At 37.0% G+C, this 72,089-nt stretch overlaps 1 protein-coding gene across 1 annotated transcript; it reads left to right on the top strand.

The window, feature by feature from the left end:
- Window positions 1-22,264: 22,264 nt before the first annotated feature.
- Window positions 22,265-63,996, top strand: valopa (vertebrate ancient long opsin a). The gene is made up of 5 exons (XM_079842448.1): window positions 22,265-23,079; window positions 31,969-32,179; window positions 37,185-37,302; window positions 39,668-39,907; window positions 62,708-63,996. The coding sequence occupies exons 1-5, from the start codon at window positions 22,578-22,580 to the stop codon at window positions 62,945-62,947; spliced, it is 1,311 nt and encodes a 436-aa protein (XP_079698574.1). The 5' UTR covers window positions 22,265-22,577; the 3' UTR covers window positions 62,948-63,996.
- The last annotated feature ends 8,093 nt before the right edge of the window (window positions 63,997-72,089 follow it).

Below are 72,089 nucleotides of genomic sequence, written 5' to 3'. Positions count from 1 at the left end.
ACCTAATTATCCGTCTAAGACCAATGAAGGAAGGCGGCGGGTTTCCATGACAACCATTGCATTAGAACACGTGAAAGACGCTTCAGTGTTCAGTTAATTGCGGCCGTATGACTCTGTTGTCAAAAACGTGTGTACATCTCTTTTTAACTCTGCAGTTCTCATGCTCTCATAAACTATAGAGCTATCCATGTACACAAATCCATCAATGTTTTTCTCTAGTTTCCCCCTTGAGCTTCTCAAGAACCAATGAGGTTCATTCTGGTGTTACGCATCACGTTTGAGCTTCTCAAGAACCAATGAGGTTCATTCTGGTGTTACGCATCACGTTTGAGCTTCGCAAGAACCAATGAGGTTCATTCTGGTGTTACGCATCACGTTTGAGCTTCTCAAGAACCAATGAGTTTCATTCTGGTGTTACGCATCACGTTTGAGCTTCTCAAGAACCAATGAGGTTCATTCTGGTGTTACGCATCACGTTTGAGCTTCTCAAGAACCAATGAGGTTCATTCTGGTGTTACGCATCACGTTTGAGCTTCTCAAGAACCAATGAGGTTGATTCTAGTGTTGCGCATCACGTTTGAGCTTCAACAAGAACCAATGAGGTTCATTCTCGTGTTATGCATCACGTTTGAGCTTCACCAAGAACCAATGAGGTTCATTCTAGTGTTACGCATCACGTTTGAGCTTCAGCAAGAACCAATGAGGTTCATTCTAGTGTTACGCATCACGTTTGAGCTTCTGTAAGAACCAATAAGGTTCATTTTCGTGTTACGCATCACGTTTGAGCTTCATCAAGAACCAATGAGGTTCATTCTCGTGTTGCGCATCACGTTTGAGCGTCTCAAGAACCAATGAGGTTCATTCTAGTGTTACGCATCACGTTTGAGCTTCTCAAGAACCAATGAGGTTCATTCTAGTGTTACGCATCACGTTTGAGCTTCTCAAGAACCAATGAGGTTCATTCTAGTGTTACGCATCACATTTGAGCTTCATCAAGAACCAATGAGGTTCATTCTAGTGTTACGCATCACGTTTGAGCTTCATCAAGAACCAATGAGGTTCATTCTAGTGTTACGCATCACGTTTGAGCGTCTCAAGAACCAATGAGGTTCATTCTAGTGTTACGCATCACGTTTGAGCTTCTCAAGAACCAATGAGGTTCATTCTAGTGTTACGCATCACGTTTGAGCTTCATCAAGAACCAATGAGGTTCATTCTAGTGTTACGCATCACGTTTGAGCTTCTCAAGAACCAATGAGGTTCATTCTAGTGTTACGCATCACGTTTGAGCTTCATCAAGAACCAATGAGGTTCATTCTAGTGTTACGCATCACGTTTGAGCGTCTCAAGAACCAATGAGGTTCATTCTAGTGTTACGCATCACGTTTGAGCTTCTCAAGAACCAATGAGGTTCATTCTAGTGTTACGCATCACGTTTGAGCTTCTCAAGAACCAATGAGGTTCATTCTAGTGTTACGCATCACGTTTGAGCGTCTCAAGAACCAATGAGGTTCATTCTAGTGTTACGCATCACGTTTGAGCTTCTCAAGAACCAATGAGGTTCATTCTAGTGTTACGCATCACGTTTGAGCTTCTCAAGAACCAATGAGGTTCATTCTAGTGTTACGCATCACGTTTGAGCTTCTCAAGAACCAATAAGGTTCATTCTCGTGTTACGCATCACATTTGAGCGTCTCAAGAACCAATGAGGTTCATTCTAGTGTTACGCATCACGTTTGAGCTTCTCAAGAACCAATGAGGTTCATTCTAGTGTTACGCATCACGTTTGAGCTTCTCAAGAACCAATGAGGTTCATTCTAGTGTTACGCATCACGTTTGAGCTTCATCAAGAACCAATGAGGTTAATTCTCGTGTTACGCATCACGTTTGAGCTTTTCAAGAACCAATGAGGTTCATTCTCGTGTTACGCATCACATTTGAGCTTCTCAAGAACCAATGAGGTTAATTCTCGTGTTACGCATCACGTTTGAGCTTTTCAAGAACCAATGAGGTTCATTCTAGTGTTACGCATCACGTTTGAGCTTCTCAAGAACCAATGAGGTTAATTCTAGTGTTGCGCATCACGTTTGAGCTTCAGCAAGAACCAATTAGGTTCATTGTAGTGTTACGCATCACATTTGAGCTTCTCAAGAACCAATGAGGTTCATTCTCGTGTTACGCATCACATTTGAGCTTCTCAAGAACCAATGAGGTTCATTCTCGTGTTACGCATCACGTTTGAGCTTCTCAAGAACCAATGAGGTTCATTCTAGTGTTACGCATCACGTTTGAGCTTCTCAAGAACCAATGAGGTTCATTCTCGTGTTACGCATCACGTTTGAGCTTCTCAAGAACCAATGAGGTTCATTCTAGTGTTGCGCATCACGTTTGAGCTTCAGCAAGAACCAATGAGGTTCATTGTAGTGTTACGCATCACATTTGAGCTTCTCAAGAACCAATGAGGTTCATTCTCGTGTTACGCATCACGTTTGAGCTTCTCAAGAACCAATGAGGTTCATTCTAGTGTTGCGCATTACGTTTGAGCTTCAGCAAGAACCAATGAGGTTCATTGTAGTGTTACGCATCACATTTGAGCTTCTCAAGAACCAATGAGGTTCATTCTCGTGTTACGCATCACGTTTGAGCTTCTCAAGAACCAATGAGGTTCATTCTAGTGTTGCGCATCCCGTTTGAGCTTCAGCAAGAACCAATGAGGTTCATTGTAGTGTTACGCATCACATTTGAGCTTCTCAAGAACCAATGAGGTTCATTCTAGTGTTGCGCATCACGTTTGAGCTTCAGCAAGAACCAATGAGGTTCATTCTCGTGTTACGCATCACGTTTGAGCTTCAGCAAGAACCAATGAGGTTCATTCTAGTGTTACGCATCACATTTGAGCTTCATCAAGAACCAATGAGGTTCATTCTAGTGTTACGCATCACGTTTGAGCTTCTCAAGAACAAATGAGGTTCATTCTAGTGTTACGCATCACGTTTGAGCTTCAGCGAGAACCAATGAGGTTCATTCTAGTGTTACGCATCATGTTTGAGCTTCTCAAGAACAAATGAGGTTAATTCTGGTGTTACGCATCACGTTTGAGCTTCAGCGAGAACCAATGAGGTTCATTCTAGTGTTACGCATCATGTTTGAGCTTCTCAAGAACAAATGAGGTTAATTCTGGTGTTACGCATCACGTTTGAGCTTCAGCGAGAACCAATGAGGTTCATTCTAGTGTTACGCATCATGTTTGAGCTTCTCAAGAACAAATGAGGTTAATTCTGGTGTTACGCATCACATTTGAGCTTCAGCGAGAACCAATGAGGTTCATTCTCGTTTTACGCATCACGTCTGAGCTTCTCAAGAACCAATGAGGTTCATTCTCGTGTTACGCATCATGTTTGAGCTTCTCAAGAACCAATGAGGTTCATTCTGGTGTTACGCATCACGTTTGAGCTTCTCAAGAACCAATGAGGTTAATTCTCGTGTTACGCATCACGTTTGAGCTTCTCAAGAACCAATGAGCTTCATTCTCATTTTACGCATCACGTTTGAGCTTCTTAAGAACCAATGAGGTTCATTCTCGTGTTACGCATCACGTCTGAGCTTCAACAAGAACCAATGAGGTTCATTCTCGTGTTACGCATCACGTTTGAGCTTCTCAAGAACCAATGAGGTTCATTCTGGTGTTACGCATCACGTTTGAGCTTCTCAAGAACCAATGAGGTTAATTCTCGTGTTACGCATCACGTTTGAGCTTCTCAAGAACCAATGAGGTTCATTCTCGTTTTACGCATCACGTTTGAGCTTCTCAAGAACCAATGAGGTTCATTCTCGTTTTACGCATCACGTTTGAGCTTCTCAAGAACCAATGAGGTTCATTCTAGTGTTACGCATCATGTTTGAGCTTCTCAAGAACCAATGAGGTTCATTCTAGTGTTACGCATCACGTTTGAGCTTCTCAAGAACCAATGAGGTTCATTCTAGTGTTACGCATCACATTCTTATCCATCAAGCTGGTTTGGATGAGCCAGTGAATATTTATATGTGAATAAAAGCCTAAACTCAATCTGTTTATAATATAAAAAGCGATCAAGTCTCTTCAGAAAATTTGGCTCAATCCAAATGTATTAGTTTTACGATTTCCGTTGAGCTCTTTGAAGTGGTGCAGTAGTTGCGTAGCTGTGGACAGAACGTTCCCAGATTTCATCAAAAAGATCTTCATCTGTGCTCTGAAGATGAACAAAAGTCTTACAGGTTGAGTAATTAATACATTTTCACTTTTGGGTGAACTAACCCTTTAAGCAAGAGTCTCTTCAGAAACAGACAAAAGCAAGTTCTCATATCTGATATTAAAATCACAGCCTGTTCAACTCAAACAGGCTACAGGCGTGTGTTCGGACTTATGACAGACTTTGGAGTACTTCACAACAAAGAGTGCGGTCGCATCAAACTCCACCAGACTTCGTCCTTTGAAATGGAAATGAATCTTTCCTGTTGTGTTCGCTGCCTTCTTTTATTTCATCTTCTGTACGGGATCCAGGCCTTCTGTCCGGCATCACTTTGTCCCATCATGGCTGCCACATCCTGAAAGACATTTGTGATTGACGATTTGAACATTTACGTGACCAATACGCCCCATTTCATGACCCGATTGCCGCTGTGCATTGAGTCCTCCTGTAGAAACCTATATAAATCCCACAAGCAAGAACCTGATCAAATATTCAGCTCGACACACACGCGCACAGATTCAAGAGAAGAATACAGATTCCAGCTGTGTCTTTCAGCTTGTCCTGTCAAACCCTCAACAGTGAATGATTTATGAAAAGGCAAAGGCTGCAGATATCTAAGAAAGTTCACTTGCTGAAGTATTGTTGCTTCTGAACTCTATAGCCGCCTCTACATGAGCAAAGGTCATTTTTACGCAGGTTTATATGGATGATTCTGGTTCTGAAGAAGCCTGAGTGAGTCTTTTGCGATGCAATAAATGTTCTTCCTCAGTCTCGTTTTCCAGCACATTCTTAAATCAAGACACCAAATGACTAAGTTTTGTTTTTGAAAAATCTTTCATTAATGCTTAACCCTCTGGTGCTCTTTGGTCATTTCTGACCGGAACATTTTCTGTTTTGAAATGTTAAAAATCACTACTTCATCGGAATGATATGAAACTTGGTGACTTTTCTAGCATTAGGTATAGTGTTAGACCGATTGAGGGCCGATATTTGCATTTTTGAAGGATTTTTTTACGTGTATCGGTCGATATAAGGCTGCTGCGTTCGCCCATATTTTTTCCCCTGCATTATTTCCAGACAGGCGTCCACAGGGCAGCTCTCACCGTCTTCAAACTCTCTTGCTCTCCCTCGCGCATATTAATCAAAATCAATTGAGAATTGACACGATGGTAAAAGGTGGAAAGACTGAAGTTTCATGTGGAGCATTGGGAGATTTTTTCCTGAATTACCGCTGGTGTTGCTCTACAAGAGATTAAGTGAAGTGCACCTACACTCTAAACAATGCTGGGATAAAAATAACCCAAGTTGGGTTGAAAATGGACCAACCCATCAATTGGGTTGTTTTAAAGGGTAACTAAACCCTAAACCAACTTTTTTTAGTTAATGATCTGTAATACTGGGGCATTATTAATGCTGTTCATTGATTCGAGTAAATGTTTTGACATTTGAGTATAAAGTGTTTTAATTCTATAAAATATGGTGTAAAACCGCCAAAGTGCTGCCCTCTTAAGGTTGAACGGTGGCTACTGCAGTTGAATTTTCCTATTGGACGTTGTGGGTCATCGTGACGTAGGATGGCACCTCCAACGGCTCACTATCCGCGCCCCTGGCACGAGCTCACCACGCCCTCAGAAATGTTTCCCCCAATCACACGATGAGAACGGCTTCACTCCAGTATGAACTGTCATATTACATGAAGTGGAAACATTATGAATGAAACTGACTTGACACTTGCTTTAACATTGTATTGAAGAAAATACGGTTAAACAATGAAGTTGTAAGTACACGTCAGGCTTTTCTTGCGATATTATTGCCGCCCGTCATGTGTACAGATAATTTTCATACATGAGACGCGCTTTCAAACCCTGACACGCAAGTGGTTGCCGCGGACGCAGATAGCTTAGGTCGGTTCTCTTGCGCGGCTGCTTCACTAGCATCGTCTGCATCGGGAGTTAACGCAGTTTGAGCAGCGGCTCGCATTGATAAGGCTCCGGGTTTATGTCTACAGACAATCCACCCTCCTCCACTTCAGGTGAAGGAGTGGGAGAAATGACCGCTCTGTTGCAAAGCTGGCGTCACTCCAGTCATTCTCCATCTTTGCGACTCGCGAGTCTGACAGCTGTCAATCAACCCGTCCCTGCGGGTCTCAGGTGCACACCCTCCGCTCAGCCCCGCCCTCGGTTCGTCCCCTCTGTGTCCGCCGGGCTCTGCCCACTTTTCCAGCATTTTTTGAAAATTGCCAGTGGGTGGAGTTAAGCTCTGAGCAGGGTTTTAGTTACCCTTTAAGCAAACATTTAACCCAACCGCTGGGTCAAAACAACCCAATTGCTGGATTAGTCCATATTAAACCCAACTTGGGTTATTTTTAACCTAGCATTTTTTAGAGTGTAACCATTAAATGACTAGGTTGTAAATAGTTTTAAAATGAAGTATAGTACAGTCAGTGTGCACTTTATTATGCTGCTTGCTTGTTGATACTGTGTGCAATAGTGTAATTATTTGATTTATGCTTAAATATTTATTTTCAGAATTTATTTTCACCACTGAACTCTTTTTTTGTTAGTGCGGCCCGCGCGTTGCTCTGAAAAGCACCTTTTTGCTGAATCGTTGCGTGTGCAGTGCTTGCCACGCTTGCTGCCTCTTTTGTGTGTGTGTGTGTGTGTGTGTGTGCTAGTGATGTGTCGTTCATGAACGATTCGTTCATTTTGAACGAATCTTTAATATGACTCGGGACTACCGAGTTGTCTCAGAGAGTGATTCGTTCATTTTGTGTTGACCGCGCATGCGCATTACGCTGAATCTGTACTGGAAAGAACAAAAATGATTAGTTCATCTTTCGAGTCTCGAGTCTCGAGTTCGGGTTTGAGTCTTTCGTTCTTCCTGTCAGTCCCATAGACTCTATGCTGTCAGTAGCGGAAACAGAAAAGATTCGTTCTTTCGAGTTCGGGTTTGAGTCTTTCGTTCTTCCTGTCAGTCCCATAGACTCTATGCTGTCAGTAACGGAAACAGAAAAGATTAGTTCTTTCGAGTCTTTCGGGTTTGACGTTGAGCCATTCCACGTGACTTGTCACCGTATTGAACACTAGTTCACAACCTTTTTACTAACAAGCACGTAGTTATTTTTATTTTTTTATTTTATTTTTTTATATATATAATTCTCAGTTAATATCAGACACAAACAAATATGGGAAATATATTGACTATTCAAGTCTAACATCACAAATTCAAGTCAATTAGACTATTACTCGTTTTGAATCAACTGTATTTTATTTTTCTCTATTGAGTTATATATATTTTTTTTGTTCTTGTGTTATTAATGAATAAAAATCAGTTTAAAAATGTTACCTAAACCTTGTAACATAGCTTATAGGCCTTATATATATATAAAAAAAAATAAATAAATAAAAAAAAACTACGTGCTTGTTAGTAAAAAGGTAGATAACTAGTGTTCAAGACGAGAAGTCACACGTGACAAAAGAACGAATGGCTCAACGTCAAAACCGAAAGACTCGAAAGAACTAATCTTTTCTGTTTCCGTTACTGACAGCATAGAGTCTATGGGACTGACAGGAAGAACGAAAAACTCAGTCAAACCTGAACTCGAAAGAACGAATCTTTTCTGTTTCCGCTACTGACAGCATAGAGTCTATGGGACTGACAGGAAGAACGAAAGACTCAAACCCGAACTCGAGACTCGAGACTCGAAAGATGAACTAATCATTCTGTTCCCGGACCTGTGTCACATGGCCCGGCCCCAGCAGATCAGAGTCAGACACAGACGAGTCGACAGACTAACGTCTCTAGGAGTTCGAAGACACCAGAGACGGAGAAAAAAACGTGATAAATATGAAGTTGCAAAAGAAAGAATGTCTTGGATCAGGAGGTGAGGTGAACTAACAGAGTTAGACTGCAATAGCCTGACCCAACAACTAATCAATTAATTAAACGTTTCAGTTTCTTATCATTTGGCTTTGGTTGCAGTACCCTATAGTTTATTTTTATTTAGTTTTACAAATGTAATCAACATTTTCAGAAGTACTAGATGGGTTGGGCTATTTAACATGTCATTTTAATTATATTTTTCTGAAATGAACGAAATGACTCGAAATGACTCGAAATGACTCGAAAAAAGATTCGTTCATTTTGCTGAACGAGACTCAAAGATCCGAGTCAGTAAAATGATCCGAACTTCCCACTACTAGTGTGTGCGTGTGAGAGAGAGAGAGAGAGAGAGTTGGCTCGCCCCTCCCTCATGCAGTATAATTGGTTGACACCGTTTGATTGACAGGAACAGACGAACGAATCTGATCAGACAGTTGAAACGAATGTGGTCTAACAGCCTCGTCAATGTCAAAATGATTGAGATGGCCAATCAAATCAAAGTGGGCGGGGTTTACGTTCTCTTTTGGCTCGTTCTCAGTCTTCACACACAGACGAGTGCATCAATCTATCGCTTAATGCCGTTGCTGAGAGAGACTCTATTCTTTCCGGTGAAATCACAAAACAAAATGCAAATGTGTCCATGGTCTTATTATACAATAAATTGATGAACATCTTTGATTTTAATGAAGAAAAACTATTTGAGAGCAGATTAGAACCTGGAACCTTTGACATGCTTGACAAAAATTCTACCACCAGACCACTAGGGAATCCGTAAATACATTGCAGATCTATGTATTTATTTTTTCACTCACTCACTCACTCATGCGAAGAATATCAGGACTAATAATATATTTGAGGCAAATTAATGCAAATATTGTTTACAAACAGTCCCAAAAAGATTATTCCCCAACTAGAATTAGACCTAGAATTTCGCTCACTGTTCTGTTTGACCTGTTATGGCCTTGCTGTGAATTAGTCTATTATTTAAAATAAAATTTAAATCATTCATTATTTCATATTACATGATTTAATTTCTATAGGCTATATTTAGTTCAAATTCAGAGGAACAGTTCATGTTCAGAAGAAACATTCATGTTGAAGAACTGTTAATAATAAAGATTGAGAAGATTGGATCAGTTGTGCTACTTTTTTTTGGAATACTTGAAACACTTTTTATGTGGAATACTTGATGCGGCCCAGCCTGACCCAGAGTCTCCCTCCAGCGGCCCCCAGGTCAAATGAGTTTGAGACTCCTGCTCTAAAACATCAAGAGTGTGATATTGACACATCCACTCGCTCACACACACACACACCTATGAAAAACTGAGCCTATGAACCACATTTTGAATTTTTTTAAATCATAGCTTCATCGGAAAAATATGAAACTTGGCGACTTTTCTAGCATTAGGGATGTAAACACACAAAAATAATTTGAGGGCATGATTCGAGCATGCTAATTGGTCGTAAAAAAACCCACTCCCACTTAGGGTTGGGTACCAAAATATTGGCACCGGTACTTATATAACCGGATGTACCGGACCGAATCAGAACGCAGATTTCGGTTCCTCATTTCGGTGCCAAAATTCAAACGTGATTTCGCGCTTTGGCTGAGCCAGAGACAGACGCTCAGCGCTCGTCACATCACAACTCATGACAACTATTCAGTGTTTTCAACCACATCTCATGACAACTATTCAGTGTTTTCAACCACATCTCATGACAACTATTCAGTGTTTTCAACCACATCTCATGACAACTATTCAGTGTTTTCAACCACAACTCATGACAACTATTCAGTGTTTTCAACCACATCTCATGACAACTATTCAGTGTTTTCAACCACATCTCATGACAACTATTCAGTGTTTTCAACCACATCTCATGACAACTATTCAGTGTTTTCAACCACATCTCATGACAACTATTCAGTGTTTTCAACCACAACTCATGACAACTATTCAGTGTTTTCAACCACAACTCATGACAACTATTCAGTGTTTTCAACCACAACTCATGACAACTATTCAGTGTTTTCAACCACATCTCATGACAACTATTCAGTGTTTTCAACCACATCTCATGACAACTATTCAGTGTTTTCAACCACAACTCATGACAACTATTCAGTGTTTTCAACCACAACTCATGACAACTATTCAGTGTTTTCAACCACATCTCATGACAACTATTCAGTGTTTTCAACCACATCTCATGACAACTATTCAGTGTTTTCAACCACATCTCATGACAACTATTCAGTGTTTTCAACCACAACTCATGACAACTATTCAGTGTTTTCAACCACAACTCATGACAACTATTCAGTGTTTTCAACCACAACTCATGACAACTATTCAGTGTTTTCAACCACAACTCACGACAACTATTCAGTGTTTTCAACCACAACTCATGACAACTATTCAGTGTTTTCAACCACAACTCATGACAACTATTCAGTGTTTTCAACCACAACTCATGACAACTATTCAGTGTTTTCAACCACATCTCACGACAACTATTCAGTGTTTTCAAAAACATTTCATGACAACTATTCAGTGTTTTCAACCACATCTCATGACAACTATTTAGTGTTTTCAACCACATCTCATGACAACTATTCAGTGTTTTCAACCACATCTCATGACAACTATTCAGTGTTTTCAACCACATCTCATGACAACTATTCAGTGTTTTCAACCACATCTCATGACAACTATTCAGTGTTTTCAACCACATCTCATGACAACTATTCAGTGTTTTCAACCACATCATGTTTATTTCAGGTTTCAGACATTTAAATGCTCATAAGTAGGCTACTAGCAACAAAACACACACTGTCTATGAAAGCGGCAATGACAATCCTTTCAGACGGTTATAATTTGACTAACGTTACGTGTTTTATTCACAACAGATACATGCACATTATATAGTAACTATATAGTTTACTTTATTCTTCTTCCAGTTCACTGGTCACTTACTTTCATGTATTTCGTGAGACGAGAATGAACTCAAGTGTTGTAAATCCGACAGATCCGATTCTGAGGCGCAAACTAACATGGCGCCGCCCATTACGCTTTATAGATCAACTAACACACATTCACTCACACATTTGAACATCAGATAGTTCATGACACAGTTAAGAAGTTTGTGAATATTTTGAATAAAAAGAAAAAAGAAATAAACCCGATACAGCTGAGCTGTCAGCGCTATTGCGGCTGCTGTGTGTCATGTGAGAAACATGACGCGTCGCCATGGAAACATTAAGACGATGCGTTCAAAAATATTTAGCCAGAGAATATGATCATATTTCAAAATAAAGCTGAAGCTCGAAGCTGGTTTGTAGCATAGCAAGAATACAGATGACTGCTGTTATTACTGTAACTGTTATTTAGAGTTATATTAGGCTTGTTGTAGTTGGGTTAGGTGGCTTAGGTTTTACTGTGAATTTGTAAATAAGTCAATAATAATTTGTAAATAAGTAAATTGTGTTTTTTATTTATTTATATTCGTACATTTAAGTATACTTTAAACTTTTAATAAATGGTTCAATTTAAATAAAAAAATAAAAAATAAAAAGCCAATTAATGTCATCCACCTCGTTTTGTGGCCTTTTTTTAATTTTAAGTATCGGTTCAGGCACCGCTTAGGCACCGGTACCGTTTTAAAAGTATCGGTTTGACACCGGAATAGAAAAAAAAACAAACAATACCCAACCCTACTCCCACTTGTGCTCTTCGGTCAAAAATGACACCATAGGAAATTAATGGGAAATCTGCAAAAACACAAATTCACAGAAAAAAAATCTATATTTCTAACAACAACAAACAAGATCTAAAACTTTATAATAAATAGTCTTTGAGATTTTTTTTATATATATTAAAATCCATCAAAAAAAAAAAATTATTTAAATGTGTTCAAAAGAGAACTAGGGAATTCTCAAGCCTCTCTGACCTCTAGTGGTGACACACATGGTGGCAGGATTTCTTAAATAATTCCAAAAGAGGGGACATATCTGCCTTCAAAAAATTATTTTGAAGGCCTAGTCTCTATTTTAACCTGAAATACTGCAATAATAAAAAATAAAAAAAAAATTTAATTACAAAATAAAAAATGTTGTATAGTTTTCAATGGCAAAAATAGACCATAATTATTGCATAAATATTAGAAAATACCATCAAATCATCTCAAAATACAAAATTAAAAAGAAAAAAGTATTATTGAAGAAAAATACATTGCATCGGTTTTACTGGAGTGGAGGAAGTTTAATTTTTAGGAGTCCGGGAAGACGACCAATGCAACCCCTAAAGGAAGAGCACCAGAGGGTTAACCAATGGGGTCACTTTGAATCTTTCTGACCCCATTGTTATTTTTTCTTGTATATTTCGATAGATTTTTCAGAAAGTAAGACATAATATCTCCAGTCATCTCTCTTCTCCAGTAAATGTGTCTTGATCTAAGAATATTTAGATAGATTTGTGCTGGAAAACAGACGGAAACACTGAGGAAGAAGAGCATCATTTTTTTGAAGTGTGGCTGATTCATTATAAAGGCTCGTGAATTGAACTTCATTGTTCACACTATTCATTTGCAGTATTGAGTTCTTCTCTTTCATTACATCCATGCAAAACCCAATCAAGAGATCTTAATGAAACTGTCACTGCTAACAAAAGTGTTTTGCAGCTTCATCTCACGGACTCAGTCCACTTTCAGCTGAACTCAGTTGAGTAAAGTTAATTAAAGTTGGATATTTGACATTTTCATTTGTGGATACCTGAATAATAAAATAGACATTTGAAGGAAGCTCTAGCGCCCCCTTGAGTCCTGAGGTTTGAGACCATCACATGCGCTTCTATTTGTTTCCAGTGCAACCTTACGTGTTATGTTTTTAGCCTACACTGCCAAAAATGTCCTTCCTCATTATTTAACTCTATTGTAATTGTAAAGATTTCTATTATTATTTTTATTTTGCCGTAAAACTGATCGTGGAGACCAAACCATAAGGCCTAGAGACTTGAAACTTGGCCAGATGGTAGGTCTCAATTTGGGGAGAGACTGACAAGGTATGACTTCGATTGGCCAATATGTGGTGCTACAGCGATCAAAAACGCGAAACTGCTCATAACTCCTAGACCATTTGTCGTAGACTCAAGTGCAATTTTTTTCGCCATTTTGAATCTTGTCCAACACCTTCTTTTGCGAACTAGCCCTAGGTATGTCGCCCGATCGAAACCAAACCAGTGCAAAAATATTCTCTGTAGTCTGAATATCAATCATTACAAAAAAAAAAAAGATGAAATTTTGATTCACGGTTGCTAAGGGGCGCTAAAACGTCTGAAGTGGGCGGGGCCACTTTTACTAAAATGGTTATAACTCATGAACGGAATGAGATATGTTCACCAAATTTGGTACATGTGTGTATGGGCTCTATTTTTGGTCCGGTGCAAAAGAATGTGGTGGTTGGACACTTGGTGGCGCTATAACAGGAAAAAAACATGAATATGGCTATAACCACCCAACAATTAGTCAGATTGATTTAAGAATTGGCATGCACTATCTTGGTCCAATTTGCCATGATTGTGTATGAGGACAATGGCGTATCTCAAAAAATATGTCCGCCATCGGCCAATGAAGTTTGACCAATTAGACGAGGTTAACGGAGGCCGATTGAACCAAACTCGGTGGGCATGTTCAAATCGTCCACTAGGTGGCGCTAACAAGTTTTTTGCCTCAGTAATCACTTGGTGTTTCCCACATCCACACAACATGCATATAATTTTATAGATCTCCTCATACTGAACAACTTTGCCTCAAGAACCACTGCTGTCAATCAAATCATTCATTAAATATTCGCAATTATGTAAAAAAAAAACTACTTTTGCGAACGTCTTAGGTGTTTTTCGCCCAATCGAAACCAAACCAGAGCAGAAATATTATCTTTCGTCTGAATATCAATAATTATAAAAAAAAAGACAATTTCGATTAACGGACGCTGAGGGGCGGCCAAAACATTTGAATTAGGTGGGGCCACTTTTACTAAAATGGCTATAACGGAATGAGATATTTTCACCAAACTTGGTACACGTATGTATGGAAAATGTAGCGATTGGACACTTGGTGGCGCTATAACAGGAAAAAACATGAATATGGCTATAACCACCCAACCATTAGTCCAATTGACTTGAAAATTGGCTTGCATTGTCTTGGTCCAAGGTGCCATGATTGTCTATGAGGACATTGGCGTATCTTAAAAAAATGTGTCCACCATTGGCTAATGAAGTTTGACCTATTAGACGAGGTCAACAGAGGCCGATTGAACCAAACTCGGTGGGCATGGTCGACTCATGGCCCGTTTGTAAGAATTTTGTTTATAGAACTCCTTATACTGGACAACTTTGCCTCAAGAACCACTGCTGTCAATCAAATAGTTTATTAAATGTTCGTAATCATGTAAAAAAAACTACTTTTGCGAACTTCTTAGGTTTTTCGCCCAATCGAAACCAAACTAGTGCAGAAATATTATCTTTCGTCTGAATATCAATAATTATATATATATATATATATATATATATATATATATATTTCGATTCACGGACGCTAAGAGGCGGCCAAAACATTTGAATTGGGTGGGGCACTTTTACTATAACGGAACCATTACTCCGATTGACTTGACATAAACTCCTAAAACAAACACGAAAATAGGTGAGCACATATGATTCTAAACAAGCGTGCAAACTTTTAGGGAGATCGGCCCGTAGGTGGCGCTATAACTGTTAAAAAGCTTTAAAAAACCATGGTAAATTGGCTGTAAATGTCTGATCTATTCTAAGTGATTACATGCTTGCTAAATAAAACGTAATACTTTTTACACATTGGCTTAAAACACTTTATTAATAACTCAAAATGACTGAAAAATTTATCAAAATGAGTTTGTGCTTAAAACAAGAACAAATATCTGCCAATGATCTTTGAATTAGGTTCATTTTTCTGACCCCATTAGCAGATATTTGTTCTAGTTTTTAATCATAAACTCATTTTGATGCATTTTTCAATTAATTGCATCCTGATTTAAGGATGTTTAGATATGTGTGCTGGAAAACAAGACGGAAGAGCATCGTTTTGTTTTGCACAGTGTGCACCTTCAATTTGATATAGCAACCCGTTTAACACACAGAAAATATCAATAATTGATGATACCCATCATGGTTTATAGTAGAGCTGATCTCATGTTGTGCTGTGTCGGGTCACTGGCTTTAATAACCGCTATTATACAGCTTGAGGAAAGGATGAGTAAAACTGGTTGGCAGTCCATTAAATCATTGATTTACTCGTATCCAGTATCGGCATGAAGTTGAGCAGAAGTCAAGAAGTGGCTTCTGCTGAAATGAGCTGAACTCCATGGACACGCTGAACTCAATATGAAGCTCTATTGATGACAGGTGTCAGAAATGATATGGACTGAAGGTATGAAAGCGGACTATTGTGCAGCTCAGAGGTTTATTCAACATGACTTGAATGCAGTCATCCATAAAAGACACAAATATCAGCATAAGCGGCGTTTGACATTTGCAATGAGCATCTTATCGTGTCAAGGTTTAAAGCAGGCGTAAATCTCACATATACGTGTGTAAATATATATATAATCTTTCCATATAATTTTGGACAGGCTTTGAAAAGAGACTTCATACTGCGGATGAACATCTATAATACTGTATATTATTTCAGGTCTGACGATGGTTATAATAATTTGGTGACATTTGAAAGGAAGTTATCTCCATGGCTCATTTCTTCATGGTAGTTATTCTCATGCCTGTTTGAATCTCCTGACATGCTGATTACATGCAAATGTCCCCATTAAGGCATTTTAATCTGCGACGGCGATGAAACGGATGAAACCTTCTCCTTCCTCAAAAACCATTGTCATGCTGCCTTCTGGAGCTTTGGGACGAATGAGAGATTAACCTTTACCAAACGCTGCTAGTAACAGTAAATGTCGCTGCATTGTAGACCGTCCTATAGAGTGTGAGGAGAGTTCGCTTCATTATTGTGTTTACTGGATTCCTTAAAGACTGATGCAAAATACGATGACCATCCAAAAGTGTCTTCACCAATGGTGAGTAAAATGGTAGATTCAGCATTTGCATTTACAACAGTTGGCTTAACTTGACGACTGAAGAAAATCCAGAGTTTGTCCATTCGTAGAGTCTTCGTAGAGTCTTCGTAGAGTCTTCGTGGAGTCTTCGTGGAGTCTTCGTAGAGTCTTCTTAGAGTCTCCGTGGAGTCTTCGTAGAGTCTTCGCAGAGTCTTCGTAGAGTCTTCGTGGAGTCTTCGTGGAGTCTTCGTGGAGTCTTCGTGGAGTCTTCGTGGAGTCTTCGTGGAGTCTTTGTGGAGTCTTCATGGAGTGTTCGTAGAGTCTTCGTGGAGTCTTTGTGGAGTCTTCATGGAGTGTTCGTAGAGTCTTCGTGGAGTCTTCGTAGAGTCTTCATAGAGTCTTCGTAAAGTCTTCGTGGAGTCTTCGTAGAGTCTTCATTGTCTTCGTAGAGTCATTGTAGAGTCTTCGTAGAGCCTTCATAGTCTTTGTAGAGTCTTATAGAGCCTTCATAGAGCCTTCATAGAGTCTTCGCTCTTCACTGATCTATCAAACAGACCAATCTAAATCAAAAAGGCGTCTTTTTGAGGTCAGGACTCTGTGCAGGCCAGTCCAGTTCCTCCACACCAAACACGCTCATCGTGTCTTTATGGAGACGCTTTGTGCACTGGTCAGTCCTGCTGGGACAGGAAGGGGCCGTCCCCAAACTGGTCCCACAAAGTTGGGAGCATGAAATTGTCCAAAATGTCTTGGTGAAGCATTAGGAGTTCGTAGAGCCTTCATAGTCTTCGTAGAGTCTTCGTGGAGTCTTCGTGGAGTCTTCGTGGAGTCTTCGTGGAGTCTTCGTAGAGTCTTCGTGGAGTCTTCGTGGAGTCTTCGTGGAGTCTTCGTAGAGTCTTCGTAGAGTCTTCGTAGAGTCTTCGTAGAGTCTTCGTAGAGTCTTCGTAGAGTCTTCGTAGAGTCTTCGTAGAGTCTTCGTAGAGTCTTCGTAGAGCCTTCATAGTCTTTGTAGAGTCTTCGTAGAGCCTTCGTAGAGCCTTCATAGTCTTTATAGAGTCTTCGTTGAGTCTTCGTAGAGCCTTCATAGTCTTCGTAGAGTCATTGGTGAGTCTTCGTAGAGCCTTCATAGTCTTTGTAGAGTCTTATAGAGCCTTCATAGAGCCTTCATAGTCTTCGTAGAGTCTTCGTAGAGTCTTCGTAGAGTCTTCATAGAGCCTTCGTAGAGCCTTCATAGTCTTCGTAGAGCCTTCATAGTCTTCGTAGAGTCTTATAGAGCCTTCATAGAGCCTTCATAGTCTTCGTAGAGTCTTCGTAGAGTCTTCGTAGAGTCTTCGTAGAGTCTTCATTGTCTTCGTAGAGTCATTGTAGAGTCTTCGTAGAGCCTTCATTGTCTTTGTAGAGTCTTATAGAGCCTTCATAGAGCCTTCATAGAGTCTTCGCTCTTCACTGATCTATCAAACAGACCAATCTAAATCAAAAAGGCGTCTTTTTGAGGTCAGGACTCTGTGCAGGCCAGTCCAGTTCCTCCACACCAAACACGCTCATCGTGTCTTTATGGAGACGCTTTGGTCACTGGTCAGTCCTGCTGGGACAGGAAGGGGCCGTCCCCAAACTGGTCCCACAAAGTTGGGAGCATGAAATTGTCCAAAATGTCTTGGTGAAGCATTAGGAGTTCCTTTCACTGGAAAAAGAAGTGACCCTCAGCATGCGCTGACCCCGCTCTGTGACCCTCAGCATGCGCTGACCCCGCTCTGTGACCCTCAGCATGCGCTGACCCCGCTCTGTGACCCTCAGCATGTGCTGACCCCGCTCTGTGACCCTCAGCATGCGCTGACCCCGCTCTGTGACCCTCAGCATGAGCTGACCCCGCTCTGTGACCCTCAGCATGCGCTGACCCCGCTCTGTGACCCTCAGCATGCGCTGACCCCGCTCTGTGACCCTCAGCATGCGCTGACCCCGCTCTGTGACCCTCAGCATGTGCTGACCCCGCTCTGTGACCCTCAGCATGCGCTGACCCCGCTCTGTGACCCTCAGCATGCGCTGACCCCGCTCTGTGACCCTCAGCATGCGCTGACCCCGCTCTGTGACCCTCAGCATGCGCTGACCCCGCTCTGTGACCCTCAGCATGCGCTGACCCCGCTCTGTGATTGAGTTGCTGTTGTTCCCAATCGCTTCCACTTTGTTATAATCCCACTAACAGTTGAGTGTGGAATATTTAGTATAATATTTGGACTTATTGCACAGGTGTCCACCGATCACGAGTTCTCTGAGCTCCTGAGAGCGGGCCATTCTCTCACTGATGTGTGTAGAAGTGAACACACACACACACACACACACACACACACACACACACACACACACACACACACACACACACACACACACACACACACACACACACACACACACACACACACACACACACACACACACACACACACACACACACACACACACACACACACACACACACACTGCCCCTAAACCTACCCATCACACACACACACACACACACACACACACACTTCCCCTGCCCCTAAACCTACCCATCACACACACACACACACACACACACACACTCTCACACACACTCTCTCTCACACACACTTACACTATTTACACACTTATTGAGGATCATCTCCCACCCAAAGAAAAACACACAAAATCGCCCAAAACCTGTTCTGAGATCAGCCTGAAGCGCTGACAGGCCTCATCAGCTGAAGCGGACGCGTGAAGGACTCGGCCCTGGTTCTGCTGGAGCAGCCGTCAGCGCCACACACAGATCAAGATTTATTACCTGTGACGGACCTGCGGCTCTTATGCAGGTGTTCAGTGTGTGTGTGTGTGTGTGTGTGTGTGTGTGTGTGTAACCTTTACCAGCTTTACTGCCGCTCAACCTACAGAGGACGAGGAGGACGGTGCTCAACTTTATCTTACACACTCCTTCAACTTTAGTCAGCCAACACTGAAAACTCAGTGCCAATGTCCCTAAATCAAGACACATTTACTGGAGAAATGACCGGAGATATGAAGACTTCACTGTACATGAGCAGCACTAAACACAGCTCCTAACAATTCATACACAACATGCCGAGCCAAAGTTTAGAGGTGATATTAAATCCACATTATAATACAATAAAAGTACAGGATGTGCTCTCAGTCGAGAAAACAACATCAGAACCTGCAATAACAGATTCTTACAGTTAATCACATTCAAGCGGAATAAAAAGACACTGTGACTACAAATCAAATGAGATCAGATCCACAAATCCATCTTTGTTCAAAATGCTGATTTATTTAACTTCTCAATTCATTTCCTCAGACGCTTTGAGGAGTAAAACAGTGAGGGTTTGTTGCATTGCTTTAGACTTGATTCCCCATTTTTTATGCTTTTGCATTCTAATATTTGCATTGACCAACACATTTTGTATTAAATACAATATCTTTTGGCCAATATTTGTGTTATGTGCATAATGTCCTGTCTATAATAACAGTTTTTAACCCTCTGGTGCTCTTCCTTTAGGGCTTGCATTGGTCAATAATATTTTTTCTTTTTAATTTTGTATTTTGAGATGATTTGATTGTATTTTTTTATATTTATGCAATAATTATGGTCTATTTTTGCCCTTTTTTTTATTATTGCAGTATTTCAGGTTAAAATAGAGACTAGGCCTTCAAAAAAAATGTTTAACGCCTCTTTTGGAATTATTTAAGAAATCCTGCAACCATGTGTGTAACCACTAGAGGAGACGCTTGAGAATTCCCTAGTTCTGTTTTGAACACATTTAATGATTTTTTTTTGTTGGTAGATTTGAATATATATTTAAAAAATCACAAATACTATTTATTATAAAGTTTTAGATTTTTTTTGTATTCTTAGAAATATAGATTTTTTCTGTGAATTTGTGTTTTTGCAGATTTCCCATTCATTTCCTATGGTGTCATTTTTGTGGGAGTGTTTTTTTTCGACCAATTAGCATGCTCGAATCATGCCCTCAATTTATTTGTGTGTTCACATCGGGACGATTTTCTCGCGCGTTTATCGCCGACGTTTAACGCCTCGTGACTAAACAAAGGGCGGCAATGTGAGTGTGCACACCGACGCGCAAAACGCCAGACATAAAAGCCTCATTTTTTTAAAAAATGCTTTGGGTTCGTTTTTTTATTTTGACGCGGCACGTTAAAAACTGTCTGACCAATGAGATCTGCGCTTTAGTTGACGTGTCTGGAGCAGCTGAAGTTACAGTAAAACACCACTTGGTGGCGCTCAAGCACAAAACACTCTTGCCGAGCACACACTCGGCACATCGCCAGTGAAAATCGATTGGGTGTGAACGCCGAAAAACGTCACGAAAAATGCTGGCGATAAGCACGCACGATATTCATCCTGGTGTGTACAGGCCTTAATGCTTAAAAAGTCACCAAGTTTAATATCATTCTGATGAAGCTGTGATTTTTAAAAATTCCAAATATAGTTCCTAGGTTCAGTTTTTCATAGGTGTGTGTGTGTATAAGTGTGTGTGTGTGTGTGAGTGGATGTGTCAATATCACACTCCTGATGTTTTAGAGTGTCACCTCTTCACTGCTGTGTACTTTTCTTCAGCATCATGGCCGATTTGTAGACACACTAGGGCAATCGTGTCTGTTTTAGATGGACGCAGGTCTTAAATTGACAACAGGGCAGTGAACACGCGATCCTTAAAGGGACAGTTCACCTCTAAAATTATGCCATTATTTACTCACTCTAATATTGTTCCAAACCTGTATTCATTTCTCGATGACAGAATTTTCATTTTTGAGTGAACTATCCCTTTAATGTTAATACAACAACAAAAGACAAAGAGAAAATCACTCACTGCTCTTGACTGAAGAACTAATACAGTAGCTTTAATAAGAATCAGTGTGTATTTTATAGTGAAGTCTATGTAGTGTTTTATTTTTACATTTATTCATTCAATTTAATGCTTAAATGCTGCTGTACTGCTCTGAGCTGCCACTGTAAATCTTTATATATATTTATTATATATTATCCAATAGGAATGTGTACAAGGGTTTTTAAAAGTAAAGTTTTAAGTTTAAGTAAGGTTTTTCAATTCTTTTAAGTAAAATAAAGAAAGAGTATTGCAATAAAAAATAGTCTTTTTTCTCTTTAACCTCTTGCTGTTTCTTTCGCCTAAGAATAGAATAACAAAAAACTGATGTGACGAGCCTTCAGAACCGAACCGAAAACCGTGGTTAAAAACCGAGGTATGTATTGAACCGTGGACTAACTGTATTGTTGCATCCCTAATACACACAAATATTCAGAGAATTTGTGTTTTTGCCGATTTCCCATTCATTTCCTATGGTCACTCATTTATGACCGAAGACAATGAACGCTACTTCTTTTTTTTTTAACGACCAATTAGCATGCTCGAATCATGACCCCAATTTTTTTGTGTGTTTACATCCCTAATGCTAGAAAAGTCACCAAGTTTCATATCATTCTGATGAAGCTGTGATTTAAAACATTTCAAAACAGAAAATTTTCCGGTCAGAAATGACCGAAGAGCAGCAGAGGGTTAAAGCATATCAATATAATATAGCGTATAATAACCGGCTATTGTGACAACTTACCCCGCTGGAGGGTTCGGTGTTGCATGAACTGTTGAGTGTGACTTTAATATTTGCATCAATACAGAAAGTGTCTATAAACTCAATCTAAGAAGTATTCAACGTAGTAAAAGTGTAAAAAACAATTTTTGACTTTCTTAATTTGTGAGTATTTTTCCCCCCACATTAATTTCACACGTCTTTTTAACTTTACACTCTAAAGAATGCTGGGTTAAAAATAACCCAAGTTGGGATGAAAATGGACTAACCCAGCGATTGGGTTGTTTTAAGCAAACATTTGGGTTAAAACAACCCAATTGCTGAGTTAGTCCATTTTCAACCCAACTTGGGTTATTTTTTAGAGTGTAGTACGAAATGTACTTTTGCTATGGTTAAATAAAAAGACCGACGATCTCCCAAACGTGCATTATTTTAACGACACACGGTCATCTCGTGTTTTCGGATGATCCGCGGTAGGTCGCGCTGTGTGGAGCCGCACTCGTGCCGCGCGCGCTTGTTCCAGCGCTGATGTTGCGCGCTCTCCAGAGTCTCCCGCAGCGATTCTCTCTCCACACACTCCAGTTATCCCGTATATCTCGGTGAAAAGACTATCGGAGTGGTATCGACGAAATCCCGTTCAATGACTGGAGCGCGCGTCGACTCTGCTTTACGCGTCCGCGCGTTTCACAAGCAGAATGGATGAAGTTATGTGCTTGTGCATGCCAATCTTTAGGAGGGGGAGTGATTCCTTGAAGCTGATGATGATGATGGCGATGACCTGACCTGTGATGCACGCCTATATAAACGCCATCCAGCAAGAGAACGGCACCCAAACCTCTCCAGACGTGATTCGGCCCCGGATTACGCGTCTGTACGCGTTGTGCACGCTCTGGATTCGCCATGCACGGCGACTTTCTCCAGATGTAGGTGCGTCGCGCTCTTTTGGCGAGATGGAGTCGTTCGCCCTCGCGGTGAACGGTGTGTCCCACACCGAAGACCCGTTCTCCGGACCCCTGACGTTCATCGCGCCCTGGAACTATAAAGTCCTGGCGGCGCTGATGTTCATCGTGACCGCGGCGTCCCTGTCCGAGAACTTCACGGTCATGCTGGTCACTTTCCGCTTCACTCAGCTCAGACAGCCGCTCAACTACATCATCGTCAACCTGTCTCTCGCGGACTTCCTCATGTCGCTGATCGGCGGGACCATAAGTTTTTTAACTAACTTCCACGGGTACTTCTTCTTGGGGAAATGGGCTTGTGTTTTGGAGGGCTTTGCAGTCACTTTCTTTGGTAAGAGAAAAGTTCTGTTCTAGTTTGTTCGATTCACTTTAACATGTCAAAACCTCTCGACCCGACACTTTCAGCTTTGCATTGATTGCATGCTTTAAACATCCTGCACGAATGCCATTACTTTTGTCTGGGTTTCAGAAATCCCATGTATATAGATAAAGTAAAAAAATACATAAAAGTTGACTGTTTTGATTCTTGTTTGGCAGGTTTCAAATGGCTGCATTGCTGTATTTAGTACAAGTTACATCAATGAAAAGTGCATGTATGGCAAGCCGTATTTACATTTCTTGAGGCTATGGTGACATTTAACTACTGGAAATACAATAACTGATATCAAGACTGATCATTTTTATGTGAAAATTGAATTGTTGTTATCAAGAATTTATATGCTGGGAATGAATAAAAGTCAATAGACAACTGAATTGATATAAGAAATTATGATTTTTACTAGTAAGAATTCTGATATGTGAAATTGGAATTTCTACTAGTAAGAAATCATAATTCTTGATATTAACAATTGAATTTGAATGGCAGCCTATGGGTGACATGTCATTAGAAAATGTAAATTGTAAATAAAAATACAATTACAGATATCAAGAAGTAGTATAGTTTTTCACTATTTGAAATTGTATTTCTGATATCAAGAATTATCATTTTAACATGAAAATTGAATTGTTGATCTCAAGAATTTATATCCTATCAATGAATAAAAGTCAAAACGGCTAGCCATAATTGTCAGTATAATGTTAATTTCTGATATCATGAATGTGATTTTTACTAGAAATATATATATATATTTATATTATATTTGCATGTATATACTGTATATACATTTATATAATCTATAATATATAAATATAAATGTTTTATATATAAAAAGAATATTTTTTTCTTAAATATATACATGCTTGTGTGTGTATTTATATATAAATAATAATTAACAGAGTACACAAACATATATTATGTAAACACAAACTTTTATTTTGGATGCAATTAATCGCGATTAATCTTTTGACAGCCCTAATATATATATATATATGAAAAGTGAGTTGTTGATATCAGGAATTCATATTTTTTACCAAGTAATTATTGTTATAAAAAATTATGATTTTTTACTAAGAATTGTATTTCTGATATGTGAAATTGATAAGAAATCAATTCTTGTCAACCATTGTATTTTTCAGTAGTTATGCCACCATAGCCTGCCATTCAAATTCAGTTGTTGCAAGAATTACGATTTCTTACTAGTTGAAATTCCAATTTCAAATACAATGAATACAATTCTTAGTAAAAATCATAATTTTATACATCAATAATTACGTGGTTACCAGTGCCAATGTCCATTGATATCAACAATTAAATTGCTACAAGTAAAAATCGTAATTTTTTATATCAATAATTTGATTGCCACTAGTTATAATGTTAATTTTTGATAGAATGAATGTAATTTTTACTAGTAAGAAAGCCATTTTAGATATCTGAAATTATTGAATTATTGAATTGAAATTATAAGAATAACAAATGTAACATGTTTCTATACAGAATTAACATTTTAACTAGTGAAAAATGAGTTGTTGATATATGGAATTTATATTTTTACTTGTACCCGGGTAATTATTAATATAAAAAATTATGATTTTTACTAGTCAGAATTGTATTTCTGATATGTGAAATTTGTAAGAAATGAATTCTTGATATCAATAATTAAATTTGAATGGGATCCCATGGTGACGTTTAACTAGTGAAAATACATTTACAGAATTAGCATTTTAAATAGTGAAAACTGAATTGATATGAAGAATTCATATACTGTGAATGAATACACGTCAAATTGGCTTGCCATAGTGCGTGTTTATGATCACACACAGAGCTAAAACTAATTAACTCAGCTTTATCTCTTTATACGGTATTGTTTCAAAGCAGCGTGACAGTAATAAACAGGAAAATAATGATCAATGATGCAAAATTAGATCAGGGTTAGATCAGGGGGACATTATTAATAGTCGCTGATCGGGAAAAAATTGCTTTTAAAATTAGTGTGAAGTGTTTTGCACAATCATTGACCTCAAACATAGTCAATCTCAGCACCTGAGGGATGATGAAATATAATAGTAAAACTAACCGTGTATATCAGCTGCATGTTAAGAATAATCCATATGAACAGAACTGCAGGTGTCAGTATTTACCATTCATGTCTTCTTAGACCCACAATCCATTATCATTCATTTAACATATTCTCTTCAAGGTAATTGCTCTTTATTAATCAATACGTCTACGTGATCTGTTTTAATACTCAAAGGTCCCATCTGTTTGCAACTGCTGTTTGTACATCCTGCTGGATATTAATATTGTGACGTTTCATAAATGTCCTGATTTGATCATGTCCATCTGCAGATGTTCGGCTGTATCTCCAGTGCAATGGCACTTATACAACATGTTCAACATGTTCCTGGATCAACTTTCCAAGCAACCAGGGTCGAGGTCAAGCTTAGGCTGAAAACCAGAGTTAGGTGCTTCTACATCAGTGTTATTCACCATCATTTTAGGGATAAGTTATGAGTAGGGTTAGGTTTAGGGGTAGGGATAAGGTTAGGATTACATTTTCAGACAGGAAACAAACAAAATATGTTGATCCAGGGACATGTCTTGGCAAAATCACGCTGACCTCAAGGGCTTTGTTGTCGGAAAGAACATGAATCATGTTTATTTTTGCATATTTATTGGGAAAATCGTATTAAAGCCAAAATTATTTTTAGCGTCCTATTCACTGACAAACATTCACCACACTATCTAGATAGTCAGCTTAATTTCTCTGTAAAACAGGCTATTTTCGCTGTGCATAAAACATGCAATATGCTTCAAATGTTTATTCATATATGTAAATATGCGCTACTTTAACATCAAGACAATGTGATGTAGCTGTCGTGGAAAAACCAGTAAAGGAGAGCAGTCGCAGCGGCAATCGTTCTCCCCTCCGCCATATTTACACTTCTTGGAATGCCCATCCCAGAGCTTTCCAGTGGTAAATACGACGTGAGAAGGCGTTCATGTCCAATTTCCAACTAGGAAACTCCAACTAGGAAACTCCAACTAGGCATTTATGACTAGGAAACTCCAACTAGGAATTTCTGACTCGGAAACTCTAACTTGGCATTTCTGACTAGGAAACTCCAACTAGGAAACTCCAACTAGGCATTTCTGACTAGGAAACTCCAACTAGGAAACTCCAACTAGGCATTTCTGACTAGGAAACTCCAACTAGGAAACTCCAACCTAGGCATTTCTGACTAGAAAACTCCAGCTAGGAAACTCCAACTAGGCATTTCTGACTAGGAAACTCAAACTAAGCATTTCTGACTTGGAAACTCCAACAAGGAATTTCTGACTAGGAAACTCCAACTAGGCATTTCTGACTAGGAAACACCTACTAGGAAACTCAAACTAGGCATTTCTGACTAGGAAACTCCAACTAGGAATTTCTGACTCGGAAACTCTAACTTGGCATTTCTGACTATGAAACTCCAACTAGGAATCTCCAACTAGGCATTTCTGACTAGGAAACTCCAGCTAGGAAACTCCAACTAGGCATTTCTGACTAGGAAACTCCAACTATGCATTTCTGACTAGGAAACTTCAACTGGGAATTTCTGACTAGGAAACTCTAACTTGGCATTTCTGAATAGGAAACTCTGACTAGGAAACTCCAACTAGGAAAATCCAACTAAGCATTTCTGACTTGGAAACTCCAACTATGCATTTCTGACTAGGAAACTTCAACTGGGAATTTCTGACTAGGAAACTCAAACTAGGCATTTCTGACTAGGAAACTCTGACTAGGAAACTCCAACTAGGAAAAATCCAACTAAGTATTTCTGACTTGGTAACTCCAACTAGGCATTTCTGACTAGGAAACTCCAACTAGGAATTTCTGATTAGGAAACTCCAAATAGGAAACTCAAACTAGGCATTTCTGACTAGGAAACTCCAACTAGGAAACTCCAACTAGGCATTTCTGACTAGGAAACTCCAACTATGCATTTCTGACTAGGATACTTGAACTGGGAATTTCTGACAAGGAAACTCTAACTTGGAATTTCTGACTAGGAAACTCTGATTAGGAAACTCTGACTAGGAAACTCCAACTAGGAAACTCTAACTAAGCATTTCTGACTTGGAAACTCCAACTAGGAATTTCTGACTATGAAACTCCAACTAGGAAACTCCAACTAGGAAACACCAAATTACGTAACACTTACGTCAAGTCAAATAAATAAACGAGGAGGGATCAATCACCACTTAATACCATAATATATTTCCTTTATCAGAAGAATACACCATTTGAGTATAGTACAAGTGTTGTGATAACATTCCTTGAAGCAGAATCAATCTTTCACCATCTGAAACAAGATCTTATAAATGTCCACCCAAAAATTCCCCCTAAGGTCTCTGGTTCATCACACCATTGTTGATGTTGGAAGCATGTAGTCCGAGTTTATCCAATAAAGGTTGATCCAGAGAAAAAGTGTAAAGTGTCCAGTTCATAAGATTTCAAACATCATCCCAAGTTGAAGAAAATAAATTACAAACTTGATCCTAGTTTCTGACTAGAAAACTCCAACTAGGAAACTCCAACTAGGAAACTCCAACTAGGCATTTATGACTAGAAAACTCCAACTAGGAATTTCTGACTCGGAAACTCTAACTTGGCATTTCTGACTAGGAAACTCTGACTAGGAAACTCCAACTAGGAATCTCCAACTAGGCATTTCTGACTAGGAAACTCAAACTAGGCATTTCTGACTAGGAAACTCCAACTAGGAAACTCCAACTAGGCATTTCTGACTAGGAAACTCCAACTAGGAAACTCCAACCTAGGCATTTCTGACTAGAAAACTCCAGCTAGGAAACTCCAACTAGGCATTTCTGACTAGGAAACTCAAACTAAGCATTTCTGACTTGGAAACTCCAACAAGGAATTTCTGACTAGGAAACTCCAACTAGGCATTTCTGACTAGGAAACTCCAACTAGGAAACTCCAACTAGGCATTTCTGACTAGGAAACTCCAACTAGGAAACTCCAACCTAGGCATTTCTGACTAGAAAACTCCAGCTAGGAAACTCCAACTAGGCATTTCTGACTAGGAAACTCAAACTAAGCATTTCTGACTTGGAAACTCCAACTAGGCATTTCTGACTAGGAAACTCCAACTAGGCATTTCTGACTAGGAAACACCTACTAGGAAACTCAAACTAGGCATTTCTGACTAGGAAACTCCAACTAGGAATTTTTGACTCGGAAACTCTAACTTGGCATTTCTGACTATGAAACTCCAACTAGGAATCTCCAACTAGGCATTTCTGACTAGTAAACTCCAACTAGGAAACTCCAACTAGGCATTTCTGACTAGAAAACTCCAGCTAGGAAACTCCAACTAGGCATTTCTGACTAGGAAACTCCAACTATGCATTTCTGACTAGGAAACTTCAACTGGGAATTTCTGACTAGGAAACTCAAACTAGGCATTTCTGACTAGGAAACTCTGACTAGGAAACTCCAACAAGGAAAAATCCAACTAAGTATTTCTGACTTGGTAACTCCAACTAGGCATTTCTGACTAGGAAACTCCAACTAGGAATTTCTGATTAGGAAACTCCAAATAGGAAACTCAAACTAGGCATTTCTGACTAGGAAACTCCAACTAGGAAACTCCAACTAGGCATTTCTGACTAGGAAACTCCAACTATGCATTTCTGACTAGGATACTTGAACTGGGAATTTCTGACTAGGATACTCTAACTTGGAATTTCTGACTAGGAAACTCTGATTAGGAAACTCTGACTAGGAAACTCCAACTAGGAAACTCTAACTAAGCATTTCTGACTTGGAAACTCCAACTAGGAATTTCTGACTATGAAACTCCAACTAGGAAACTCCAACTAGGAAACACCAAATTACGTAACACTTACGTCAAGTCAAATAAATAAACGAGGAGGGATCAATCACCACTTAATACCATAATATATTTCCTTTATCAGAAGAATACACCATTTGAGTATAGTACAAGTGTTGTGATAACATTCCTTGAAGCAGAATCAATCTTTCACCATCTGAAACAAGATCTTATAAATGTCCACCCAAAAATTCCCCCCAAGGTCTCTGGTTCATCACACCATTGTTGATGTTGGAAGCATGTAGTCCGAGTTTATCCAATAAAGGTTGATCCAGAGAAAAAGTGTAAAGTGTCCAGTTCATAAGAGTTCAAACATCATCCCAAGTTGAAGAAAATAAATTACAAACTTGATCCTAGTTTCTGACTAGAAAACTCCAACTAGGAAACTCCAACTAGGCATTTCTGACTAGTAAACTCCAACTAGGAATTTCTGACTAATAAACTCTGACTAGGCATTTCCAACTAGGAAAGTCTGACTAGGCATTTCCGACTAGGAATCTCATATTTACAATAATTCTGAAGGCAGAATTGGCTATTTACTATTAGCCTATGCTACTAGCTAATGCTATTGTCTATTTTTCTACAGTACATTTTTCTTGAGAGGGCATTCATGTCCAATTTCCAACTAGGAATTTCTGACTAGGCATTTCCGACTAGGAAACCCCAACTAGAAATATCTGACTAAGAAACTCCGACTAGGAAACTCTGACTAGTCATTTCCGACTAGGAAACCCCAGCTAGAAATTTCTGACTAAGAAACTCAGACTAGGAAACTCTGACTAGGCATTTCCGACTAGGAAATCCCAACTAGAAATTTCTGACTAAGAAACTCCGACTAGGAAACTCTGACTAGGTATTTCCGACTAGGAAACCCCAACTAGAAATTTCTGACTAAGAAACTCCGACTAGGAAACTCTGACTAGGCATTTCCGACTAGGAAACCCCAACTAGAAATTTCTGACTAAGAAACACCGACTAGGCATTTCCGACTACTAGGAAACTCAGACTAGGGATCTTCTGATTTACGATAATTCCAATAGCACATGAAGATCAGTTGATTAAGCTAAAGAGTCTCGTGTTTAAGAAACGCTAAACAGTTTAAGAACATCATTGCCAGGGTAAAAACTTGTCACTGTGATATTAAAGTGAGCTTGTGTGTAATGCAGATGTACAGTAAAGCAGTGAGAAGTGGGATTTCACAGATTATTATTACAAGATGATCAACTCAGTGAATGAGAATGTACCTGTTGAAATGTTAATGCAAGTAAGTGTTGTAAGAGCTGTAAGAGTTTCATGTCTTCATCAGAAATGTGTTGAACTCTAAGCAAGCTTTATTTCTACAGCGCTCTATACAATACAGGGAAATAACTGGTGCATAAATTATAAAACGACTTTAATTTCAGCTAATTAAGCAGCTCCAAGAAAGACAATAGTGCCATTATTCAGATCAATTCTGCTCAATGTTAATTCGGTTCAATATCTGTCTAAAGTTCATTCATTATAAACTACTTTAATTTCAGCTTTTAACCCTTTCATGCATGAATTATGGAAAACATTTTCTAGTTTTTTTTTTCTAAGATTCTTTTTATTACTTTAATATGATGGTAAAATTGAAATCCATTTTAATTTTTACATAATTCAGTTTTATTTAAAAATTATTTAACTGTCCACGTATGTGGACACCATGCAACAAAGGCGTAAAATGGGACAAAAAGCCACAGATGACAATATGGAATATTGTGCTTTTATTATATCATTTTATGCTATACATAACAGCTCAGATATTTAACATTAATATTACAATATAACAACTATAAAACACAGTGTAGAAACTATAATGCTAGTTACATATATGTGGAAACCTAATAGCAATATAGGCTTTGCTGGCACACACTCCTCATCACACACACACACACACACACACACACACACACACACACACACACACACACACACACACACACACACACACACACACACACACACACACACACACACACACACACACACACACACACACACACACACACACACACACACACACACACACACACACACACACACACTCTCTGTTATTCTGAACTGAGTGCTTGTTTGGTAGGCAAAATGCAAATTTGTCTCGGTATGTATGTGTAAAGTTGCCATTTAATGCCATAAAATGTCATTTTTAATGGTTATTTATGTTGATATTTTTGTTAAATGTCTATTTTATTACAATATAAGAAAATTCAAAACATATTTGCAAACACAGAACAGATACCATTGGTGGTGGTTGGGGAGATTCCCCCTTCTATATGTAAAGCGCTTTGAGTGCCTAGAAAAGCGCTATATAAATGTAACAAATTATTATTATTCTAGCAGGTTACAGAAATCAGACTTTATGCAATCTGACTCCACTGTTGCATGACGTCCACATACGTGGACAGTTAGTTTTTGGTGTATAAAAATGACATTTTACTCTAAATTTTAGTTTTTAAAATACTAACATATTCATCATACTTTACTGTACATGCTAATATTTTTTTTGGCTCAATTGACCTCCTTATGTAAAAGTTTTTCACAGATATGCCTGGGGCATTTGGCACATGGCTATCGCTGTCAGCCATCTTGGATTGATGATGTCATCAAGCAATGAATATTTGGGATACAAGACAGTAGCCATTGTTAAAATATTGCTGTCAATCTACTGACACTGCCCTCAAGTGGTTTGGAGAGAATTACCAAGATAAATGAACCCTAAATGGAGTTAAATTAACTGTCCTTAAATGTGGACACCATGCATGAAAGGGTTAAAGCAGCTCCAAGGAAGACAATAGTGCCATTATGCAGATCAATTCTGTTCAATGTTGATTGGGTTTAGTTATCTCAGTGAAGCCTCTGCTGTTATACGGAGGGATGTTCTGTGTTCTGGTGTTCATCCGTCTGACCCAATCTCCAGGAATCGTGGCCCTGTGGTCTCTGGCTGTGCTGGCGTTCGAGCGCTTCTTCGTCATCTGTCGGCCCCTGGGGAACATCCGTCTGCGGGGCAAACATGCGGCTCTTGGTCTGCTGTTTGTTTGGAGCTTCTCCTTCATCTGGACCATCCCGCCCGTCCTGGGCTGGAGCAGCTACACCGTCAGCAGTATTGGCACCACCTGCGAACCCAACTGGTGAGGAGTCAAACATGGAATTTCCGTGTTTCCAACTAGGATTTTCCAATTAGGAATCTCATATTCATACGATAATTCTGATAGCATGTGAAGGCAGGAGTCAAAAGTCATTCATCACAACCCGGGACTCTTTAAATTTGAGAGGGCATTCATGTGCAACTAGGGAACTCCAACTAGGAATTTCCAACTAGGAAGCTCCAACTAGAAATTTCATATTTACTATAATTCTGATTGCATATGAAGGCAGAATTGGCTATTTTACTAGCTTATACCATTGGCTATTTTTCACTGTGTGTAATACATACAATATGCTTCAAATGATTATTCATATATGTAAATATGCATTATTTTAACATCAAGGTGATGTAGCAGCTGTGGAAAAACTAATAAATCATAGCATTCACAGCAGCAATCGTTCTCTCCTCCGCCATGTTTAAAGTTTATGGAATACCCAACTCGGAAACTTGGGTATCAAAATTATCTCCCAGTTTCCCAGTAGTAGAAATTACTTGAAAGGGCATTCATGTCCAATATCCAACTAGGAAACCCCAACTAGGAATTTCCAACTAGGAAACTCCAACTAGAAATTTCATATTTACTATAATTCTGATTGCATATGAAGGCAGCATTGGCTATTTTACAAGCTTATACCATTGGCTATTTTTCACTGTGTGTAATACATACAATATGCTTCAAATTATTATTCATATATGTAAATATGCATTATTTTAACATCAAGGTGATGTAGCAGCTGTGGAAAAACAAATAAATCATAGCATTCACAGCAGCAATCATTCTCTCCTCCACCATGTTTAAAGTTTATGGAATACCCAACTCGGAAACTTGGGTATCAAAATGATCTCCCAGTTTCCCAGTAGTCAAAATGACTTGAAAGGGCATTCATGTCCAATATCCAACTAGGAAACCCCAACTAGGAATTTCCAACTAGGAAACTCATATTTACGATAATTCTGATGGCATGTGAAGGCAGAATTGGCTATTTAATTTTTTTCCAATGCTAATAGTTAATAATATTGGCCATTTTCACTGTGTATAATACATACAATACGCTTCAAATGATTATTCATTTATGTAAATATTCAGTATTTTAACATCAAGACAAATAAATATACTAAATTTACAAGACTAATAAATCATAGCATTCACAGCAGTAATCATTCTCTCCTCCGCCATGTTTAAAGTTGATGCAATACCCAACTCGGAAACTTGGGTATCAAAATGATCTCTGAGTTCCCCATTAGTAAAAATGACTTGAGAGGGCATTCATGTCCAACTAGGGAACTCAAACTAGGAATTTCCAACTAGGGAACTCCAACTAGAAATTTCTGACTTGGGAACGTCAACTAGGAATTTACGACTAGAAAACTCCAACTAGGAATTTCCAATTAGAATCTCATATTTACGATAATTCTTATGGCATGTGAAGGCAGAATTGGCTATTTTACTTTTAGCCAATGCTAATAGCTAATAATATTGGCTATTTTCACTGTGTATAATACATACAATATGCTTCAAATGATTATTCATATATGTAAATATGCTGTATTTTTACATCAAGACAAGGCGATGTAGCTGCTGTGGAAAAAAAGTTAAAGTTTGAGGAATACCCAACTCGGAAACCTGGGTATCAAAATCATCTCTGAGTTTCCCAGTAGTAAAAATGACTTGAGAGGGCATTCATGTCCAACTAGGGAACTCCAACTAGGAATTTCCAACTAGGGAACTCCAACTAGGAATTTCTGACTAGGGAACGTCAACTAGGAATTTCCGACTAGGAAACTCAAACTAGGAATTTCATTAAGGATAATTCTGATAGCATGTGAAGGCTGGAGTCAAACATCATTTATCACACGCCAGGACTCTTTGAATCAACTGGTGAAGGGGATTAGTGAACATAAAACAACTAAAAATACAGTTTCAATCTCTGAGGCTCTTCATAAACACATCTTCTAAAATCCTCTAAAATCTTTTCATTTTCAAACAAATAGTTTAATGGATGGAGCTTGTCAAACTTTCACCCAAGAGAGCTCCACTCCTCCTCATTTAAGGCTAAACCAGCAGGATAATTAACCGTCTCAGATTTATTGTCTCTTCTCTACTAATTCATCCTTTTAAACATGAATGCCTATTCATTTTTGGCCATGTGAAATACTCCATTTTACCTTTGTCATTTCTGTCTTCACACATCATCATGTGCTTTAGTGAGTCTGAGAAAAATATACAAATGTCACGTTACACATCATGTGACTAGTTTTTTCAGGTCAAGTAAGTGCAAATGTATTATACGTTGTCAGAACAAAGGTACAAAAGCTGTCACTGTAAGAACCTTTTGAAAGAGCTTTTGAGAGAGCCGTGGCAGCGACAGCTTCTGCACTGAATTAAGACAATCATGAGAAAACTAGAATATGCACGAGCTAACTGGCACATCTGGGCATCATTTCAGACGCTGAAACACCTGGACTGTATTCACATATTAAATCCTTTCAGAGCGGTGGGTAAATGACCTCCAGTTATATGGTGTAATGTCCTTCTGTCACTGGCTCATATTGGACCCCCTTTCTTCCTTAAACTCAGACATTCTGCATTTTGCTTTGCATTAGACCGAGACTTTCATGGGATGCATTTCCATAAAAAAGTTGCAATTACCTTTTTTTATTCTGTGACAGAAACGAGTTTATGTGTGTAACAAACGTGCAGGAGTTATTTCAAATCACCATCTTGCAATTCTGATTTTATATCTCACTATTCTGACTTTTTTCCCAGAATTGCACGTTTATTTCTTGCAATTCAAACTTTATAACTCGCAATTGAGAGAAAAAAAAAGTCAGAATTGTGTGGTTATAAACTTGCAATACTGACTTTTTCTTGCCATTGAGAAAAAAGTCTAAATTTTGAGAAACTCACGAAAAAATCTCACAAGTTTTTCTCAGATTTTCAACTCAAACTTTATAATTCACAATTGAGGAAAAAAGGCAGAATTCTGAGATATAAACTAGCAATTCTGACTTTTTCTCGCAATTGTAAAAATTCTAATAAAAAAACATATAATTTCTGAGAAACTTACATGCAAAGAAAAATTCTCAGAGTATTGTCAGATTATCAGAGTTTGTCAGAGTTTTTTCACAGAAAGTCAGAATTGTGAGACGTAAACTCTCAATTCTGACATTTTCTCTAAATTGCGAAAATTGTGAAAAAAAGAGTCAAAATGAATTTTATTTCTTTATTCTGTGATGGAAACGAGCTTCTATTTAATTTTTTTCCCCGTAACAAACCTGCAGGAGTTACTGTGAGGAATTAACATCTTGCAATTGTAAGTTTTTTATCTCAGAATTCTTAAAAAAAGTTGCAATTGCAAAAATTCTGAGAAGAAAAATCAAAATTGTGAGAAACTTACGACTGTGAGGGGGGAAAAAATTTGGTTTTATATCTCACAATTCTGACTTTTTCTTGCAATTTCGAAAAGTCTGAGAAAAGTATTTTTTTCTTAGAATTGCAAGTTTATATCTTGCAATTTTAACTTTATAACTCACAGTTGAGAATAAAGCCATAAACTCTCAATTCTGACTTTTTCTCTCAATTGCGAAAATAATAAAGAGACAAATTTAAATGTTTTTCTTTATTCTGTGATGGAAACGAGTTTCTATTTTATTTTTTTCCCTGTAATAAATTTGCAAACTTGCAATTCTGACTTTTTCTTACAATTTCTAAAACTGAGAAAAAAGGTCAGTTTATCTCTCACAATTCAGAGTTTTTCTCAGAATTGCAAGTTTTTATCTTGCAATTCAAACTTTATAAGTCAAAGTTGATTTATAAAGAACTTTTTAAGTGTTTATCAAAGCACTACAAGTAAAATATCAATGATACAAACCGTCAACAACACAAAGGAAAACAGTTAGACACAATAACATTTTTTTTTTAAACTTAATTGAGGAAAAAAAATCTGAATTGTGTGATTAGAAACTCTGACTTTGTCTTGCAATTGCGAAAATTCTGGAAAAAAAATTTTTATTATAAGAAAAAAAGTTTAAATCTCAGAATTCTGAGAAAAAAGTTGTGAGATACAAACTTGCAATTCTGACTTTTTCATACAGTTACTAAAACTCAGAGAAAAAAGTCTGAGTTTATATCTTGCAATTTGGACTTTATAAATCGCAATTGAGGCACAAAAATCAGAATTGAGAAACTTGCAATTCTGACTTTTTCTCACAATTGTGAAAATTCGGAGAAAAAAAGTCTAAATTGTGATAAACTCACGACTGTGAGGAAAAAAGTCAGATTATCTCACAATTCTGAGTTTTAATTGTGAGATATAAACTCAATTCTGACTTTTTCCACACAATTGCGAAAATTGTGAATTGTGAGATAAAAAGCTCGCAATTACATTTTTATTTCTTTATTCTGTGATGGAAACAAGCTTCCATAGTTATTAACAAATGTGCAGGAGTTACTGTGAGGAAAAGTCTTGCAATTCTGACTTTTTCTTGCAATTGGAAACATTCAGAGAAATATCTCACAAAAATTGTGAGATAAAAGGTCACAATTACATTTCAATTTTTTTATTCTGTGGCGGAAACAAGCTACCATAAATAACACTTAAAATCACGAGACAAAGACGACTCAGAACATTAAGCAAACATTTGCACATTGAAGTGAAAACTTTTGCACGTACAAACACGTCAAATCTTTTACTGGGACAAAAGTTATAGATATAAATTTTCTACACTGTTAAAAAAAGTTGCTGCCTAAAATTAAGTACAATCAACTTAAGTCATTTCAATTTAAACTACATTAAACTGACTTAAAAATTAGTTGAATCTTGTATAACTATAATTGCTTATAACTTATTAATAATAGAATTATTTACAGTGTCGTTTCTAGACAGTTTTTATTGTGACCCTGTATAAGAAAAAAAGAAAGTTTAAATCTGTTTTAATAAAAATGAAAGTGTTCTCTTCTTCAGATCGCTGATTTTGTCCCTCCGCAGGTATTCGGGAAACTTGCACGACCACACCTTCATCATCACGTTCTTCATCACCTGCTTCATTCTTCCGCTGGGAGTGATCGTCGTCTGCTACTGCAAACTGATCAGGAAGCTGAGGAAGGTCAGTCGCTCCAGAACATATACAGTCCAGCGGATCTTTAGACGGCCATTCACTCAATCCCAATGATCCCAATATGTGCTTTCTTGCTCATCACAACACAGACAAACCATAAAACTGATCTGAAGTGCATGACGCCGTTTAGTGCATGTATGTGACCACAAATATATTGATTCTTGTTGATATTCCATTCAAAATATTGTTCATTACAGATCGATTATTTTGCACTCCTGACATAAATTAAGAAATGAATGACACTGCAACCCAGTTTTATCATAAACAGTGGTCAAATAACATTAACCCTCTGGTGCTCTTCGGTCATTTCTGACTTTTGAAATGTTAAAAATCACAGCTTCATCGGAATGATATGAAACTTGGTGACTTTTCTTGCATTATGTATGTAAACACACACAAAAAATTGGGGTCATGATTCGAGCATGCTAATTGGTCGTAAAAAAAAAGTAGCGTTCATTGTCTTCGACCATAGGAAATGAACGGGAAATCGGCAAAAACAAAAAATCTCCGAATATTTTGTTTGTACAATCTACAAATCGGCCACAATGCTGAAAAAAAGTACACAGCAGTGAAGAGGTGACACTCTAAAACATGAAGAGTGTGATATTCACACACACACACACACACACACACACACACACACACACACACACACACACACACACACACACACACACACACACACACACACACACACACACACACACACACACACACACACACACACACACACACACACACACACACACACACACACACATGAAAAACTGAACCTATGAACCATATTTTGAAATGTTTTAAATCACAGCTTCATCAGAATGATATGAAACTTTGTGACTTTCTAGCATTAGGTATGTAAACACAAAAAAAAAATTGGGGTCATGATTCGAGCATGCTAATTGGTCGTAAAAAAAAAAAGTAGCGTTCATTGTCTTCGACCATAGGAAATGAACGGGAAATCGGCAAAAACACAAAAATTCTCAGAATATTTGTGTGTACAATCTACAAATCGGCCACAATGCTGAAAAAAAGTGCACAGCAGTGAAGAGGTGACACTCTAAAATATGAAGAGTGTGATATTGACACATCCACTCACACACACACACACGCACACTTATACACACACACACACACACACACACACACACACACACACACACACACACACACACACACACACACACACACACACACACACACACACACACACACACACACACACACACACACACACACACACACACACACACCTATGAAAAACTGAACCTATGAACCATATTTTGAATTTTTAAAAATCACAGCTTCATCAGAATGATATGAAACTTTGTGACTTTCTAGTATTAGCGATATAAACACAAATAAATTGAGGGCATGATTCGAGCATGCTAATTGGTCGTAAAAAAAACACTCCCACTTGTGCTCTTCGGTCAAAAATTACACTATAGGAAATTAATGGGAAATCTGCAAAAACACAAATTCACAGAAAAAATCTATATTTCTAACAACAACAAAAAAAATCTAAAACTTTATAATAAATAGTCTTTAAGATTTTTCAAAAATATATATTGAAATCTCAAGCCTCTCCATAGAGACCTCTAGTGGTTACACACATGGTTGCATGATTTCTTAAATAATTCCAAAAGAGGGCGCTTCAAAAAAAATTATTTTGAAGGCCTAGTCTCTATTTTAACCTGAAATACTGCAATAATAAAAAAAAATAATAATAATTACATCACATTTAAAAAAAAAAAAATTTTCAATGGCAAAAATAGACCATACTTATTGCATAAATATTAAAAAATAACATCAAATCATCTCAAAATACAAAATTAAAAAGAAAAAATATTATTTGAAGAAAAATAAATTGCATTGGTTTTACTGAGGTGGAAGAAGTTGAATTTTTAGGTGTCCGGTAACTTATGACCGGGAAGACGAAGAACACCAGAGGGTTAATCTTTGTACTGATACTCAGTTAGTCCAGATCAAGTAAGTGTGTGATGTTTTTACAAGCAGTGAATGTTGAACAACAGAAATCCTTGGCACTAAAGGGGTTAAGATATTTTTATTTTTAGATATTTGGACCGAAAACAAGACAAAAATACTGAGCAAGAAAAGCATTTTTGCAGTGTAGTGTCTTCTGAGATGCTTTACAACAGAAATGGTCTGATATTTGATGGTTTGCATCATTGATTCTGTGAAGCTGCTCTGAAACAGCCAGTATTGTATGAAGCGCTATAGAAATAAAGCTGACTCGACCTGCCTTATAATTGAGTGTTTTATCTGCCACCATCGTCAAATATAGCCATGATGGTAATTATTTTGTCAACACACATTGCATGTGTGTCTTTTGCAGGTGTCCAACACCCACGGCAGGCTGGGTAATGCCAGGAAACCGGAGCGGCAGGTGACCCGGATGGTGGTGGTGATGATAGTGGCCTTCATGGTGGCCTGGACTCCGTATGCTGCCTTCTCCATCGTGGTTACGGCCCATCCCAGCATTCACCTGGATCCGCGCCTGGCAGCCGTTCCCGCGTTCTTCTCCAAAACAGCGGCCGTCTACAACCCGGTCATCTACGTGTTCATGAACAAACAGGTGACATTTACACTCATGCATATTGCATTGCATTCAAAGTGCACGTTATCATGCATTGCCTATAAATATAATCTACAAAATTACAAACAAATAAGGCCAGAGGCTGCTAAATCCTACCTACAATGTATGATTATTTCGCATATCGAATACTGTTTTACAGTCTGGTCGTTTACTGCAGTGTTAATTTTGACAGCAAATTTTGATTTAGTTTTAGTCATAGTCTTTAGACTAAAATGCCATTTAGTTTTAGTCATATTTTAGTCACCTGAATTGTTTTTAGTTTTAGTCTAGTTTTAGTCGACTAAATCTACTGTAGATTTAGTCAACTAAAATCTTATGATATTTAGTCGACTAAAACTAGAATTTAAAATCTAATGAGTTTAGTTCAATTGTAATGCATTAAGCATTTAAGCGTTACATAACCGACTGAACTGACATTTTGACATTTTGTTTTTGACATTAAAAATACACGAAAGAGCTCAATTCTTAATTTTAATATCTATATAGTTTTTATAACTTTGTATTTCTGTTTTAGTTAGGCCATATCAGGTTAAGGTAAAGCTTCAAATAAGTGTTTTTTATTTATTTATTTAATTTCAAGTAATTTTTTAATGGTTTTAGTGAACTATTATAACCCTGATACTTTATTGAATGTGTGTCAAATACTGGTCTTTCCTCCTGACTATGAATTAAATGGGAATTAAATTAAATACAGTTTATTGTGTAACAAAAAACGAATATATATTGCGTGACTTTTGATAATGATAAACAAGCTCGAAATACACCGGGACTCTTATTTTGAAATGCGCCTTACTATTGAAGTTGCAGGAGCTCATTCAAGTTCAGGAGATAAAATATGCATTGTTACAACCGTCTAAAACATATTACTATATAAACATCGTAAAGTAAACATTGTCATTAATCATCAGCATTAGTTCATAAACAATTGCCTGGCATAAATGTGCATTATTCATTGATTGTGAGCCGCTCTGGAGCTGGATTGGGGGTGTGTGAGCCTGTAGAAGTGCAATAGTGCCGTGTTTTCCAGCGGTTAGATCAGTTCAGATCAAATGTGCGCATCTGTGACACAGATCATCAGTTCTGACTGGATCTCTTCAATAATCGTCCCTCCCTAACATTTTCGTCTCGTTTTTATTTGTTGACGAAAATGACAGTTGAATTTCATCATAGTTTTTGTCATCCAACATTAGTTTTTATTTAGTTATCGTCTCGTTTTCGTCAGTGAAAAAAGGTCGTTGACGAAAATTATGACAAATTATTCGTCAACGAAATGAACACTGGTTTACTGCACTAAAAACCATTGATCAACTCTACAAAAAAGCAGTTAAGGTTTTTTATAGGAAACCACAGTCATTTCACCATTGTTTAATTTTAGAGAAGCATCAGCTCCTAAGCTTTGAAAACTTAAGTGTTTAAAACTAGTATTCTTATTTATAGATCTATGAATGAAATGGCCCCACCACCCCTGGGGGATTTTATTAAAAAGAGAAATAGTGAGACTAGCTCTAGGTCAATTGTTCGCGGTGATTATGAAGTACAATTTAGAAAGTCTACTTTTGCGCATCTATTAAAGGCTGCACAAGTTGGAATACTTTACCAACGTTAATTAGAGGAAGCTCCACTTTTAATTCGTTTAAGAAACAGCTTAAAGGATGGCTGATTAACAACCAAAACGGTGAACATTAAGTAAGAAGCACTGGCACTTTAATAAAATAGGTATATTTGTAATAAGCACTTTAGGATGACTATGCATAGGAATAGTTTTCTTTGTAAATATTTGAAGTGTTTGATTGCCTTTTTTGCCACTTAATATCAAAATGTTGTAATTTGGTTTTTAACCTCTTCCCTGTCACCGTCCCGCTGGCGGGACGCCTGGCACTCTTTTTTTGATCGGCTTTTTTTTGTATCATATATTTGAGTAATTATCATAAATTAGGTATCATTTGAAAGCTTACGAACTCAAAATTCATCCTGTGAAAACCGTTTTGAAATTGGACATTGCGTTACCATGGAAACGGTACTTTAAATTCTTCTAGCGGGCTCCTCCCCTAGTGGGCGTCGTCATGTTTTATATTACAACATTTATTTTAACTACTTTATAATAAAAATCTTTTCTAATCTTGACAAAACACATATCGTCGGAAAGGGCGGAGTCTCAGGGTTCCATATTTGGTGACCATTTTGTGATGGAAGGGATATTTGGACATAAATGTACAGAAAAATGCATCAAAAAAACAATCAATGGAATATGTGGGACACCCGGTGGCTATTTGTGGTACAGCGCCTAAACAAAATCTCATGGGAACTTCAATTTTTGTGATATCAACTTCAAATTTGGTTAGACATATGGCTTTGATTTTATAGTAATTTTAGATTAAAACATTTTTGTAAAATATATATTTTATATAAAATAAAAATATTTAGTACAGTATTTTTTATTTACAGTAAATTTAAATTTCCATAACTTTCTCATACTTTCATATTTTGAATTGTGTTCACTTCAGCAATAATCTGCCGAGTGTCTGCTTTAAAACAAGACCAAACTTAGGTATATATTCCAAAGCATTCTTGAAATACAGCCCTTTAAGTTTGGATAGTGCATTTTCACGTGTATTCTCAAAAAGGGGGGTGACAGGTAAGGGGCTAACATGTTGTCAACCTGCTATGATTCTGATTTCTGATCGGACCAACGTTTTCGAACATAAAATCCAGCCCGTTAAAATTAGTCAACCAAATCTAAAGTAATAAGCATGTGAATATTTGATTTTACCACTAGGTGGCCCGCCCGATTATCAGTGGATATAACCGCGAACCGCACACACACGCGCGCGCAAGAAAGGAGTGTTATTTCACTACAGCCCGTCGGCAGGCCGGTGATAGCCCGTCTGAAAAGCACATAGCCCCCGGGACGTTGGGCTTTGCGAGCTGGCGTTACAAGTCCGAGTCTGATCCTGAATGAACCAATAACAGCTTCTCCAGCCGGTGACCGCGTGCTGAGGTGTGTAATCAATAGATATCAAACGATCTGTAACAATGCCATACTAACATGTTTTACTCACATAGGTGTGTTGCAGTGTTCCTGTCAGATCCAGAAGCACAGCATTGTGTTTAATCTCAATATGTCTGCAGATCCAGTCTCAACCTGTGTCTCGTTTACAAACGAATCCGCGGTGAAATGAAGCGAACAAATGCAGTGTCTTACACACGTGAGCTGGAACCGCATGTTTATTGCTCAACCCGTTTAGCTCCACGAGTCGGTGGGCGGGGCTTGAGGCGTCGCTTCTGCGTCCTATGACGTCAATGGTCGACATATTCTGAGATCTCTCGTTTTCTGGGCCTGGTGTCTATAAAAGCTTTTCTTTGAATAACAAGGACGTTTTCAGCTCTGAAACTTACAGGATATTCTTATATCCCGATTAACTTTTATATATCAAAGGGTCAAAGGAAAGTTGATTTCTCAATTCATCAGCCCTTTAAATACATTGTGCAGGCTTAGAAAACAGTCTAATAATGCGGTTTAAGGATTCTCGTCCGTGGAACTCGCCACTTCCGGTATTTTCCCGGTTACACGACACCGGAAAATTGCAAACAAGGATCTTTTAAAATCAAGTATTCAAATTTAATCGAGGAATCGTGACAGCCCTAAATGGGATGTAATTTGAGGTGAAGCAACAAGAAGTAGATCTGTTTTATCAGTGTTGAGTTTGAGAAAATCAAAACAAGCCGATATGGAGTTGGTGGGGAATGGAAGTTGGGTGTCATCTGCGTAGAAATGGAAGTTAAAGCCATGATGACAGATAATGTGACCTAGAGGAAGCATGTAGAAGATGAAGAGTAAAAGGTCAGAGTACAGAGCCCTGGGGAACACCATGTGAGACGGGCGGATAGAGATGTAAAGCTGACGGTCAGACAGGTAGGAAGGAAGTGAACCAAGATAGGGCGGTTCCAGAGATACCAAGCGCAGAGAGGCGTGAAATGAGAATACTGTGAGAGATTACAGAGGAAAGGTCTAGCAGAATTGAAAAGATGATGGAGCCTGAGTCAATGGCCGTAAGGAGATCATTGCACTAAGAAGTGCTGTGGAGAGAGCCAGAGCCAGATTGGAAACATTCATAGAGGTTGTGAGATAACAAATACGTCTGAAGTGGAGCAGTGACCACTTTCTCACGACACGGAAGATTCACTATTGGCACTCTCTGAAAAACACTGGGTTGTTTCAACCCAAATTTGAGTTAAATATGGACAAAACCAGCTGTTGGGTTACATTTTTAAATTACATTTTTAACCCAATGTTTGGGTTTCGTCTAATTTAGTCCTACCAGACTCTCTACATTTCATTTGTTCAGAGTCTCTTCCTTGAAGGCGGGAACTCTTTTGAAGTTCAAAACTATTGGATCTGCCATAACCAATCGCTAACGTTTGGTCATAACATATGTCATACGCCGTTCGCCTCTGTTTCTCACATGGAAATCCGTAAAAATAAGATTGTGCACGCAACCTCAGTGATAAAACTTGTGCATTTGGATTGTGATTTATTTAGTTTCGGGAACGCACTGCTCAAGTGGTCCGTAACATGATTGTATGCTGTAAATAAAATATCATATGCTTGGTATGATAAGAATAAATGCTGCCGTAATAACGGCCCAATTCAAATGTTCACATGCTTTTCTTCCTCTTATTTTTTGAGCGGTGATGAAATATATTGCTCTTGTAAATACTTGCCAGCATTTAAAGAAATACAAGTCTAGAAATGCATCCAAATGACAGCGAAGCGCAGCCGTACGGTGCTCTGCAGGGGTCAAAAAGGATATAAACAGGGAATTTTGAAGTGATATATTCTTGAAAACTCATCTGGATTCGGACGGCAATTCAATGACCACACAACCTGGTGTTTGTCTAAAACAGTCGGTAATTGGGCTGGGGATTTTTACGCGGGTAGTGGGAGACGGACGGCCATAAAATCACTGACTAACCTCTGTAAATGACTACAATACCTTCCAACCCCACGAGAAACAATTACCGTCCGAATAGGGCTTCAGAAACTCCTTCACCACTAACGGAGCGAGCTGGAAAGGCTTTAACTTCTGGATATTCGAAGTTGAAAATTGAAAATTGAGCGGTATGTAGAAGGGCGGAGCCAGGCTTGGGTTTGTCCATATTTGACCTAAAATTGGACAACCTAAAACAACCCAGCATTATTTTGAGTGTAGTTGAGAGAGTTTAGAGAGTCTCCTCCTGTTGGGGCAGAGTGTGGGAGTTTCTGATTGGTTTTCCTCATGTTAATTGATGTTACGTGTGTAACATTAATCTTTGATAGGCTGCAATTTTATTCCTCACCATTAGGGGGCGATCTAGTGATGCTGGGGTTAGATTAAGTAAAGAGATTAGTAGAGGAAGAGAGTATGGTTACCTTTCAGGTAACATGCCAACATGCCTTGCTGGTTGTTGTTTGTGAAGTCCTTGTTGGGAAACGGTTGTTTTCATGCTCAACTGTAAGTAACTTATTTTCTGTTCATTGCCTAAGAAATGTATCTGGAGGCCAATTTATTGTACAAGAGGTTGAACTGTAATTTCTATTGTTTGATTTAATGCAGAAGCTGTTTTGTATGTTTGTAGAAGGACTTTTTTTGTTCTTTATATGCTTAATGCAAATTTTTGTCAGCTTTGTGGATGTGGAGAGGATTGTTACCACAGCTAATGGTTATGGACTAAAGAGTCTGCTCACTTCTGTGGAAATCAACGAAGTCGGGAGGAACTATAGGGTTCTTCATGAATTGCCTTTTCATTGGATACCATTGTCAACGAACAGGCAACTCTGGACATCATAGTAAAGGATAAGACATTCCCTGACTCTTGAACTTTAGCACACCTTGCCTCACTCAATATGAAAGACACTATAATCTGAGTGAGGTGTTGCGGGAATGTAAACCCTGAGATGTGGATGTCATGTTGTGCATTTTGTTTTCTTTTGGGTGTTGTTTGTTTGGGGTAAAGAATTAATGGGGTTTCTGTGAGATGATTTTGGTGGGAGGTTGCTAATATAAAAACAAAGAGTTTGTGGTTTGCCTTATTTACGAAGTGGTTTAAAATATGTGTTAATGTTAATGACTCTCCCTAAAATCAGATGTACAGTATAACTAGAAATAGTTCGAAGTAGCACGTGCAGTTATACGTGTTTAAAAGATGGAAAAGGGGATGATTACGCAACATTTACGTGAGAACAACCAACAAACAAAATGAATGCCGTTTAAGTTATTTATTATTACAGGAAGTGTAAAAAGTTAACACAAACCAATAATAAAGACACATAAGAATATAAAGGAACCGAATGCAATGATAACAAGAGTCGCCAAAATCAATGTAATAATCAAAACAAAAACCGCATAATTGTTAACCCAACCCTTTAAGCTAACTGACAAAGACAAATGTAGAAACAAAACCGAGATCTTCAGCAAACTACGCTGACTGCCAAACCATACAATTATAGGGATAGTTCACCTAAAAATTAAAATTAGCCCATAATTTAATCACCCTCAAGTCATCCGAGGTGTGCATGACAGTCTTCTTTCAGACGAATACAATCCGAGTTATATTACAAAAGTCCAGGCTAATCCAAGCATTAGAATTTGATTCATAGTTGCTCTGTTTTTGAAGTCCATAAAAAGTGCATCTGTCCATCATATAACTGCTCCAGCGGCTCTGGGGTGTTAATAAAGGCCTTCTGAAGCGAATCAACACGTTTGTGTAAGAAAAATCTCCATATTTACAACTTTATAAAGTAAACTTTCGGCCTCCGCCTTCTGTGTAAAAGTGTTGAATGTTGAAACTCCAGATGTGTGTGTGACGTCATGACGAGCGGAGCTGAGCCTTAGTCTTTCCATCCGCAGGAGAACTTTACACAATTTTTCCATAAACTGAACAGGGAAGGCGGAGGCCGAAAGTTGACTTGATAAAGTTTTAAATATGGATATTTTTCTTACACAAACGCGTCGATTCGCTTCAGAAGGCCTTTATTAACACCCCAGAGTCGCGTGGAGCAGTTATATGACGGACAGATGCACTTTTTATGGACTTCAGAAGCAGAGCAACTATGAATCCAATTCTAATGCTTGGATTAGCCTGGACTTTTGTAATATAACTCCGATTTTATTCGTCTGAAAGAAGAATGTCATACACACCTCAGATGAGGAGAGTAAATCATGGGCTAATGTTCATTTTTGGGTGAACCATCCCTTTAAGACTGAAATAAATGATGTCTCTTACTAAAATATGTAGTAGAAAACCCATGAAAGATCCACGTTATTTAAAAAATCCATTACATATTTGGAAAATGGGCGGCGCCATTTTGTTTGCGTTCTATGTCGATGACGTAGAATGGCTGCACTCGGCAATCAACTGGCTCTACACTCTAAAAAAATGCTGGGTTAAAAATAACCCAAGTTGGCTTGAAAATGGACTAACCCAGCAATTTTGAAAAAAGTAAGTAAGAAGTAAGTTTCAAAATCTTACACAGGTACTACCCAGTAAATAATTTTCTTGTTAAATTTAAAAAGGATATTGATCTAAACTTTTCTTTTTGCAATACATTGGCTGAAACCTTGTTTCATTTATTTTGGCATTGCGTTGATGTAAGAATTTTGGAAAGATTTGTCCAGATTTATAATTGACAACATTGACCCCACTTTTTCTTTGTGTTTACAAAACGTTATATTTGGTTTTAACAATATCCCCTCAAGTAAAAGGAAAGAATACTATACTATAAATTTAATTAATTTTTGCTAAATTCCATATACATAAATGTAAGTACAATAAAACCCAACCTTTGTTTTTGGTTCTTGAAAAAGAAATACAGACATTTATCAATACTATCCTTCATTCCCGCAATAAGAAAGCAATTAAAACTGTTTCTGTTTGTGAATCCTTTGATATTTTTATATAATGTTTAGCCTCCCCCCTGGCTGACTGTCTTGTTTTCCTATTTGTATGTATTGCAGTTCTGACTCTACATTGAATTTGTTTGCTTAAAGTGCAATAAAAAAAGAAAAAAGAAAAAAGATGCTTCCGAGAATAACTAAGAAAACCGGAAAAAGAAACAACAAACCCAAAAACAATACACAACATGCATGGAATGTAACAATTGATAATTAGTTTGAGTATATAAGGCTGTGTTCACACTTGACGTCTTTTTTGACAAGAAAAAGTTGACGAGCGCTCTTTTAGTAAAAAAAAACTTTTGCTATAGCAACAGCTGGTGCAGAAATACAAAATGTCGAGAAAGTTGGCTTTAGATGTGAACGGGGAGGAGAATGTCAACGGCGTTTGTGGGTCAGCGGCGTTACACGGGGAAGAAAATAGTTTGGTGCTTGCAATAATTGAGTCCGGGTGGATGATGCACGGTTTGCTGCATATTTTTAGACCTGCTATTGCTGTTTAGTCGATCTGCCGGCACCTTCTCCATTTTTCTTGTTGTTATGGAAACGAGTCTACTCGCTTGTCATTGGTCAGCTGTCAAAAAGGCGCTTGACGTAGGGCGTTTTTATCCGAAAAGTTCTCTCTACTTGAAAACGCGCTAAGCTGTAGAAAAAGACGGCGGCATTGCTGTGTAAAAAAGTGCATTAAGAAAAAACTCTGGTTTAATAAAAAAACCTCCATAGGATTATAATGTAAAACAGATGCTGGCGGCTTCAGAAAAGACGTCAAGTGCGAACACGCTCTAAAAGTGTTGTGTATTTTACGAGGTTATGAGAGTTTCTTGCTCAGTATGTAATATCTTACCGACTCTTTTCTCAATTGTTTCTTTTGCATTTATTTATTATATCATGTAGCTGAAAGATTTTGTTATGGTTATTTTGTTAGTTTATATCCCTATCATTTGTTTAATTAAACAAAACAATTTGCGTTGATGCGATTTTGTTGTCTGATCCCTCACTCTAAAAAATGCTGGGTTAAAAACGACCCAAGTTGGCTGAAAATGGACAAATCCAGCAATTGGGTTGTTTTATCCCAGCGATTGGATTCAAATGTTTGCTTAAATAACCCAATCGCTGGGTTTGTCCATTTTCAACCCAACTTGGGCTGTTTTTAACCCAGCATTGTGCTCTGTTATGTTGCGGCTTGAAACGAGCTGGTCATAACATAATATTGCGTTGCATTATATGTAACGGAGTGCTATTCGCACTAGCTCTGACTAATAGGGCTGCACAATTTGGGGAAAATATCTAATTGCGATTATTCTGGTTAAAATTGCGATTGCGATTTAAAATGCGATTATTATTATTTTTATTTTTACAAATGAAAAGTGTGTGTATATAACATTGTGTTTATAAATTAATATGGCTAATAATTATTATTATGATTATTATTATTGCTAAATAAAAATAAGAAATATTACTATTACAATAACATTTTCATTATTACAAATTTAAAATAGCATTTAAGAATAAATATAGCAGTATAATAATAATTATAATTTACAGAAAACTTATTCTGCAAAACAAATTAGGGGTTACCTGTTAGTATGCAGACAGCCTATGACAAAATCATTAGAAAGAAATATATATAATGATAAAAATCTGTGCTTTTTATCTGTGATTATAAATTTCTTAAATTGTATGTCTTTAATATGGAATATAAATCATATATAAAAATGGGCCTCTTATGCATCCACTGTGGGGATTAAAACTCCTGTACATTGAAGAAAAACACAAGTCATATAAATTTATTTAGAAGTATTATTTTTCTTATTTTCGACCCAAAAGTTTAACTCATACTGGAAGCCAGAGGGCGCCCTCGAGCAGAAACTCCACAGACGCCTCAGAGAAGTCATCGTGTTCAGGAAACCCCTAATGAGAAGCTCGCGCTGTAGCTGAATAAAACGAAGATAGAAACGCTTCCACTGATTCAACATGAAGATAATACTTCTGCGACAAGATATGAGTTCTTCAAGCCTTCTCGGGTATTTTCATAATAATAAAGTATTCAGTGCTGATTGACATTCTGTGATGAGAAGCCACATCAGCTCGACTGACGATATGAAGTGAGTTGAAACATATTAAACGTTGTATTTTGTTGAACAGGTTTATGACCGCTTCACATTACTAGTTTGTGAAGATGTTTGGCGCGTGGTGTTTTTTTAAACGCACGTTATAAGCGACGCAAACTCGCAGTGCTTTCAGACGGAGCAGCGTTTACTACCAGGGGCGGTTCTAGACCCTTTTTAGGGGCGCTTTAGCCCTGTCTGTCATGCCAGCCCCCTAAAACTATCATGTTATCAATTTATTGAAAGTGTAATTTTTACTTTTTAAAATAAAAACAACAAGTAGAAATGCAGGGCATGTCGATTAAATAAAGACTTAAAATTATATAATTTTTTTTTTATTCTCGTTGCTTTTCTGCGCATGCGTGTCTCGATAGCTCTTCGTCGTCAGATGTGCAACGCTTATGCTGCATGTCACCTGGAGGCGGGAGACGATTCATGACATCTCGCGGCACATAGGACGTTATAGAAGGTATTTTCTGTGTGTTTTTTTTATTTTATTGATTGGCCTGCATTAATGCATTAAATGTATACAATGTCTACGGTAATGTGCCATCCCAAATTAGCTTTCCATAGTATGGAGCCCAGCACATGATATGCGGACAAAATATAAGTTTGCTATAGGCAAACTAGCCACTAATTAAGAATTCATATTGTTTTCATTTAGTTAAATCGTGGATGTGATTTACTGAAACGAGGTAATAAAGGGTGAGAATGAATTCTCAGTTCGTACTGTAGTTAATCATCATCATCCAGTTTAGTTCAGCATTGCTTGGTCACGCTATTCAAACCAAAGCAATCAAGTTTTTTGTTGACAATTTTTTTTTCATTTACCTAGCTAACAGCAGATTGATAATAGTATGATAATAATGAGATCTCAGGTGAAAAAAGTACACAACACTTCAATAATGTACTTAAAGTGCTCTAAAATGATTCTTTAGTACGTCTTAAGATAATCTTAAAGAAGTTCACTTTCAAATTAGAACCAGTCCATGACTTACCCTCAAGCCATCCTAGGTGTGTATGACTTCCTTCATCTAGGATGGCTTGAGGGTGAGCAAGTCATGGACTGGTTCTATTTCGAAAGTTAACTTCTCCTTTAAGAACATCCAGGTGTACTCAACTTCATAAGCAATAAAACAAAGACTGTACCATGTGTAGTTTTAGGTTTATTTAAACTAATGTAATTCAGTTATGAGCACCTTTATATTTGTGCTATCGATATTCTGCAATACACAACCATAACACTCAGTAGAGTTATCACCTGGGGTGAAATCCTAGAACCGCTCCTGTTTACTACTGATCACAGATCAGGGGCCCGTTCTTCGTACGTTGCTTATTACTTTAATCTGTGTTTAGCTTATTCAGGGAAGACCATCCAGTATTATTTAACATTTGATTCCTTATTAAATGTCATTAGTAGCTCTTACCTCAATACTACTGTTAGGCCTACCTGGTCATTTCTATCTGTAAATGTCTTGTTTGCTCTTTTATTACTGATAAATAGATCGAAATCGTACATCTGAGATGATTTGACAGATCCCAGATCTTTTAATCGTGATAACTGATCTCTGGCTAATTTGGTTCTTCAAACGAATTTGCGGATTGGATTAAAATATCTGGATTAAATGATCTAAGATCACTGAGCGTTCTTGTGTTCCCTGAAGAGGGCAGATGCAGCGATACTCGAAACCACGATCAGCAATGCAGCGATTGGCTGGCGTCAAGACAGCAACGTAATGACATCATATAATTAAAAAAGCCACCTGGCAAAAAACTTGACAAATTATACAATAAAAACCCCACAAATTTCTGGACCTTTATAAGGAAACAGCCAAACCAACATAAAAGTTATTATAGATAAATGATAAATGTTTTTTGTTTTTTAAACATGATTACCAATTATTTATATTCACGATTTTATACAGTATTTGTACACCCTTTACATTTTTATTTCAATGTTGTAATTTAATTTTTAATTCAATTTGGAGCAGATTTGTAACGTGACAGTATTAAAGTTTCTTAAGGGTCAAGATCAAATTATCTGCATCTCTTGCCCTGCATCAAGCCATCCCATAATATCTGTGATCACTTAAATTAATGCATGGCTCAGAGTAACTGTACAACGTGTGTGTAACCTCCAATAAAATTATAAAGTAATTATTCCATCACAAATAAATCGCTCAATCAAGTGGCTGTGTCTATATTATACAACATTATAATATTATATACATTCTCATATGCATATAAAATATAAAATTTGTATATTATTATTATTTAAAATGATTATTATTGCCCCTGGTTCAGTAATGAACTCTTGTAATAAAGTAGCAGTGGCTGGGACAGATTTTAAGTATCACCTCAGATTAATCTAATCCTGTTTACATGAAATCAGCCGCTCCCGAGCAGGTTTAAGCTTACGGACCTGTTACTATGACAACAAGTCCAGGATGAGCTTCGAAGAACCAAACAATCCAAGATCATGTCAAATCGTCAACAATCAAATCCAGCTAACTGAGTTAGCGACGTACGAAGAACGGGCCCCAGCTCTACACTGACACACTGGGCATGTATTTATATCATTAAAATCACAGCCTTTCCGCTTTCATAATCGCACATAAGCCAAATCGCGATTGCGGTTCGATTTCGATTAATCGTGCAGCCCTACCGCCTAACAAAGCCTGGTTGGGCCAAACAAGATTTAAAAAATGCTTGTATTTCAACATCTTCAGTGGTGTAGTCAGTAAAGTCTGCTTTGACGCAATCAACCCGGGTTCGAATCCGCCTTTTGCAGAGCTCGCTCTTCTCTCTTTTCTCGTCACATATCACATCGGAAACGCATATTTTTCAAAAAAAAAAAAAATTCTAACTATTTCACATGTCAGGCTTGTTTATGATCCGGGCTTGAAGGACCAGCAGTAAAATGTGCTGGAGAGTTACAACTATAGCTTCAAATGATCAGCTAAATGACACATTAAATCTGATCGATCTTGAGAATGACTATTTGTTAGTTATTGACTTTAAAGGGTTAGTTGGAAAAAATGAAAATTCTGTCATTAATGACTTACCCTCATGTCGTTGGACACCCGTCAGACCTCCGTTCATCTTCAGACACAAATGAAGATATTTTAGTGTAAATCTGATGCTCTGAAAGGCCTCCATTGGCTCAACTTTACACTCTCAAGACCCTTAAAAGACACTAAAGACTAAAGTTACAAAGTCCATCTCACTACAGCGGCTCTACAATAACTTTATCAATCGGCGAGAATAGTTTTTGTGCGCAAAAAACCCCTAAATAACGACATAGTGATGACGATTTCAAAACACGGCCTCATGAAGCTTCGAAGCGTTATGAATCAGTGAGTCGATTCATGATTCGGATCGCGTGTCAAACTGCTGAAATTTGGCGCTCCAAACTGCTGAATCGACTCACTGATTCATAACGCTTCGAAGCTTCATGAGGCCGTGTTTTGAAATCGTCATCACTATATAAGTCGTTATTTAGGGTTTTTTTGCGCACAAAAACTATTCTCGTCACTCCATAAAGTTATTGTAGAACCACTGTAGTGAGATGGACTTTGTATCGACGTCTTTAGTACCTTTTTAAGGGTCTTGAGTGTGTAAAGTGCATTGAGCCAATGGAGGCCTTTCAGAGCCATCAGATTTACTCTAAAATATCTTCATTTGTGTCTGAAGATGAACGGAGGTCTGACGGGTGTCCAACCACATGAGGGGAAATAATTAATGACAGAATTTTCATTTTTGGGTGAACTAACCCTTTAAGGGAAAAATTAAACGGGAATCAAACCTACAACTCCTGATTATCAGCAGCCCTGAGGTTTATCCACACACTTTCCAGAGGTTTGTTTTAGTCATGTGCGGTTGATCCTTCTTCATCTTCTTCATCACACAGCATTAGAACATCAGAAGAGACCAGCGCTACACAAGCTCACCCTTTGATTGCTGTGGTTAGTTGTCAGCTTCATCATAAATAATAAACGCATCATCAATAAATGACAAGAGAAATGCAGCGTGAAGCGAGCGCAGGATGTTTTTTAAGCTGAATTGACTCGAATACCTTCATCTCTCTTTTATGCTCTTTTTAAATAATGCATTTATTTATAGCGCTTATAATAATAAAGCAGTTCAAACGTCTAAAGAATTCAACTTTTGATCATAAGAGAAGCTTCACCTTCCTTTGAAAGACAGACGGTGTAAAACATCATCATTGAGTTACTGTGATGATATTTCATCAACATTAGACAAACCTTTCTGTGCATTTATCAGTAACTGGATTTGGACTGTAAACATTTCCTATCAATGTTTTATTAATATTATCGATTTATCTGCACTATCAACATCTGATGAAAAAACTAGAACCGAATTGAGCTGGATAATGACTTTGGCTCAAACTTTGCAACATCGACACTGTTATTGATCTGAATAATGCCACTATTGTCAGCTGCTTTAAGTTAAATTACATTTGTTTCATAATAGTTGCATTTTGTTTATTACTGTGGAATGTTATTTTAATTTTATTATAGTTCTATTAATATTTTGAATTGGTTTTTATTTCATATTTTTAGTTATGTAAATTTGTGTACAATTTTTAGTAATTTCACGATGTGCTTTTGTCTATTATTGTTATTATTATTTTTTCAGTTTAAGTTCGAATTTATTTCCAGTATCTCTGTAAACTATACAAAAAAACCTATATTTTTTATATATATACATAGAAATAAACATGATTTATATATATATAGGCTGTCAAAAGATTAATCGCATCCAAAATAAAAGTTTGTGTTTACATAATATGTGTGTGTACTCTGTTAATTATTTATATATAAATACACACACAAGCATGTATATATTTAAGAAAAATATATAATTTTTATATATAAAACATTTATATATATTATAGATTATATAAATGTATATACATGCAAATATTTCTTAAATATATACATGAATGTGTGTATTTATACATAAATAATAATTAACAGAGTACACACACATTATGTAAACACAAACTTTTATTTTGGATGCGATTACTCTTTTGACAGCCCATACATATACATATATATATATATATATATATATATATATATATATATATATATATATATATATATTTACTTGTCATATATATATATATATATATATATATATCTCTAAAAAGTGCGTGTGAGAGAGAGAGAGAGAGAGAGTGTGAGTGTGAGTAAAATCATGTTTATTTCGATAGAAATCTCAACTATACAAAACATTTTTTTAAAATAATTATATATATCCAAAAAGTAAGTGTGTGAGCGAGTGAGTGAGCGAGTGAGTGTGTGTGTGTGTGAGAGAGAGAGAGAGAGAGAGAGAGAGAGAGAGAGTGTGAGTGAGAGTGTGTGTGATCATGTTTATTTCTATAGAAATAAATGTGATTTGACCTTGACCGAGCACTGGTCAAAGCATTAAATCAAGACGGATGTCGTTTGCTTTGCTAAAACTGATTTTTGGGTTTGTACTTAAATTTGAATCTTAAGCGTAATATTGCATGAAGATCTCAAGGCACAGCAAGAAACTTCCCTGCGTCCCAGTTCCAAGTAAATAGGTTAATGTAGCTGAAAGCCCTTAAAGGAATCGCCTGAGCATAAAAGTCTTTACACAAGCCAGACGTTTCCATTTAGGATTGAGGTTGCTTTCCCCTACTCCGTTTGAGAAGTGCACAGGACAGTTTGTGGATTTAGAAAAATCCTAAAGCTGTCATGGTGGGATGATATCGCTTCACTAGAGCTGACAGATTTGACTTATATTACTGAAGTGAAAAAAATAAAAAAATACCTGCAGTGTGGATCAAACCGGTGGTGCATTCCAAAGGAGAAGATGCTGAATTATTGAGCAGCTGTGAGGTTATAGGACGTAAACAGTGTTTGGCAGTGGCGCATCTGTCCGTCATCCTGCTGAGCTGGAGCTGTCAGTTTAGCCGCTGGTTTCCTCCTCTCAAACGCTGACACCTGGACACCCGTCCACACTCGCTATGAAGAGTGCTCCAATTCAGAAACCTGCCGAAATAAGACCACCACAGCACAACATGCTTGCTTGGGATTTTTGTCAAAGTGACGGCCATCTATTAGATGAATAACATTGTTTATCATCAGTAGGTATATTAAAAAAGCAGGCAATATATATTTTTGAGAATGCAATATTAGAATTTTTTTTAGTGGATTGTGTGATAAAATTAAGATTTAGAACCTACTGCCAAGATATGTAGTTGAAAACTGTAAAGTATCATTCTTAGAACTATGGAAGCTTGTTTCTGCCACAGAATAAAACATTTTTAAAGATAGGGTTGAGTGACGTAAAGTCAGAGTTGAGTGACGTAAAGTCAGAGTTGAGTGACGTAAAGTCAGAGTTGAGTGACGTAAAGTCAGAGTTGAGTGACGTAAAGTCAGAGTTGAGTGACGTAAAGTCAGAGTTGAGTGACGTAAAGTCAGAGTTGAGTGACGTAAAGTCAGAGTTGAGTGACGTAAAGTCAGAGTTGAGTGACGTAAAGTCAGAGTTGAGTGACGTAAAGTCAGAGTTGAGTGACGTCAAGTCAGAGTTGAGTGACGTCAAGTCAGAGTTGAGTGACGTCAAGTCAGAGTTGAGTGACGTCAAGTCAGAGTTGAGTGACGTAAAGTCAGAGTTGAGTGACGTAAAGTCAGAGTTGAGTGACGTAAAGTCAGAGTTGAGTGACGTAAAGTCAGAGTTGAGTGACGTAAAGTCAGAGTTGAGTGACGTAAAGTCAGAGTTGAGTGACGTCAAGTCAGAGTTGAGTGACGTCAAGTCAGAGTTGAGTGACGTCAAGTCAGAGTTGAGTGACGTCAAGTCAGAGTTGAGTGACGTCAAGTCAGAGTTGAGTGACGTCAAGTCAGAGTTGAGTGACGTCAAGTCAGAGTTGAGTGACGTCAAGTCAGAGTTGAGTGACGTCAAGTCAGAGTTGAGTGACGTCAAGTCAGAGTTGAGTGACGGAAAGTCAGAGTTGAGTGACGTCAAGTCAGAGTTGAGTGACGTCAAGTCAGAGTTGAGTGACGTCAAGTCAGAGTTGAGTGACGGAAAGTCAGAGTTGAGTGACGGAAAGTCAGAATTGAGTGATAAAGTCAGAATTGAGTGACGGAAAGTCAGAATTGAGTGATAAAGTCAGAATTGAGTGATGTAAAGTCAGAATTGAGTGATGTAAAGTCAGAATTGAGTGATGTAAAGTCAGAATTGAGTGATGTAAAGTCAGAATTGAGTGATAAAGTCAGAATTGTGTGATTGTAAAGTCAGAATTGAGTGATGTAAAGTCAGAATTGAGTGATGTAAAGTCAGAATTGAGTGATGTAAAGTCAGAATTGAGTGATGTAAAGTCAGAGTTGAGTGATGTAAAGTCAGAATTGAGTGATAAAGTCAGAATTGAGTGATGTAAAGTCAGAATTGAGTGATGTAAAGTCAGAATTGAGTGATGTAAAGTCAGAATTGAGTGATGTAAAGTCAGAATTGAGTGATGTAAAGTCAGAATTGAGTGATGTAAAGTCAGAATTGAGAGATGTAAAGTCAGAATTGAGTGATAAAGTCAAAATTGAGTGATATAAAGTCAAAATTGTGATATAAAGTCAGAATTGAGTGATGTAAAGTCAAAATTGAGTGATGTAAAGTCAAAATTGAGAGATGTAAAGTCAGAATTGTGTGATTGTAAAGTCAGAATTGAGTGATGTAAAGTCAGAATTGAGTGATGTAAAGTCAGAATTGAGTGATGTAAAGTCAGAATTGAGTGATGTAAAGTCAGAGTTGAGTGATGTAAAGTCAGAATTGAGTGATGTAAAGTCAGAATTGAGTGATGTAAAGTCAGAGTTGAGTGATGTAAAGTCAGAATTGAGTGATAAAGTCAGAATTGAGTGATGTAAAGTCAGAATTGAGTGATGTAAAGTCAGAATTGAGTGATGTAAAGTCAGAATTGTGTGATTGTAAAGTCAGAATTGAGTGATAAAGTCAGAATTGAGTGATAAAGTCAGAATTGAGTGATGTAAAGTCAGAATTGAGTGATGTAAAGTCAGAATTGAGTGATGTAAAGTCAGAGTTGAGTGATGTAAAGTCAGAATTGAGTGATGTAAAGTCAGAATTGAGTGATGTAAAGTCAGAGTTGAGTGATGTAAAGTCAGAATTGAGTGATAAAGTCAGAATTGAGTGATGTAAAGTCAGAATTGAGTGATGTAAAGTCAGAATTGAGTGATGTAAAGTCAGAGTTGAGTGATGTAAAGTCAGAATTGAGTGATAAAGTCAGAATTGAGTGATAAAGTCAGAATTGAGTGATGTAAAGTCAGAATTGAGTGATGTAAAGTCAGAATTGAGTGATGTAAAGTCAGAATTGAGTGATGTAAAGTCAGAATTGAGTGATGTAAAGTCAGAATTGAGTGATGTAAAGTCAGAATTGAGAGATGTAAAGTCAGAATTGAGTGATAAAGTCAAAATTGAGTGATATAAAGTCAAAATTGTGATATAAAGTCAGAATTGAGTGATGTAAAGTCAAAATTGAGTGATGTAAAGTCAAAATTGAGAGATGTAAAGTCAGAATTGTGTGATTGTAAAGTCAGAATTGAGTGATGTAAAGTCAGAATTGAGTGATGTAAAGTCAGAATTGAGTGATGTAAAGTCAGAATTGAGTGATGTAAAGTCAGAGTTGAGTGATGTAAAGTCAGAATTGAGTGATGTAAAGTCAGAATTGAGTGATGTAAAGTCAGAGTTGAGTGATGTAAAGTCAGAATTGAGTGATAAAGTCAGAATTGAGTGATGTAAAGTCAGAATTGAGTGATGTAAAGTCAGAATTGAGTGATGTAAAGTCAGAATTGTGTGATTGTAAAGTCAGAATTGAGTGATGTAAAGTCAGAATTGAGTGATGTAAAGTCAGAATTGAGTGATGTAAAGTCAGAATTGAGTGATAAAGTCAGAATTGTGTGATTGTAAAGTCAGAATTGTGTGATTGTAAAGTCAGAATTGTGTGATTGTAAAGTCAGAATTGAGTGATGTAAAGTCAGAATTGAGTGATGTAAAGTCAGAATTGAGTGATTGTAAAGTCAGAATTGTGTGATTGTAAAGTCAGAATTGTGTGATTGTAAAGTCAGAATTGAGTGATGTAAAGTCAGAATTGAGTGATGTAAAGTCAGAATTGAGTGATGTAAAGTCAGAATTGAGTGATGTAAAGTCAGAATTGAGTGATTGTAAAGTCAGAATTGTGTGATTGTAAAGTCAGAATTGTGTGATTGTAAAGTCAGAATCGAGTGATGTAAAGTCAGAATCGAGTGATGTAAAGTCAGAATCGAGTGATGTAAAGTCAGAATTGTGTGATTGTAAAGTCAGAATTGTGTGATTGTAAAGTCAGAATTGAGTGATAAAGTCAGAATTGAGTGATGTAAAGTCAGAATTGAGTGATTGTAAAGTCAGAATTGTGTGATTGTAAAGTCAGAATTGTGTGATTGTAAAGTCAGAATTGAGTGATGTAAAGTCAGAATTGAGTGATGTAAAGTCAGAATTGAGTGATGTAAAGTCAGAATTGAGTGATGTAAAGTCAGAATTGAGTGATGTAAAGTCAGAATTGAGTGATTGTAAAGTCAGAATTGTGTGATTGTAAAGTCAGAATTGAGTGATGTAAAGTCAGAATCGAGTGATAAAGTCAGAATTGAGTGATATAAAGTCAGAATTGAGTGATGTAAAGTCAGAATTGTGTGATTGTAAAGTCAGAATTGAGTGATTGTAAAGTCAGAATTGTGTGAGAGAAGCTCAGAATTACCTTTTTGTATCTTTTATTCTGTGGCAGAAACAAGCTTCCATACAGAACTGAAGAGACACAAACAGTTTTTTAAAGTGACTTCAGGGCACAAACTAATTAGTGTCTCTCAGACTCAGTAGTTTAATGACTAGGGACTAATGAAGAATGAAAGGGCGATGTGAGCCGCAGGCTAATGTGGAAACAATTAATGATTACTGTGCAATGATGACCTCATCATGATTGACTAATTGTAGGTGGTGTTGCACAGTTCCAGCCGTCAGCTGACTCTGGACTTCACCGCTCCTCTGATTAGCACATCCACTTCACTTCAGTGGGACGCAACACTTTATTTAAGGCAAAACATTACATGCAAAGAATTTTTTTTTTCATGCACTGATTTTTTTCTTTTCTTTTTTGCTTTCTAACATTTCTTCTTTCAGACTAGTGGGAAGAAAATGTGACACTTTATTGCACTTTATCCATTGCATCTGTAGATTTCAATTATAATACAGATTTTATAAGGCCGTTTTCTCAAAATGAGTTTTTTCTCCACTTCAGCTGCACTTATATACACCAAAACTTAGTTTTATTCCTTTCTATACCCTGAAGATTTGTACTGAGGGATTTCTTTATATATAATTGTCTCATTTATATAACATTTTATTCCTACAACATGGTGTAAATGTAGTTTTTTTCAGGCTGTTGACAGTATTTTCTGATTTCTGAAGTCATAAAGAGAGATATCGCAAATCTCCTCAGTAAAATCCTTTATCTCTAATATGTCAACAAAATCTAACCAGAATTTTGAACCTGACTTTATCCAATGTTCAGATTTATGTTCTGGAAATGTATGCAAATAACTGCCTATTTAACTAGATAATGCATAATTTGCTTTTTTTAACATAACATTTCAGAAAAGTTGTGATGGAGAACAATTTACTTAATGTACTGTGATTAATCAGTACAGTGATATTTATTTGTTACATTTTTAGCCTGTAGTGTCTTGACTTACAATTTGCTGTAAAACACTTTGGGGCAAAAAGCACATTTCCTTAAGAGAATTAATTACAACTTTAGCCATGTCAGACCCTAATCTTGAGTCTTGGTGATGTTCAGTGCAGGTCAAATTCATTTTAAGTTTGTTTTCTTTCAGACTAGTGGAAAGAACATGTGAAACTTTATTGCACTTTATCTATTACATCTGTAGATTTCAATTATAATACATATTTTATAAGGCCGTTTTCTCAAAATGAGTTTTTTTCTCCACTTTAGCTGCACTTATATACACCAAAACTTAGTTTTATTCCTTTCTATACTCTGAAGATTTGTACTGAGGGGTTTGTTTATATATCATTTTGTCTCATTTATATAACATTTTATTCCTAAAACATGGTGTAAATGTAGTTTATTTTAGGCTGTTGACAGTATTTTCTGATTTCTGAAGTCATAAAGAGAGATATCGCAAATCTCCTCAGTAAAATCCTTTATCTCTAATATGTCAACAAAATCAAACAAGAATTTTGAACCTGACTTTATCCAATGTTCAGATTTAATTGCTGGAAATGTATGCAAATAACTGAACATTTAACTAGATAATGCGTAATTTGCGTTTTTTTTAAACATAATATTTCAGAAAAGTTGCAATAGAAAATAATTTACTTAATATACTGTGATTAATCAGTACAGTGATATCTATTTGTTAAAATTTTAGCCTGTAGTGTCTTGACTTACAATTTGCTGTAAAACACTTTGGGGCAAAAAGCACATTTCCTTAAGAGAATTAATTACAACTTTAGCCATGTCAGACCCTAATCTTGAGTCTTGGTGATGTTCAGTGCAGGTCAAATTCATTTCAAGTTTGTTTTCTTTCAGACTAGTGGAAAGAACATGTGAAACTTTATTGCACTTTATCTATTACATCTGTAGATTTAAATTATAATACATATTTTATAAGGCCGTTTTCTCAAAATGAGTTTTTTTCTCCACTTTAGCTGCACTTATATACACCAAAACTTAGTTTTATTCCTTTCTATACTCTGAAGATTTGTACTGAGGGGTTTGTTTATATATAATTTTGTCTCATTTATATCACATTATATTCCTAAAACATGGTGTAAATGTAGTTTTTTTCAGGTTGTTGACAGTATTTTCTGATTTCTGAAGTCATAAAGAGCGACATCCCAAATCTCCTCAGTAAAATCCTTTATCTCTAATATGTCAACAAAATCAAATCAGAATTTTGAACCTGACTTCATCCAATGTTCAGATTTATGTTCTTGAAATGTATGCAAATAACTGAATATTTAACTAGATAATGTGTCATTTGCGTTTTTTAACATAACATTTCAGAAAAGTTGTAATAGAAAAAATGTACTTATTATACTGTGATTAATCAGTACAGTGATATCTATTTGTTAAAATTTTACTATATTCACCTGTAGTGTCTTTTACTTACAATTTGCTGTAATACACTTTAGGACAAAAAACACATTTCCTTTAGAGAATGACTTAAAACTTTAGCCATGCCAGACCCTAATCTTGAGTCTTGGTGATGTTTAGTGCAGGTCAAATTCCTCTCAAGCATGCTTTATAGCGCAGATGAGAGTTAAAATGTTTAAAGTCGTCATGAGAGTGAAGTCACACTGGTCTTTTCTCCTCTAGTGTGCCGTATATCGAGTGAAACGCTTCACAAACAAGAGCAAATGTAGGGCGGGGCTTGAGTGTGTTTGTGGGGAATTGATTGGATGATTGTGGTTTGCTATTGGCTGATCTCATGTGAGTGACAGGTTGCCCCGCCCTCGTTATTCTGATTCAAGGATTATGAAGATTATTAACACAATAATGATAAGTCATTTACAATAAGCACTGCAATATTCAATAAAAAAAACTAGAATTGCCAAATTTGTTTTCATGGTAACTTTAAACAAAGATCACTACAGGATAATCCATGAACTATTCCTTGTGATCTCCTCAGTTCAGGAAGTGTCTGGTCCAGCTCTTGAGATGCGGTGATGTCACCATCGTCGAGGGCAACATCGATCAGACGACCCAACGCGCCGGAATGACCAATGAGAGCAACACAGGAGAGATGTCGGCCATTGCGGCACGGATTCCCACGGCTGGAACTGTCCCACCTAAAACAGACGAGCATCCCAGTGAACGGAGCTCATTCGTCCAAATTCCCATTCCTGAGAACAAAGTATGTCCGATGTGATCGCAAACACACTCGAGACGTCTGCCAACTCTGTCGTGCGTGTTCTCTGGCTGAATGAATTTACGTTTACTTCTGAATGTTGGCGTCCAAACTTTTAGTCCAGATGGCGTTCACCCAGCATTCAATTTTGCAGCTCATGCACGACAGAAAGTTACAGAAAAACACTGTTGGGGAAGAAACTATAAAACTACAAACCACCTTCTTAAAAAGTAGTTCACAACACTGAAAAAAAAATGCTGATATTGTTTTCTTGTTTTAAGTGTAAATTCACTTAATTTTAATCAATTTTCCAGTGCTTTTGCTTCTCTAATAAATGCATCTCGATTTATGAATGTTTAGATATTTGTATTGGAAAGAAAATCTTTTTTTTTTTTGCCGTGTGCAACACAAGCTTTTATAAAGTACTGTGGTTATAATTTTTACTGAGATCATATAATTCATTACAAGGTGCATTTACAAGAGATAATGAATGCATTTATAATGCATTATATATAAAGGCTTCAAATACTCTCCTAAAACTGTCCTTACTGTGGCAATACCATAGTACTTCAATATATGCCATGGTAAAAATGATTACCATATACCATGATATTTACATGGTAATAATTCATTGGAAGAAGGGCATTACCACAATCATTTAAAGGGATAGTTCACCCAAAAATGGATGAAATTGGAGTTCACGAGTTCACACACATTAAATCTGGGCTCTGAATTTTGGCCCAAACCCAGAGTATCCCCCCAACCTCCCCGTGATAGAGATAGTCTAGAACTAGACTGTATTGTATTATGGATTGTGTTGACGTCTAATAAGAGTTTATTAAATCAAAGTGAGGAGATGGGGTGGTGGAGGGATGCTAAAAAACTGTCAACGAAATGGAGGTATATCCGCAGTATATATACACCTCTTATCGTTGATTAAATTGATTCACTTAATGTGCTCCACTCATGTTTAATTAGGTTTAATTATCTGAACGTGCTCCTCACGAAATTTGTTAATAAGACATCATTTAAATTAAATAAAGTCCTGGCTCTTCCAAGCTTTATAATGGCAGTGAATTGTTGGTTCATTTTTGAAGTCCATAAAAGTGCATCTATCCATCATAAAAGTTAATCCATCCATCATAAAAGTTCATCTGTCTATCATAAATGTGCATCTATCTATCTATCTATCATAAAAGTGCATCCATCCATCATAAAAGTGTATCCATCCATCATAAAAGTGCATCCATCCATCATAAAAGTGTATCCATCCATCATAAAAGTGTATCCATCCATCATAAAAGTGCATCTATCCATCATAAAAGTGCATCCATCCATCCATCCATCATAAGAGTGCATCTATCCATCATAAAAGTGTATCCATCCATCATAAAAGTGCATCTATCCATCATAAAAGTGTATCCATCCATCATAAAAGTGTATCTGTCCATCACAAATGTGCATCTATCTATCATAAAAGTGCATCCATCCATCCATCCATCATAAGAGTGCATCTATCCATCATAAAAGTCCATCCATCCATCATAAAAGTGCATCTCTCCATCATAAAAGTGCATCTGTCCATCATAAAAGTGCATCTATCCATCATAAAAGTGTATCCATCCATCATAAAAGTGTATCTGTCCATCACAAATGTGCATCTATCTATCATAAAAGTGCATCCATCCATCCATCCATCATAAGAGTGCATCTATCCATCATAAAAGTCCATCCATCCATCATAAAAGTGCATCCATCCATCATAAGAGTGCATCTATCCATCATAAAAGTCCATCCATCCATCATAAAAGTGAATTTTTTGCGTGAACTATCCCTTTAAATAAAAAATGTCTAAAATACTGGTAATTTATAGTACTTTCTTGTTAGCGTAAAAAACATCCTAATTTTTACACCTGAGCTGAAAACGCATGTGATGAACCCAGAAATTGACTAAATAGTCCTTCACTGCAACATTTGCAGTTTCTCTAGAAATCTGACTCAATGCAAATCAGAATTGATGTTCTTTCTCAGTATTTTTGTCTTGTTTTCCAGCACAAATCTCTAAACATTCTTAAATCAAGACACATTTACTGGAGAAGAGAAATGACTCAAGATGTGAAGTATAATTTATCAAAATTATACTTGAAAAAATATCTGCCAATGTAGTGAGTAAAGTAAATGGAAAATGGTTCTTGTTTTAAGCATAAACTTCAGAAAGCAACACTTAATAGCGTAATTTTTCTTCTCCAGTAAATGTGTCTTATGTTTAGATATTTGGAAAGCAAGACAGAAACACTGATGGATAGAGGAGCACATGCGATGAAGGGGAAAAGTCTACAGCAAACAGACAAACAAGCAAAAAACACAAGGGCTGAACTCTGTGATTCTGCCACTTTTACACGTATGTCCACGATATCTCGATTGTCCTGCACTGTTATCTTTATCCTGTCAAACACTGAAGGTCTTATTTCCATGTATGTGTTTATGTACAGCGCTGAACTCTAAGGATGGAGCTTTTTTGACAGCTGAATGTGTTTTTATTTCATTCCTTTATGAAAGACTTGTGACGGCAAAATCTACTGATTCAGGCAGATCATCTGAACCACACTTCAGATCAAAAGAGAGGAGCTGATCATTCAATCATTTAAAAACATTCCAATACATTTATGGACTAAAGCAATCAAGCGTAGCGAATAGGAACATGACGTCTATCACAGCACACATATATAAGCTCCTTCAGTACTATCAGCAGCTGTACCAGAGCTCATTTGCCCTCCTCCATCCCCAGCTCCTCCTCTCGTCCAGTCAGGATTTGGTATTTTGATTCAACATTAATGATATCTGCAAACATTATGTTGGTTCTGTTTACCCTAGGGGGGTTTATCGCTGCTCTCCTGCTCTGATCCATGTTAGGCTGCATGAACAGAACCACACCGGCAATCCAAACTGTGTGCTAAAAGTCAATCAATCAACTTTGACGACAGTGTTCCTGACAGATATGATGGAGAGAAAAGACTGCTCTTAAACACTACAAGTCAAAAGATATCAAATGTACTCCTTTTATTCATCAAGGACGAATTAAATTGATCAAAAGTTACATTTAAAATGTTACAAAAGAATATATTTCAAATAAATGCTGTTCTTTTGAACTTTCTATTCATCAAAGAATCCAAAATGTATCACAGTTTCCACAAAAAAATTAAACAGTGATATCTATTTGTTAACGTTTTACCATATTCACCTGTAGTGGGTTGACATACCATTTGTTGTAAAACACTTTGGGACAAAAAACACATTTCCTTAAGAGAATGACTTAAAACTTTAGCCATGCCGTACCATAATCTTGAGTTTTGGTGATGTTCAGTGCAGGTCAAATTCATCTCAAGTATGTTTTGTAGCGCAGATGAGTTAAAATGTCAAGCTGGACTCTTCTCCTATATTGTGCCGTATATTGAGTGCAATGAACTAGAACAAATGTAGGGCGGGGCTTGAATTTGTATCAATTTCCACAGTTTTTTTTTTTTTAAATCAACAGCATCAAATCCTCATATGAGTATGTATGTATGTATGTATGTATGATTAGTATGTATGTAGGGAAAGTATGGTATGGATGGATGGATGGAAGGTATTGTATGTATGTATGTATGTATGTATGCAAGCATGTATGTATGGTATCTATGGATGTATGTATGTATGGATGGTATGTATGCATGGATGGATGTATGTATGGTATCGATGGATGGATGGATGGATGTATGTATGGATGTATGTATGGTATCTATGGATGGATGGATGGATGGTATGTATGGATGTATGTATGGTATCTATGGATGGATGGATGGATGGTATGTATGGATGTATGTATGGTATCTATGGATGGATGTATGTATGGATGGTATGTATGCATGGATGGATGTATGTATGGTATCGATGGATGGATGGATGGATGTATGTATGGATGTATGTATGGTATCTATGGATGGATGGATGGATGGTATGTATGGATGTATGTATGGTATCTATGGATGGATGGATGGATGTATGTATGGATGTATGTATGGTATCTATGGATGGATGGATGGATGGTATGTATGGATGTATGTATGGTATCTATGGATGGATGGATGGATGGTATGTATGGATGTATGTATGGTATCTATGGATGGATGGATGGATGGTATGTATGTATGTATGTATGGTATCTATGGATGGATGGATGGATGGTATGTATGGATGTATGTATGGTATCTATGGATGGATGGATGGATGGTATGTATGGATGTATGTATGGTATCTATGGATGGTATGTATGTGTGGATGGATGGTATGTATGGATGGACGGATGGATGATATATATGGATGGAAGGTATGTATGGATGGACGGATGGAAGGGATGGGATGGATGGATGGATGGATGGATGGTATGTATGGTATGGATGGATGGATGTATGGTATTGGATGGATGTATGGATGGATGATGATGGATGGATGGTATGGATGTATGGTATGTATGGATGGAAGGTATGGATGTATGGATGTATGTATGTATGGATGGACGGTTTAGATGTATGGTATGGATGTATGGTATGTATGGATAGGCGGATGCAAGGTATGGATGTATGGGATGGATGGATGGATGAAAGGTATGGATGTATGGTATGGATGGATGGATGAAAGGTATGGATGTATGGCATGTATGGATGGACGGTTTAGATGTATGGTATATATGGATGGGCGGATGGATGGTATTGATGGATGGATGGTATTGATGGTATTGATGGATGGATGGTATGTATGGTATGTATAGATGGATGGATGGATGGATGGATGGATGGATGGAAGGTATGGATGGATGGTATGGATGGATGATATGTATGGTATGTATGGATGTATGGTATGGATGGACGGACGGAATGAAGGTATGGATGGAAGGTATGTATGGATGGATGGTATGTATGGTATGTATAGATGTATGGATGGAAGGTATGGATGGATGTATGGTATGTATAGATGGATGGTATGGATGGACGGATGTATGGTATATATGGATGGATGGTATGGATGGACGGATGTATGGTATATATGGATGGATGGATGGATGGTATGGATGGATGTATGGTATGTATGGATGGATGGTATGGATGGACGGATGTATGGTATATATGGATGGATGTATGGTATGTATAGATGGATGGTATGGATGGACGGATATATGGTATGGATGGATGTATGGATGTATAGATGGATGGTATGGATGGACGGATGTATGGTATATATGGATGGATGTATGGTATGGATGGACGGATGTATGGATGTATGGTATGTATAGATGGATGGTATGGATGGACGGATGTATGGTATGGATGGATGTATGGATGTATGGTATGTATAGATGGATGGTATGGATGGACGGATGTATGGTATGGATGGATAAGTGTATGGTATGTATAGATGGATGTTATGGATGGATGGATGGTATGGATGAACGGATGTATGTACTGTATGTATGGATGTATGCAGGTGAACTCACGCAGAATGTGTTTGTCTCGACTGTAAATAAAGAGATGAGGAGTGACACCGGATTGAACTGCAGTGTGAGCGCGGGCAGCATCTCTGATGCAGATCGATCAGTCCTTTAATTACCACAGCATCGACTGACCAGAGCACTGAACCCATTCAGAAGCAGAACACACACACACACACACACACACACACACACACACACACACACACACACACACACACACACACACACACACACACACACACACACACACACACACACACACACACAATGGCTTTGAGACCATCAATCAAACGCGTCACCGCGACACAGATCGATCGGGTTACAGTTAGTGTGAGTTTGCTAGTGTCAGCGAACAGTCTGAAACACACACACACACACACAGACACACACACACACACACACACACACACACACACACACACACACACACACACACACACACACACACACACACACACACACACACACACACACACACACACACACACACACACAGCGCAGAGTCGTCCGTTCATCAACAAAACTTCAAACTCATTCCTGACGTGGAGCAGTAAAACTGAGCTTTACAGGAACACACACGATCACTGAAGGAAAGGAAACTGCAGAAATAATGAGTGTTTCCACACTGAAGCCAGGCTTTATGATGACGATACTTCACCTTGTGTTCATGATTTGTTTCCCCAGTGATCTTACATGAGTGTCATCTTGATGATATTGCACACGTCTGTCATGTTTGAGTGGGGTCAATGATCAGAAATGAGCTGCTCTCCACTGTGTTATGATTTGATTCCCTCCAGCATGATCTGGCTCTGTGTTCTGTCCTGATGTTGTGTGTGTTCGTTCTGCTTGCATGTTGTAAATCAGAGAATGTGTGTATTTCAATAAACTTTTCAAACACTCCTGCTGAACTTGTAAAGTTCTTCTGTTGCATCAACACCAAACTGAAATCTCAATGTACTTTATTAATGAATGCTTCTGACTCAGGTGAGAAATGAATGTATTTGTGCTGACGTTAAACGTGTTTTAAAAAGCAATGCAAAGTTCATGAAATATTCACTGACTTTTCAATGCTTTAAATACTCTGTTTTTCTCACAGTTTCTCACACATCTCTTTTTCTAAATATTGCACATTTATATCTCACAATTCAAACCTTTTTTTAGTTTACACCTGACAATTCTGGCCATTTTTTTTTTACTCAATTGTGTTTAGATTTCTAAATCTTCTCGTCTCAATGCTTTTTTTGTCTACAGAAAAAAAATTTTAAGGAAATTTTGACTTTTTATCTCGCAACTAGGACTTTTTTTCTCAGATTTGCGAGTTTATATCTATCCTTTTGTACTTTTTTTTTTATTTGCGATTTTTCTTTTATTTAAAAAAAAATAATAATTTGAATTTTTAATTTTTTCTTAGAGTTCTGAGTTTCCATCTCTTTTTTTCTCTCCATCATGGAATGAAAAAATGTAAAAGGTAATTTCTCGCAATTAGAACTCCTGATGATTCTGATTAATTTGTTAGTCACAATTGCAAGTTTGTTTTGAATTCTAATTTGAATTAAAATTGCTAATTTTTACATTTAGATATTTTCTTTCTTGGAGTTTGAGTTTACATCTCATTGTTTTTTTTTCTATCACAGAAAAAAAATTTAAAAGATAATTTAGATTTTTTTATCTCGCAATTATGACTTTTTAACTCAAAATTGCAAGATTATTTGTCACAATTCATATAGTTTACATTCGACGATTCTGATTATTTTTTAGTTAGTTTATACCTCACAATTCTGTTTTGTATGGTTGTTTTTCATCCCCGATTTAAAAAAAAAAAAATTGTAATTGTGACTTTTTATCACAATTCAGACCTTTTTTAGTTTACACCTGACAATTCTGGTCATTTTGTTTTACTCAATATTGCAAGTTTGCATCTCACAATTCCCTTTTTCTCAGAATTCTGAGTTTGCATCTCTCAGCTGGGTTTTTTTCACAATTCTGTTTTGTTTTTCACCCCGGATTAAAAAACAATAAAACATTTTAATCGTGACTTTTTAATCACAATTATGATTTTTTTTTTTTTACAATTGCAATTTTAAATCTGACAATTCTGGTGATTTTTTTTATTTTTTTTTATTTTTTATTTTATTTATTTATTTATTTATTTATTTATTTATTTATTTATTTATTTATTTATTTATTTATTTATTTATTTATTTATTTATTTATTTATTTATTTTTAATTATTATTGCAAGTTGACATCTCAAAATTCAGACTTTTTGGGGGAATTCTGAGTTTACATCTCTCAATTCAGGTTTTTTTTTCTTTTTTTTTTCTATCCACCATGGAATAAAAAAATGAAAAAGGTAATTGCAATTTTTTTGTCACAATTCAGAACTTTTTCCTCAGAAATATGAGTTTATATCTCACAATTTTGACTTTTTTTCTTACAACTGCAAGTTTACATCTAACAATTCTGGCGATTTTTTTTTTTTTTTTTTTTTTTTTTTAATTTATTTATTTTTACTAAAAGTTCAGAATTTGAATCTCGCAATTCTTTTTATTTAAAAAAAAAAGGTAATTGCAACTTTTTATTAAAAAAATTAACTTTTTTTTTAACTCAAAATTGCGAGTTTACATCTCAAAATTATTATTTTTTTCTTCCCACCACGGAATAATAATAAAAAAAGTAACTGCACACTTTTGTCACAATTCAGACCTTTTTCATCAGAATTATGAGTTTATAGCTCACAATTTTTAAAATTGCAAGTCTACATAGCAATTTTGCAGATTTTTTGTTTGTTTTTTTTGTTTTTTGTTTTACTCAAAATTCTGAGTTTACATCTAGCAATTCAGTTTTTTTTCACCATGAAAAAATTAAAAAGTGAATTGCGACTTATCAAAATTTTGGAATGAAATTCACACCACGGAATTAACATTTTTTTAAATGCAATTGCAACTTTTTTTTAAATTAATTTTTTTATTTTTACTAAAAGTTCAGAATTTACATCTCGCAATTCTTTTTATTTAAAAAATTTACTTTTTTTTAACTCAAAATTGCGAGTTTACATTTCAAAATTATTATTTTTTTCTTCCCACCACGGAATAATAATAAAAAAGTAACTGCACACTTTTATCACAATTCTGACTTTTTTTCTCTCAGAATTACTCATACTCATATGTCAATGATGATATTTTTGTACTCAAAATTGCAAGTTTGCATCGCGCAATTCTGTTTTTTTTTTCTTACTAAAGGTTCAGAATTTACATCTCGCAATTCTGTTTTTTAAATAAAAATGTTGACTTTTTTTTTAACATCTTTTTTTTACAGTTTACATCTCAAAATTCAGAATTTTGGGGGGAATTCTGAGTATTTTTCTCTCAGAATTGCAAGTTTGCATCTCGCAATTCAGTTTTGTTTAATTTCCACCACAAAATATAAAAAAATGCAATTGCAAGTTTTTAATCACAAATTAGACTTTCTACTTGTCAAATTTTTTTTTTTTTTTTACTCTTGCAATTTTTTTTCTCAGAATTCTGAGTTTGCATCTCTCAGTTGTTTTTTCCCCCAACATGGAATAAAAAGGTAATTGCGACTTTTTATCTCACAATTCAGACTTTTCATCTCAGAATTGCAAGAAAAAATGTCA

Source organism: Gobio gobio, assembly GCF_949357685.1.
Source record: "Gobio gobio genome assembly, chromosome: 18".
Classification (NCBI taxonomy): Eukaryota; Metazoa; Chordata; class Actinopteri; order Cypriniformes; family Gobionidae; genus Gobio; species Gobio gobio.
This window is presented reverse-complemented; position numbering and strand designations above follow the sequence as displayed.

Coding starts and splice junctions, on each gene's coding strand:
- valopa (XM_079842448.1), top strand. CDS start 22,578: ATGCACGCCTATATAAACGCCATCCAGCAAGAGAACGGCACCCAAACC. Junction 32,180..37,184: donor ACCACCTGCGAACCCAACTG/GTGAGGAGTCAA, acceptor GTCCCTCCGCAG/GTATTCGGGAAACTTGCACG. Junction 39,908..62,707: donor ACGTGTTCATGAACAAACAG/GTGACATTTACA, acceptor TGATCTCCTCAG/TTCAGGAAGTGTCTGGTCCA.